Source organism: Nothobranchius furzeri, chromosome 7 (genome assembly GCF_043380555.1).
Source record: "Nothobranchius furzeri strain GRZ-AD chromosome 7, NfurGRZ-RIMD1, whole genome shotgun sequence".
Taxonomy (NCBI): domain Eukaryota; kingdom Metazoa; phylum Chordata; class Actinopteri; order Cyprinodontiformes; family Nothobranchiidae; genus Nothobranchius; species Nothobranchius furzeri.
In genome coordinates, this window is record NC_091747.1 from 41258011 (window position 1) to 41330099 (window position 72089).

The following is a 72089-nucleotide window of genomic DNA, read 5'->3' on the forward strand; positions in this document are numbered from 1 at the left end:
TGTCCAGGGTGTACCCCGCCTGATTGCCCATTGACCGCTAGAGATATGCACCAGCCCCCCCCCCCCCCCCCCCCCCCGCCCCTACGTGGACAAAGCGGGTTAAGACAATGGATTTTGATCAGCCATGTTTCAGTCAGGATAAAGACGTATCAGGTCCATCTTGTTGTCCAGTGGGTAGGGGTTGTTAAAGTCTCCCCAGTAAAAACACAGAAAACAGTTCAGACTGATCTAAATGTTAAAATCTGACCAGATGGAATAAAATAAATATTTATCATTCATCAGAAAACAGTTGGTAAAATAAATCATTACAAAGTAGAGACTAGAGATGATTCTGTTGTTAAATGAGTTTTAGGTCAGAGTTTATAAACTCATGACAACCAAAAGATCACTTTGTCAACACTGATATTAATTTGTGACATAACTGATAATAAATCCATATTAAATCCTCAAGTGGACTTGTTTGGTGTATTTAAGAAATGAAAGGCATTTCAAGAATAAACATTTATGTTTATTCATTCATTACTGTAAAGCAGTCAAGACATTGTTAAATCACTTTAGATAAAACATTCATTGTAGATAAAACAGGACATGATTTTAAATAACTTGTAAAGTAAGGAAATCATTTACAAGACCAAATAAGATTCTTTATTAAAGTTATAAAGAGTCACTTCTTGTGAGGAACCCTGTGCTTCTGCAGGCAATGAAGCAGGGGAGAGATTGTTATGATGGCGTCTCCAGATAGCAAGGTCACGAGCAGTGTGTTTTCTGGTTTGGAGAGCAGACAGTTAACTTGTGGCACACTGATGACACAGTCTGTGGAGTGTGTCTCAACCTTTGCATTCCATTGCCTTCTCCAACGCTACAACTGCCAGTGTGTGTATGTGTGTGTGTGTGTGTCTTTAGAAACATATAGAATCATTTCGGTAATGTTCAGATTTAAAATGACGACATTTTGATAGTCAACATAGTTCAAGAACATGAACCATCCTGTCATCTGTCCTCCTCTGGACCTTTCTGTGAACAGAAGAAAACATGACATGAAGAAAGTCTGACCCACAGCTGTGCGATTATTATTATAATAAAATACAACCTGGAAACTTCACCTTGAGTTTTTCAAGGAGACCTGCTTTACGAAGGTTCCCAAAGGCTCTGAGAAGCTTTGGAGTTGGAGGTTTTTGTCCAAACAAAGCTAAACCTTTCTGCTTTTCCTCTTTGGCTTGAGCTCCTGTTGCAGCTTTGGATTTCATCAGCTGTCTTTTGAAAGACAAACACACACCATCCTCAGCAGATGACACATAAAACCTTGTTTAACAAGAACTTAACTGACCTGCCCTTCTTGGCCAGAACCTTCTGAGACTCTGGGTAGTGAACCAGAATATCAAATAAGTCCTTCTTCTCCAGGACAAAGAGGTTTGCAAATCCGTAAGCCTTCACATTTGCCGTACGCCTGTTTCCTCCATCTTTAGCTGACTGGAGTAAACTGTGGAGGAGGAGCAGACAGTCCTGGATTTATAGTTTCTGATTCAAATCCTAGAATCCTTCTGAAATAAATCTGCACTGTGTTTTATATACTAATAAAACAATTTTTTTTTGGTAACAGTTTAAGAAATTAGGTCAACCACTCAATACTTTTGAACAGACTAGGATCAGGGGTGGGTGTTAAAGGGATCACTCTCTACTGGTTCAGATCGTACCAATCAACCTATCCCGTTTTTACGTCAGTATTGACAAACACTCCTCAGCTGCTGCTTTTCTCCCCTGAAGGGGGGTTGCCCAAGGCTCAATCCTCTGCCCCTTACATTTCGCAATCGACTTGCCTCCTCTAGGGAAGATCCTGGCCAAGCACACACTGAGTTGTCACATCTATGCCGATGTCTGCCAGCTTTGTCGTTTTCTCTGATTGCTTCTTTGCTTCTCAAAAAGGTTTGTTTAAAACTTTCTGAAACTCAATGACAGCAAGACTGACGTCAGTATTTTTAACCCTAAAAACTTATCTAACTCTCCCAGCGTTCCTTCACTTCGGCCTGCTTGTATAAAAATGTGGATTACCGGCCTAGGGTTCAAAATAAATTCTGATCTGTCCATGACACCACAAATCAACTCCACTCTGAAGTGTTGTTTTTTCCAACTTCACCATTTAATATAGTTAAATGCCTTTACCAAGAAACCACGCTTTTCATTATCCATCCATTTTTTTTACCTCTCAAATTGAATACGTCAACTCCATTCTAATTGGGATGAACGCTTCCTGCATCAGCAGGATACAGAAAGTACAAAAAGCAGCTGCTAGGTTTCTCACTGACACTGATGGATGAAGCCATATTACCCCTATTCTGGATGACTTACATTGGGTTCCAGTGCGCTACTGGGTTAGCTTCAAGCTAATAATGCTATAGGCTAAAACAAATTGAAAGACTTTACACCTCTTTATGTAAGCAAGTTGCTTTTACCATATGCCCCAACTCATTCCCTCCAGTCTGCTGACATTAGGCATCTGCGTGTTCTGAAGATGTCCCACAAATTACTTTGGGAGCGAGTGTTCTCTCATGCTGTGTCCAAACTATGGAATGCTCTCCTGCTTCATATTAGGTGGACTCCATCTTTGAACAATTTTAAGTCACAGCTGAAAACTTACTGCTTTAGCTTAGCTTAAATCAGTTTGTACTGTGCTGTTCTGTTCTGGCTGAGATGCTGTGTACTATGCAAAACTGGCATAACTGTAACGTTTTATCACCTTGTCTGTGTGGTCTCTCGTGCTATGAAAATTGATGGACATTTTAAAAACATCCTGCTGTTTGAACCAACTTAACCTGATTTCTCCAAACACACAGCCAGCCTTCAGTGTAACGAAAACAATGCTGTTGTCAGGTCCTCCCACCACTTGCACCGCCCCACTTTTGATGATGTACATCTCTTTTCCGATGTCGCCCTGCAGAGGAAAGCACAGGGTATGGGATTAGATTTGTGCCAATAAGATCAAGAAAAACACTTTGAAGATCAAACAAATTTTAAGACATTGAGAGAAAAAAACATTTGTTTCAAAAGAAAAACTTACGATCTGAATCAGATTCTTAAAATGATCAAGAAAAACACTTTGATGGTCAAACAAAAATTAAGAAATTGACAGAACAAAAATATTGACTAAAGGGAAAAAAAGTTTCAAAAGTAAAACTTGCTATCTGAATCAACTTCTTAAAATGAGTAACAAAGTATGTTTCCTTTTTCTGTTTGCCTCTATGTGTTTTTGTTATCAGTTTCCTTAGTTTCGTTCTCGCTGCTCACAGCTTTGCTCTCAATACCAGATTTGCACTCACACTTTCTGGCTTTCTCCTTTGCAATCCCTGAGTTTTTGGTTGCAATTCTGACACAACCCTTTCAGGTGGGTGGGACTTCTGAGAAGTCCTCTCTCATAGGACTGTGGTTTCTCTTGAGTGACAGTTCAGTGACCCGGAAGTGATGTAGCCTCCAAGATTTTTTTTTCCCACCTCGGTCAACAACATGAACTTTGAGCCCCAAAACGTTATTTCTGCTGTCTGTGGTGCCTACTAAGGATCTAAAGTGAGTATTGATAATATATTTAATCTTTTCTTAGTTAATCTGTAAGTTAAGCCACTTTTAAAGTTGGTTTAACCAGACGTTAGCTCACTAAGCAAGCCATTGTGCTAGCCTCAGGAAAGCCAGAAAGTGTGAGTGCAAATCTGGTATTGAGAGCAAAGCTGTGAGCAGGGAGAACGAAACTAAGGAAACTGATAACAAAAACACATAGAGGCAAACAGAAAAAGGAAACATACTTTGTTACTCATTTTAAGAAGTTGATTCAGATAGCAAGTTTTACTTTTGAAACATTTTTTTCCCTTTAGTCATTATTTTCGTTCTGTCAATTTCTTAATTTTTGTTTGACCATCAAAGTGTTTTTCTTGATCATTTTAAGAATCTGATTCAGATCGTAAGTTTTTCTTGTGAAACGAATGTTTTTTCTCTCAATGTCTTAAAATTTGTTTGATCTACAAAGACTTTTTCTTGATCTTATTGGCACAAATTTAATCCCATAACAGGGCAGCAGCATGGAGCTCCACTTACATCACAGAACCTGGGTCAGGTAATGCCATGATGATCAGGACAGCTCACCTTCTTTACAACAAAGTCCCCAGGTAGGTAGATGATAGACTTGAGTCTCAATAACATGTCCACCAACATCTGCTGGTCACAGCCCTGAAAGAAATGGTTGTCAGTCCCATGGAGGTAAATTCATGCTCAAAAATTTCTGAAAGAGGCAAGCCAGCCTTGGCTAACTCACCTGAAACAGAGCAATCTTCTGGAAGGTGGCCAGGTTTATGTCCACAGCAATGGCAATCCTCATAACTAGAGGCATCTTGTCCAGCAGCTCAGACTCATCTGTAGAGGACAAGAAGTGGATTAAAGGACAGGATCTCTCAGTTTGTTAGGTAGAACAAATAAAATTCAATACCTCATCTGTGAGTAAATGTTGTACTACCTAAGGAATGAAACTCTCACCTAGCATTCCTTGAGAATCCCAGGTGTAGTTGTACCAGGTACGGACCCTGTTCTGGACCAGCTTTGGGATGGTGTAAGTGTTCATGTAGGCAACACAGCCGTCCATTGATGCCCGAAAGTGCGTCTGAGCTGCTGTCGCTGCTCCTATGACATCTCTCATCTGACAAAAAGAGACAGAACCAGTAAAAGACTGCAGCCTGAAACAAAATCCTGATTATATTATATTAGTTTATCAGTTTCCACCTGTCCAATCAGACTGGAGAACACAAAGACACCAATGAAAAAGTTTGCCATCTGAAAGACAATCTCAAAGAGAGTTACAGGTTCTGGAAGACCACCGATGTTGATGAGACTTCGAACTGCAAAGTAATAGCAACGCAGATACCTGTGGAGGAACAGGAACAGAACAATAATAGAAACATTTCGTCTGTTGCTGGAGAATCAACTTCATAAAGTTAAGACTAAATATTTTATGGCTGAATATTTATTGTAGTAAGATAAAAGCTATTTTTATTTTATAATTTAGACTATTTAGGTTCAACTCTGTCTCCTGAATTTTTCTTGAAATGTGAACTATAGGTATTTAAGGTTTGGGTTGGGGTTAGGATTAGCACCAAGCCATGCTTTGATAAAGGGTTATGAAAATTGTTACGTAAATGAAGCATCTCCAGACCTCAGAAGCCATGGTCCAAGCCCTACAGGAGGTTGGCCATTACGCATTGAGAAGGGTCAAATCTTTGGCATGCATCAAGCAGACAAAACATCGAAGGAGATTGTAGAAACAACTAAAACTGAGTTAAGAACTGTCCAACACATTATTAAAAACTGGTCTGATGAGTCCAGAGTGATGGGTGCATCAGGGTAAGAAGAGAGACAGATGAAGTGATGCACCCATCATGCCTAGTGCCTACTACACAAGCCTATGGGGGCAGTGCTATGATCTGGGGTTGCTGCAGTTGGTCAGGTCAAGGTTCAGCAACAGGATTTGCTCCAAATGATAAATAATGATAAATAACCCGCATTTGTATAGCGCCTTTCAGAGTCAGAGGACTCCAAAGTGCTTTACACCAAAGTGTCTCATTCACACACTGATGATGATGAGCTACATTATAGCCACAGCTGCCCTGGGACACAGTGACAGAGCCAAGGCTGTCGAGCACGGGCGCCAAAAGTCCCTCCGACCACCACTAGCAAGCAAGGTGGGTTAGTAGAATTCTCTGTCTAGAGCTGGGATTCGAAACAACAACCTTTCGATTACTGAACAACCTGCTCAACCACTTGAGCTACTGCTGCCCCAAGAATGAGGTGCGTCAATGCAAGATCTTGGTGAGACATTAATTTACCACTGGATGGAAATAAATCATGTGACATTAAAGAAGCTTACTGAACCAATGCCAAAGAGAATGTGTGCCGTAATCAAAGCTAAAGACAGTCCAACGAAATGTTAGTATGTGACTTTCTTTTTGTTGTGACTTTTTTCTATTTTGTTCCATCACAGAGCAGCCATAAATGAACCACTATCACACCTTGCTTTAAAATCAGACATGTAAAAAACCTAACATACGCAGTTCCTTTCCCATCGTACACCCAGGTAGTTGTAGCGAGACCCTGAAACACCGATGCAACATAGTAGGCACACGCGTTGAGGTGGAGCATGTAGAGCAGGTAGCCTGTGGTACGGGCCACTCTGTATAAGGACAAAAATATGAAAAAGAGATTAGATTAGATAAATAATTTCAAACAGATTGTCATCATCCTATATTGAAATACTCAGCACAATCTAAAAGCTCATCTGACTTGAGTTCTGTCCAACCAAACCCAGCGCTGTCCCACCTTTTTCATAAAAATAAAATGTGCTGAAGAGCATTTACCTCCAGATGTAAGCTTTAGCCATGATGCTCTCAAGCCTGTCACTGAACTCAAAGAAAGATTCAAACTAAAATTGAAACACAGAAAAAGTGAAGATATGGAATTTTAAATCTTGAAGTTAACTTCGTCTTTATTTTAGTAAAAACAGCCTGACGGAGACCCACCCTGATGAAACGGTTGAATCTGTATATGGAGGAAAATCCAAAGTAGAGAGAGAGAAGATCAAAGGGGAGGATGCTGATGATATCGGTCTAGAAAAGAGAAATTACAAACTAAAGTCAGTAAATCCTGCTGCACAGCAACTGCTGCAGTTCTGTGGTTTCTGTTTTCTAAATATTTTGTTTGGTAAAAATATGTATTTGTAAATATTACCTTACATTTATGGTAAAAAGGCTGTGTAGGAGGTGGGAAATTATCCAAAAACACCTGAGTACATATCTAAGAAGAGTGATTTATAAAGAGAGAATTGCATGCCGCTGTGCATATGCTGTGTTTTATCGGTCTGACAATACATTTGCATGAGAAAACTTCTTCTGCTGAGCTGCAGCACACTTTTCTGTTTTATAATGGAGGCCCTTTATTTTTAGAGTTTAGAGTTAGGTGGGTTTGAACAACTTTTGTCCCTTAAATTAAATCATCATTCAAAACTGTATTTTGTATTTATTTAGGCTTTCTCTGTCTTTGTTGGATGACCTGGAACTGTTAGGTGTGGCAAAAACAAAACAAACAAAAACAAAAATAGAAGTCTGCAAGATGGGAGACACGTTTTTACAGCTTCTGTATTAAAAACACCCTTAAAATAATTAACACTACATTGAAAATCCAAATACTGGTGGTAAAAGAAATTAATTATTACTTAGAGCTGAGGTCTTGTATTTAAGTCAATTATTTAGTTGCTTTTCAATTCAGAGTGGTTTATAAAATTCTCACCTTAAATCGGTTTGATTTCCGATAATGCACTTTCGTCCTTGCTCTGTCTTTCTGCAAGGAAAAGAGGAATTAAATGTGACTGTTGAATAATAACTGACTGACACCAGAAACTTACATTCTGCTATCATGAAATTCTGGTTTTCTGTAACATTTCTCTATATTTGCCTCTCTTCCAGGATCCTATCAATGTGCAATTTACATTGATTGTTTTAAGGTGAGCAGAGGACTGAATGTGTTAATATGTGCTTCAGAACATGCCTGCTGAAAATATGTCAGTTTAATTTCTCTCACATCTCTGTTCGATGTAACTTCAATTTTTGAAGCTGCACTATAAACCTTAAAATGAAGTTAAACTTCGCTACTGTTGAAGTCAAAAGGAAAGGAACACATCTATCCTTTCATGCCTAGGGAAAACAATGAAATATGTGTTGCACGTCTGCAAATTTAAGCATTCAAAGCATATGTTCTGATTGAACCTTGGATAGCCCTGAAACCTTAAAGAGCAAGTCACCCCCAAATCAACTATTTTTTCTGATAAACTATATAAATGCGTGTCTAATTGTGCTGCAGACACGTGTAGTCAATAATTTTGCACTTTAGTGCATTTTAGTTAAAATTTAAAATTTCTGCCTGAAACTGTCAGTGTTGTGCCGTTGTCAGGTAAAAACCCTTCACTGCATTTGAATTTAAATCTGCCACTGCTATTGGCTAAGAGGTATGCTATGATGTAAACTGGTACATTATGATGTCACAATGTCGTGAGTGTGTGTATTTGTTAGCGGCTCCACCCTCTCGGTCTGCTAGGCAACAGCATTTGTTGCATTTTTCAAACATGAAGTGGGAGCGAAGTACGCTTCTTGTAAAGGGTGACTTGCTCTTTAAGGTCATGCACCACCTAGACAAAAACTAGAAGACTCATTGATGGTTGGGAGCAGAACCTTGACCTGATACATTTATAAATATGTATGTTTATGTTTGATTCCTCATGTCACTTGAGCTTTGAACATGTTTGGTAACAGCAGTAATTTCAAACAAGAGGGAAAAGGTATATAATAAACAACCAATCAAGAGGCACTGCAGGACAAATTCAACATTCCTATGTTTTGTCTAGTTGGCATGCAACAATACGGGGTCATTAAACCCCTGAGTGCAATTCTTCAGAGAAACAGTACTGTGTGACTTACAATGATGTCTCCACTTTTAACAAACTGCAGTCGAGGTTGCCAGATCACAATGTCAACAACATTCACAGCATCAGAAAGAATGTCAAAAGAAATCCAGAATGGGTTAGTGGTTGTGCTGTGGTAAGGGAAGGCCAGCCGGGCAGGACAAAGCCAGACGTTGTAGTTGTACGCCACAGCTACGACAGTTAGCCAGGCTATATAGCGACGATCTGGTGAGAAAAAAAAAAGAGGTTTAGTTGCTGCATTTATGAAATGTTTTGATTCAAAGTCAGACCTGCTTAGCTTTAACTTGATCTACCTGTAAAAGGATCAATGGTGCTTCCCAGAACAGCATCCATTTTCTCTTCGATTGGGTGAAGGAGGATGTCAAAGAAGGAGCAGCTGATATCTGGGAGGATCTTTGCCTTTTTCCTGGCCTCCTCTGCCAGCCTCTCCTCTTCTGCTTTCTTCTCAGCCTCTAGCTGTTTCTCCTCATCCTTCTTCTTCTTCTCCTCTGCCTTTTTAGCTGCTTCTTCTGCCTTCCTTTTATCTTCCTCTTCTTTAGCTAATCTCTCCTCCTCCTTCATCTGGATGTAGTCCTCTTTCTTCAATATCGGTGCTGACATGACAAAACAGACAACAGATTTGGTGCCATGTTTGTGTTTTCACTTGCATGATTGTGTCTAAACTTACTAACTGGTGGGGTGATTTCTGGTGAAGTGGCATACATGTCTATGACTTTTTGTTTGAGTCCCTCATTTCGCTCTCTTAACCTCTTGATGACGTTTCTGAGGACATCATCTGCGTAGCGAGAGTAGACAACAGGTGGCACAGGAGGAGATTTGTTACTAGAAAAAGAAACATGAAATACAAAATCAAAATGGAAAGGACCCAAAATACAAAAGAGGAGGAACAAAAGACATGTTGTTATTGTTATAGCCATAACTGCTGATATGGTGTTTCAGACCCATGTTCAGCACCATGGGCAGCTCCACCCTGATCTCTCTCTCTCTCTCTCTCTCTCTCTCTCTCTCTCTCTCTCTCTCTCTCTCTCTCTCTCTCTCTCTCTCTCTCTCTCTCTCTCTCTCTCTCTCTCTCTCTCTCTCTCTCTCTCTCTCTCTCTCTCTCTCTCTCTCTCTCTCTCTCTCTCTCTCTCTCTCTCTCTCTCTCTCTCTCTCTCTCTCTCTCTCTCTCTCTCTCTCTCTCTCTCTCTCTCTCTCGAACACACTGTATCTCTGGTTGAGCACCATGGACAGCTCCACCCTGAACACTCTCTGTATCTCTGGTTGAGCACCATGGACAGCTCCACCCTGAACACTCTCTGTATCTCTGGTTCAGAACCATGGACAGCTCTGACCTGAACGCTCCTTTCAGTAACTTGACTTTGTCTACTGTCTAGAATGAGCGTTTGATTGGTGATAACTCAAGTGAGTTTTGTGTTTCCATTAGCTCAGGCTTCTACAGAAGCCCTGCTTCATTTGTTTTAGACCAGCACTCTGATTTAGTGATTTAGTGCTTTTAGTAGTTTTGGTTTAGTACTTCTTATGCTCCAGAGGGAGCTTGGTTTTTGTTTAGGGTTGTTCTTCAATTTAAACCCCTTGTTAAGGATGAATTGAGTTAGTTTTATGATTGCCTTTGAGATGTGTTTGGCCTGAATAGCCTTTAGATGTGCTTATAACTTTTGTCTCTGAAGTGGGTTAAATTTCAGTTTAGTTATTTTAGTTGTAATACTTGTAAGAAAGCCTCTCTTCTGGCTAACAACTCATGTTATCAAAACTGCTAAATGTTTACATTTTCTCTTTTCAAGATATCATATGAGTCATTTAAATGCCAATAATTTATGTAATATCCACCTATGCAAGCAAACAGTAATTAAAGGGGACATATTATGCAAATCTGACTTTTAAAACTTTTTGTGCAGCCATATAGGTCTCTACTGCCTCTTCACACGACAAATGCAAATTAAACCGCCCCTCTATTTTCTGTCAATGCTTGGTTTTAGGAAATTATGACTAAAACAAGAAATTTCAAACGGCCACTTATTGTGGCCTCACAATGAGGAAAATTAGTTTAATGGACATGAGGAAACTCTCTTCTCAACCTCATTTCTCTCTGTGTTGTGTTTTGGAGTTCTGGTTCAGCCAGAATGGGACAAAACAGTTAAGCAGCTAGAACTGCAAAACTATACGACTAGGTTCATCACCTTTCTCATTGTAGCCTTCAAAGGATTGAAGAAGGAGGAAGAAAAAAGAAAAACTGTTTCAAAATAAAACACATAAAAACAAGGGTAAAAAGTGGGATTTTTCCTAAAGTGGATGTTCATACCACTAGGCCACTGAGCTGGTTGTGCAACAAAATATTAAGTTAGGGGTACCATTATTTTTGTCCAAGCCTGTTCGATGAGTGCCTTTTCTAAAACAATTCTGTTGACGCATAATTGAAAAGCAATGTCTGACTTTCATTGGTTACATTTCATAGAGTTTTTATTCATTACGTTTGTGGGATTCAAGTTATTTATGTGACCATTGTGGGTTTTTCTTTCATTGACCAAATGATACCAATAAAATGTGTCCATGTCCAATAAATGCATAGCTGGGTGAATAAACAAACCACCTAAATGACTTCTGGATTTAAATCATTCGGATGTGTCAGCAGATCTATAATGCTGCTGGTAGAGAAAGCAGGAATGTGACCCTTAACTCATTCACTGCCAATGATGACTTAAGTCGTCATTTGCATTTTTTTTTTTTTTACTGTTTGAGCATCGGAACGAGCCCCCGCGCTGAGAGAACAAACATCTCAGCCCTGAAGCCGATCTTCATCCGCATATGTCACAGATCACATGATCAGGAAGCAACACATTCATGTGTTTGGAGATCGTTTTGGGCCGTTCCTGTAAAAAAAGTGAGACGCGAACCGGAAAAGCGTCTGCCGATCACAATTCGACAACGGATTATGAAAGAACGGATAACGCTCGAAACACGCGGCTTCTTCCTGATGTAAGAGATGAGTCTCCTCTTTGTTTTGGTTGTTTTGGCATCAATATGCTAGCGTGCAACGTTCTGTGACTCTTAAAAAACAGTAAAAACGGTGAGAAACGCTGGCCGCGAAGGCCGTTAGTGATCAGGAAACGGCTGGCAGTGAATGAGTTAACTTTTAATTTTCAAGTGTGATAAATGCTCAGCCTATCAGTGGGCATGGCCAGCATCAGCTTGTTTTGTTGCCCTGAAACAGCTCATTCAGGAAGGTACTGAAAAGTCAAGAATAGAGCTGTTGAGATCACTTCATGTGAGACAAATTTTGTGCCAAAAACTTCATGAGCATATTTTGCATGGAAATAGACCCGTTTTAACTAGAAAGAAAATCATATGTCCCTGTTAAATTAGCTGTAAGTTGCATGTGAACCCACTGATCATGCTGTCACAGATATGTTTAAGCTATTAATCTCCTTTCCTGAATTAGGACTCATGTTTCAGGTCACCAAGGGATCATTTTCATTATTCAGTTTTTATAACATGTTTAAAAGTGAAAACCAATGTATGCTGGAATTTTACCCATTATGCTAAGGATAATATTTACAAGTACATGCTCAATTAGTACTTTCATCTTGACAAACATTTAAAGAATATTAGATTGTTTTTTTTAACTTTATTGATATTCCAGAGCAGGAAAACCCTTTAGATTGATATGGAGTTGTGTGTGTGTGTGTGTGTGTGTGTGTGTGTGCCCGCGCGTGTGCGTGTGTGTGTGTGTGTGTGTGTCCAGTCAGCTCTTACTGTTTTCAGCATGATGCTGTTGTGAAGCTAATGTGACTCATGGTGACAAAGAAGCACTAGGAGTTCCTTAAATAGACCAAGCTCGAGCAGGTGCTGATCACTGAGCTGGTTGGCAAATAGCTGCTGGCACGTCTGAAACTTAAGTAGCATAGGAATTAGCTTGGTTTTTCGTAGCTATATACACTGTAGGGTGGTGTGTCTCTTTGGGGACATCATATCAACATTCAGTACACATGCTAATGGTCAGAGCTTAAAGATGTCAACAGAACTACAATATCTGCATAAATAAACAAGACTCTGTGGTTCCCCATGACTGCTTGGATTTCAAAATTGCATTTACCTTGTTGTTGAATATCGGCAGCTTGGGAGGTCTAATTTACCAAAATATTCTGTGCCATCTTCGGCCTGCTTTCCTATAAAAATCTGTAATTTTGTAATAGTGTTGGAAAAACGGTTTGTTCTGACAAAAGCTGCAAAAGTTGCTTGTCCCAACCCACTTCAACATTGGCTATATACAAGTGTTGGTGGCGGTAATACTAAGTAATGCTAAGTGCAGAACAATGCCAGCCCAAACTTCTTTACCAGAGGAAAAAAAACTAAGAATGCGAGAGCACACTTAAGCATTTCATTAATGGGGATTGTGATCTCTTTTAAGATTGTGTCAACATAAACCCGTACTGGGAATGAGCTTGATTTGGTGCTGGGGAAGAAGAAGCTCCTGCTTTAGGTGTCCAAGCATCAAACAGCTTGTGACAGGATTTGTTTTCCTTTCCTGAGTTATAAACACTTTAAATCAACCTTCTAAAGGGCAACTTAAAGTCTTTACCATTACAATCTGTTAACACCAGTTTTTCATTTTAGAGAATAAAATGGGTTTTATTGCATTGCCACCTAAAATGGACTATGCTGTGAAATGTTTCTCCTTGCAAAATTTTTGCCCATGCACAAACGACAATCCCTTCAAAGAAGCTATTTTGTTATTTGATCACATTGATTGGTTGCATAAATGCTTTCAGATATCTGTTGTGTTTGGTAAGAAATATCCACAGCTATATGTTCTTTGGCTGCCACAAATGACAAATGGATTGAGTTTAAACAAATTTAAACTGGGAAAAAAATGGTTGTTGAAAGACTAAAGTGAACATTTACCCTTCACCCCCCTCTGGATTGGTTGGGTCATCAGATGCAGGAGCAGTTGGTTGTGCTGGAGCTGATGGTGCTGGAGCTGGTGGTGCTGGAGCTGGTGGTGCTGGAGCTGGTGGTGCAGGAGATAACAGTCTCAAGTTTGTTTCTAATAACAAACAAAATACTGACACTGAGATGTGAGAGCTGGTAGCCATTAACCAAACCATCAAGTTCCATTGTACATCTTTAAATGGAAACAAAGGTGGCAGAGCCCCTAACTGGAGGGTGCAGGTATGTATCCAGCTACAAGCTGCTTTTTGAAGGAGACCACTGAGACCACTGAACTCAGGCTCAGGGGGGAGAGAGTTCCAGAATCTGGGGACCACAGCAGCAAATGATCTGTCACATCCGGTCTTTAGCCTTGTGCACTAGGCCACATTGTTTCGCACGAAAACACAATATTTCAAACACAATGCATTTATTGTGAAAACTTTATAGTCACGTTGAAACAGTAAGAAATTTATATTCTGGTGTGTGTTTACACCTGGACTGTATTACGAGCAACTACGGTAAACAAAGCACTAAAATGACCTTTAGTTATGTAACGTACCAATAGGGTCTATTTTCACCTATATATTGAACAACATATTCACCTTTCATCTACGGAAATAAATCCACTTTCTATTTGGCCTTCTAAATCCAGAAGGTTCTGCTCAGCGTGTGTTGATATTCCATGAAGACAAAACATTCAAAAATTCTCTCCCAAGGTTCCTGCACTCTCTGTGAAAGCCAGACGTCAACATTCTTCACTCTGAACAAGTGAAAACTCCATGATTTTATAGTTATAAGTTAAATAATCGTATGTGATGAAGTATTTACCAACATTCCTCAGAAAGCCACGCCTTCCTTCAGATACAAAGATGTGTTTAACACTGTGAATGAGAATGTTCAAACTCTTATGTGATGTGTATGAGTGTAAACAATGATTACTTATTAAATCAAACACATAGTGATTTGTGATATAAATGGATCATTGTAAGAACAATATTCATTTTAAATTCATTGATTAAGCACAGATTATTCAAACATTTGATTAAAACATCTTGTTCATTCATCACATATGATTATTTAACTTATAACTGGTATGTTACAGTTACATTTTCACAAACCACAAACTCAGTTTGAAAAATTCCTCCAACATCTGGGAGAAAACCCAAGACTCTCAATTGACATTTAATCCCAGAAGTCACATATTGGTCAAATGAATAAATGGTGTCTTTAATTCAACATGACAGACTTCCTTTTGCTTGAGACCAGATCTCGACAAGTTATAATAAAATAACCAAATTTTGTATCTTCATGTTATTATCTGAAGGGGTTCGTGTTTAGAGAGTCATGGTGGAGTGTTCAACCTGAAGAGCGAGGATGGAAACCAGTTTGGGTTTGTCTAGGTCATAAAATCTAAGGAAGAACTATTGATCAATATATCCCCATAGACAACTGTGTTAAAATCAGGATCTGAATTCTACTTTTATTAAAGTCCTAATTACCGTATTGTTTACCTCAAGTCAAACTAATGAGTTTTATATGAAATCAGACAAATGTAAATGGTAAATGGCTTGTATTTGATATAGCGTCTTCTAGAGTCCTGAAACCCCCCAAGGCGCTTTACAACACAATCAGTCATTCACCCATTCAAACACACATTCACACACTGGTGGGGATGAGCTACGATGTAGCCTCAGCTGCCCTGGGGCGCACTGACAGAGGCGAGGCTGCTGACCTTCTTACCTGATTCAGGTTCCTCTTTCTTGGTGTCATCATCTGTCCTAATCTCTTTCTTTTGTTCTTCTTTCGTCTCCTCATCTTTCTTCTCAACATTTTCACGTTTGGATTTTGGGTCGTCTTTTTTATCCTGATTTTCAGATGGCTTTGCCTCCTTAAAAAAAGTAAATATGTTACAAAAGTATTTAGAGTTGGTCACACGACTCTTTTTATAACTTTACTTAAGTTATAAAAAATATTTTAGATGTGACAAGAACCTTAATTTCTAGTGACCAAAGTTTATTATGCTCAATCTGGAGTCCAAATGCTAAGAAATGCCCTTAAGAATGTCTGTTCTACACAGAGGACAAGTCTGGATACTCGGAGGCAGAGAGCTGGACTAGCCAGCTTAAAATATAATAAAGTATATTTGAATTGAATTTGAAATGAAGAAAAAATCAGAAAAAAAGGTGGAGATGACGACTGTAGTCTAGTATTTTAGCTGTAGTCGAAGATGGCGTCAGGCGGCAGTGCAAACATCTTACTTTAGACGAAAGGTTTTTAGCGCTTCTTCTTGTGGTTTTAAAGACATGTCCAAGCTATTCAGAACAGAGGAAGGAGCTGTCACGCTGAGCAGGAGGTTAGGACCCAAAAACACAGAACACCAGATCACTCATGACAGGAGCGGATGTAAAGAAGTAATTTTTAAGGCGACAGCTTAATCCAGCAGTCAAACACAAAACAGGAGCTCAAACCATGAGCACGGACTCAGGCAAAACACGGGAGGGAACAGAACAGCACAGACAAACACTGAAGGACAAAACAGGGTTTTAAACACAGAGGTGGGGTGATCAGGGGAACAGGTGACAGGTGTGAGTAGTGAGAGCTGGAGGGAAGGCAGATGCGTACAATAATCTAAATGGGGGGAAAGAAACAAGCAGGAGGGCAGATAAACCTAAACCTATAAAACACGGATAACTAAACTTAGAGACTGAGGGTTAGGGTTAGGGTTATAAACAACTAGTAACTAGAGAGATGAGGAGAACTAATATAAAATCAAATAGGGCCTAACAGGGAGTGATTAGGAGGACACCTGAGGGAAGCCTAGAGAGAGCTGGGGATAATAAAGAAGACACAAGAGGAGAACCTGGAGAGAGAACAGGAGGGGCTGGGGACCAGAGGGACACAGAACAAGACAGGAGCACAGGGACGCTGAATAGGAGACACATGAGGAGGACGCAGGACACAGAACATGACAGGACCAGCAGCAAACTTCGCTTCAGACGCCATCTTCGTTGATTATGAGTAACTGAGCGTCGCGGTGTGTAACGTACGATGCTCAGCGGTGATTGGTTAGGTTAAAATTCTCAGGGTGTGGAATGTGAATGGGAGCATTACCATGCCAATGAGCATGGCTGGCCAGGCTATTAAGAATGAGAATCTTTGACTAGAATAACAGAAACAGACATAAAACTGGACATGTGGCTTTGGCCGACACTAAAAATACATCTCCTTGTTGAAGAAATTTACTAAACTCCTCTTCCTCACTTCAGTGCCAAGTTGCTTCAGAGGCTTTCAGAGATTCCAGTCACCTGCACTGATGTCGCCAAAGACAGACTTTGTGAAAAATCGGGAGTCCAAATATGAATTTGTTTATTTTTCAGCATGTGTAAGAACAGAATCAAACATTTTAAATCCATGTAATAACTGAATTTAAAATAATAACATTTTACACATTTAGCTTTAAATATGAGAGAATGTTTCTAGACATTTCCTTGAATTAAATAAAAGTTGGTCTGTAAATTAGAAGGTGATGGAGTTCTTACCTGATCTGGTGGAGGGGGTGTAGGAGGTGGAGCAGCTGCTTGGGCAGGGGGAGGTTCTGGAGCCCCTACAACCCTTTTCAACCAGTTGAACATGTTTTGGAGGTCTATGTGGACTACAGAGAGGCACTTCTCCTCCTTCAGCTAAAAGAAACCCTCTGGCTCCTCATCTTCCACCCAAACAACCAACGAAGGCTTTGAAAATTCTCAGAATGAGTAATTCCTCTTGGGCACTCCCCTTTCTTCAACAGATGAGCCCTCACATCCACCAATCAGGTTTTTCCTGCTTTAGTGACCATAGTCTGTCCATCTTAGCCATTCTAAGTGTCACTGCATTATCAGACTCTGGTTGGTGAATAATAAAAGTCACTGTGACATGAAGGCGGAATTACATTTAAATAAGGCCTGGTGTTGTCATTTTTCATACTGAATGCATACGAATATCTTAACTTCTTTCAAAATCGATCTGATGTTTTTTCAGACAAAATAAGTTTAGTTTTAAATAAAATTTTATTGACAGGAAATGACATCGGTAACTTATGGGATGACAGAAGCTGTTAAATATGACGGTGTTCGTGTTTTTACTGCAGAGTTCACAAACAGAGACTCCAGCTTGATCAGCCTTTACTGCCTCTGCCCAACTAACAGGATTAGATGGGATCTGCTGGGGAACTACAACAGGTTAAGATGTAAGGTGACTGACACATGGTGAAGTAACATAGATAAAAAAGTATTCCAACAATAACAAACAGGCATTTATTTGGGCTATTGCGGAAGATTAAAACGTCCAAACACATAAAACATAGCTGCTGTGTAAAGTCTGATGGCTTTTAGGTGTAATTAAAACTGCTGTTATAAAAAAGTGAATGCAGTAAAACTAGTACAAGCCCTGGAGTATCAACCTGAACACTAGATCAGATGTTTCAACATTTTATGTATTTTAACCATTTCTGTCCAAGCCCACTGTCTTCTTTAAACATGTTTAAATAATCTGGGACTTAGAAATTAGTCTTTTTAAAATCTTAAATGTAATTAAAAGCAAAAAATAAATAAATAAAAAAAAAGCCTTGGTACAAAGAATAATAATCTCAAGAAGAAGATTGGTTACTCCCAAAACGGAGTTAAAAAGATATTAAAATAAAAAACGAATAAAAAGACCCCCCTCCAAATCTTGGGTCCTCACGTTTAACTAGAACTCTGTAAAAAACACAAAAAACAGAACAATGAATCTTATGTAACAGTTCAAAAGTAAAGCCAGCATCTCCTACTTATACAACACAGTAATAAAATCAGCAAACAATCCTGTTATGCTGTTTTATTAATCATCAAATAGCATAACCCTAACCCAGTTCATTTACATGGATGGGGTGAGGCTTAAAACTAGTACTGCAGCCAGCCACTAGGGGTGATATGTTCCTATAGCCAGTTCTAATGTGTGGTTACAGATGCACGTGTGTACAGAAAGACAAAAACAGTTTTGTTACCTTCAGTTTTTCAATGAATTTCTTATTAAAAGGTCCTCCAAAGGCTCGTAGAAATTTGGGTGTTGGTGGTTTGGGTCCGAACAACGCCAGCCCTTTCTTCTTCTCCTCCTCTACTTTTGCTGCCGCTGGGCCCTTGGCTTTCATTAGTTTCCTACACACACACACACACACACACACACACACACACACACACACACACACACACACACACACACACACACACACACACACACACACACACACACACACACACACACACACACACACACACACACACACACACACACACACACACACACACACACACATCAAAAGTACAAAAGTTAGAAGAAAATTTCCATAGACATACAGTAAAATACACATAGAAAGCAGTAAAATTGTTTAATTATGTGAAACTAATTATGTAATGAAACAAATTTCTATTTAATTACTTAATTTATTATTTTTCACCAACTGTGGACATTGGTGAAAGCTTTACCTGCTGCCTTTAGGCTGGACTCACCTGCCCTTCCTAGCCAGCACTTTCTGAGATTCTGGGTAGTGGACCAAAATGTCAAACAGGTCTTTCTTCTCCAGGACGAAGAGGTTAGCAAAGCCGTAGGCTTTCACATTAGCTGTTCTTCTGTTCCCACCATCTTTGGAGGACTGCAGCAAACTTCCATTAAAAATACAAGAAGTTTTGTTAACATTTTTACAAACACTGTTTCTATATACATGTTCCCTCCAGTTACTCACTTCTTATTTAGGTCACCCATTTTCAGTATTAAGATCCCCTGTATTTGATCTCCTCTTCCTTTGGTTCTGGTCTCTTTAAGTTCCTATATTTAACCCTGAGTGTTTCTAGTTTTAGGTTTATCAGTTCACCTTTCTTTAGTTTTCTGTATGTTTGGATTATCTAGGTTGTATCTCCCTTTAGTGTATTGTTTCCTTCCCCATTTAGGTCCGGTTTCCTCCCCTGCCCCATTCTGTTCCTCTCAGTTTATTAGTCTCACCTGTGCACAGTTCCCTTAATCACCCAGCCCATGTGTATATAGCCCTGTCTTGCCTCTCTGTGTTTGTTGGTCCATTGTCGTTTGTCAGCGTTTTTCTAGTTGCCTCCTGTGCTCTTGAGTTTTTCACTCCTCCTAAAATAAAGGATTCCCTATTGTTGCAACCACTCCTGACTGTTGTTCTGGGTTCTTGCATTTTGGGTCCAAACCTCCTAACCTCAATGTGACATTTACATCATCATGAACATATTAAAGGGATACTATGTAACTTTTTCACATTTTAAATCATTTTTTGAGGCAGTGTGTGTTAAAATGACCCTTTACAGAGTTAATGAAATATCATTCAGACCCCCAACGCCATTTGTGGCCACTTGCAACTTCAGAGTGTGGGTCCAGTTCCTGTTGGACTTAAAAAAAGTGGAGCTGACATGCCAGCACTGATGTCTGCTTCCAGTATGTTCCCTGTATGTTTCAGATCATGAACACAGCTGATTTGTTTGATTTGCCCTGTAGACACTAATAAAGGCTGACAAGACATTTCACCATTTAGATTAAGGTGTTAAAAAGACGATCACACAGCGAGGAGATAGGTTTAAATTTTGGTTTCTCTAACAGACTTTAGAGGGTGCTAAAAGCAAGCCAAGACTGCGTAGTATCCCTTTAAACAAAAATCACATCTAATGCACGTATCACTAAAGATTTCAATGAAATTACCTGATTTCTCCAAACACACAGCCAGCCTTCAGTGTGACGAACACAATACTGTTGTCAGGTCCTCCCACCACCTGCACCGCCCCACTTTTGATGATGTACATCTCTTTACCGATATCACCCTGCAGAGACATAAAAACAAATCTGCATAAGTAATTAAATTATTGTATATAAGAAAAAACACACTACCACTGACTGCTTGGATTAACTTATAAACAACCTAAAATCCCATTTAAAATTCTGGACAGTTTAGTTGAGATTCAGTTCCTTCAATAGAATCTCTACATCAGGGTCTCCGACCGTTTTTGGCCCATGAGCTACTTTTACACAATGAAAGTATCGCAGAGTTACTGCCATACGAGTTATTCACATTGATACTTTCCATGTGTGAATACATTTAATATGTTAAAATGCCATTCTTACTGTATTAACATGCATTGTGTTCACAAGTTGATTTCTCTATATTTCATCAAATTATAAAAAAAGGTACAAAGAAAATAGTGACATTCTGACAACCAAACTAAATGAAACAATTTTAGTTTTTTAACTAATAAGATACTTTCAGATACTTAAGTAAAAATGTACTTCGTGTGAATGATGTTTTTTTACATTTAATGTTCTGTAATTGGAAATCTAAATGGCAAGTAACTGTTATGTTGAGTTATGAATATTTTTCCAAACAATGCAAAACAAATTTTCCTAATAAAAAGAATAAAACTGAAGGGATTTTTAATTAAATTCAAGCTAATTCTGATGAAAACACAACATTCCAAGTTTTTGAACTGAAGTGAAAACTGTAAAAAACAGAAAGAACATTTCTTCCTGCTTATCTGATTTATTGAATAATTTTAATGGGTTTTTGCTCATGAAAGTTAAGTTTTGCTTCACTGTTGAATAACTACAGATAAATGATGCTTTGCTGTGTTTATTGCTGACAATATTAAGGTTGGAAGTTTAATTGTAGGTGCAGTTTGTTTACTCTCTGCATGTCTAGGGGCTTCACAACACACAGCAGAGAGAGAGAGAGTGTGTGTTCACAATCATGTTTTATTACTAAATCTGCTGAAAGTGTTGAGGGAAGTTTTTTGAAACTAAATCACAGGAGATGTCCGGAGTTGGAAGCCTGTGTTCATCATGCGTTCATAAGCAAACACCATTTAACCTGTGTTTAACGAGGACTTTACTGTCATCCAGAATATTTTATCAAATCAAATCAAATCAACTTTATTTATATAGCACTTTTCATACAAAAAAAATGCAACTCAAAGTGCTTTACAGATTAAAATGGCCCTATAGATCCCACATTCCCATCCCAGGCCCCCCCCCCCCCCCAAGTATAAAACAATTAAAAAATTACAGTTCCCCTCCCGCACCCAACTTCCAAAAGTGGACATACAATCACCCGCACACTCGTCCATGCACACACACACGCACATACACACACTCGTGAACACCAGAGTAAACATTTACTGAAGATGTTTTTCTGAAACCAGGTCTGAATACGTGACGTCACCCCATCTCTTTTAGAAGTGCATCTTCATCCACCCGCAGCTGCAACTGCTGAGATCCTTGTGCAATATTCAAATTTTTATTTTATTTCCACAAAATATATTTTAGATTAGATACTGCAGAAAACGGCGACTGCTTGCCAACAAGTTAAAAATCCGCCCCTCGTTAATTACAAGAAGTCAAGATGGCTAGCTAGCTGCTTCCAGCCGAGCAACTTTAAAGTGTGTCGAGAGTGACGTGTTGGAGACCCCTGCTCCAAACATTTGTTGCATTATTGAGACTTCTGAATAAGTAAAATGACACATTTATTTGGTAGGACAATGACAGTCTGAACTCTTATTAACAAAAACAAGAGCTCAATAAAGCTGATTTGCTTCCTTTAGTCTCAGCAGTGCTGTCTCTAGTCAGTTAGACCCAAGATAAACAAGATGGAGATGAAGGCTTAGTAACACCAGGTGGACTGGGGTTACTTAAGCTAGTACTTAGAAATACACAGCTAAACCGTCACTAGGTCACTGTTAAGATTTAGCTGCACGTAGACATTGTGTAAGAGGAAAGATGTAATTTCCTATTCTTCCATCTTTCTATCTATATTTTACTGGTAAATAAATAAACATTATAGGAATTAGAAACATAACATAACATAACACCACTCAAAACCAATGATGTTCAATCAGCTGATATAGCAAATATTTTAAACTCAGAGTTTCCCATCTTTGCCAATAACCATGTTATGATTCTCAACTTACCTTTTTCACTACAAAGTCTCCAGGTAGGTAGATGATGGACTTGAGTCTCAGTAACATGTCCACCAGCATCTGCTGGTCACAGCCCTGAGGAACCAGAGAGATTTAACACTTTAGGCTAAAGTAAGCATGTTCGCGGTTCTGCACAAGTTTTTCCTGTCCAAACCAGCCTTGGCTAACTCACCTGAAACAGAGCAATCTTCTGAAATGTTGCCAGGTTGATGTCCACAGCAATGGCAGTCCTCATCACTAGAGGCATCTTATCCAGCAGCTCAGACTCATCTGAACATTTAAATGAAACAGAAAAATTAGGTAACACTTTAGTTTAGGGAACACAAATTAACCATTAATTAGCTGCCAATTAATATGCATATTAGTGGACTACTACGTCTGAACTATTCATTATTAGGCACTGATAGTAGGTGACACAAAAATAGAGCAAGTCACGGATGTTAATTTATTGGGGGTAATAGAAGATAGCCAAATGTCATGGAAAAATCATGTCGACCAGGTATTGATGAAAATGGGAAGAGGGATTGCTGTAGTTAGATACTGTAGGAAGTCTATGTCTAATCAACTGCTAAGGCAAGTAGTCCAAGCTTTAGTATTGGCATATCTGGATTACGGTTCTGTAGTCTGGCCGAGTACTGTCACGTTTTGAGGATGTTAGGACCCAAATATGCAGCAACCCAGGATGACACGAGGCAGGAGATGATGCAAGGTAAAATCCTTTATTTTGGGAGGATGAACAACATAAATCCAGGCAGCGAGCCTAAAGTCCAAAACTCCAAAGCTGGAGAAACAAAGCTCACCAAGAGCATGAACAAACGTTGCGCCTAAAGTCCAAAACTCCAAGGTTGGAGAAACAAAGCTCACCAAGAGCACAAACAAACACTGACAGAATACAAATACACAATGGACCGATAAGACAGGGCATTAATTTATGGCTTGTTAACGTTAGAATTACGGCATTAGTAAGGAGCACCTAATAACCGCGTACTAATTCAGACTTAGAAGTCCACTAATATGCATATTAATTGACTGCTAATTAATGGTTAATTTGTGTTCCATAAACTAAAGTGTTACCAAAAATTATTTTACTGAATTCAGGGTAATAAAAAAATTATCTTTGAAGTAGATGAAATTGTTCATTTAGGCTTGCTGAAAAACATTCAACCAAGCTCTCCATCTACTGACCCAGCATGCCCTGAGCGTCCCATGTGTAGGTGTACCAGGTGCGGACCCTGTTCTGCACCATATGTGGAATGTGGTTGGTGACCATGTAGGCCACCGTGTTGTCCATGGAGGATCTGAAGTAGGTTTGTCCTGCTGTGGCAGCACCAATGACGTCTCTCATCTGAGACAACATGATAAAACAGCTACATAAACACAAAAACAACTCAGATTAAACTACTTAGGGTGTAGAGGTAATGAGCTTCTGTTGTTAAAGTGGTACAGACAGTCAACACTCCAGAGGGAACCACATAAAAACCACACGGGTAATGATTGCCTAATGACAGCTGCTACAGGTTTCATTCATCTATGGCTGCATGAGCATGTGGAAGAGGAAGTGATGGTTTGCTAATACACTAGTTACAGGATCCATACAGCTTTGGGATGCTGGGGTAAGAACGTGTGCAAAAGGTAGCCTTTGTTACCTGTCCAATCAAACTGGAGAACACAAAGACGCCTATGAAAAAGTTAGTCATCTGAAAGGTAATCTCAAAGACGGTGTGAGGTTCATTAAGACCCCCGATGTTGATCAGACTGCGGACAGCAAAGTAGTAACAGCGCAGGTACCTGTGGAGGAGGTGACGGGGCGTTAGATGGTCTAGACTGATCACAAATAGTGGTTTTATTTTTAAAGTTTACATAGATTTTTGTAGATTCTTTGGAAAGTTATGATTTAATCTTTGAATTTGTGATTCCCTTGATGTCTTGCTGCTGTTTTTCTGCACGAAAGGCTGAAAAAATCCTTCTAAAACAGCAACAGAGAGTGATGTCACAGCTACACAAAAAGAGCTACCTGGCCAAGAATGACAGACATAAAGAATGCCCCTAAAAGGTAGTTCATCATCTGAAAGGTCTGTTCAAACATGGTGTCTGGAAATGGCAACTCAGCAATCATCAGAAGGGACTTCTTCGCCTAGAAGAAGCATCTGAGGTAACTGCAGCAAATATACAACATACAGGTTTTTTTTTTATTTTTAAATTAGGATTATTTAAAAAAAACACTCCCGCTGACCTTTGTTTCAGGTCAGTAAAAATTATTCAAAATCTCTCAACTCACTTTTTCATATTATGGATGGTATACTTTGCAAATACAGTATGGTAAAAAAAAACATATTTTTTGTAACAATTTACTTGGTCAAGGATTCAGTTTTAAGTAAAAGTTTTAGATTTTTTTCTATTGTTGTCTCAGCAAAACAGATTATGCTAATCTGGAAAAGGAACATTTAAACAATAAAACCAGTTGTGCCCCATCATAGAGGTCTGACATAAGATTAAATCTGTGAAACACATCCAGCGATAGTGTGGCCCGGTACTCACGCACTGCCTTGACCAGAGTAGACCCACTTGGTTTTTCCGATGCCCTGGTAGTCTGAGGCAACGTAGTAGAAACAGGCGTTGAGATGGAGCATGAAGAGCAGGTAGCCGATGGTACGAATCACTCTGAAAGAGAAAGAGTGCCCGTTACTGGTAATGCTGGACTGAAGATACAGGAATGGATAGAGGAGAACCAGCCCTCTTTTGTGGCTGCTCTAGTTGTTTACATGATAAAAATTCAATGATAAACAATTATTTTACCTCCAGATGTACGCCTTGGCCAAGATGCTCTCCAAGCGATCACTGAACTCAAAAAATGTATCTAACTTGAAAAGAAGTACATAAATATCAGTGACAGAGACAACAGCAGCACTTAAAAATCTACCGTATTTTCCGTACTATAAGTCGCTACATTTTCCCCAAGCTTTGAACCATGCGGCTTATAATGAGGTGCGGCTTTACTGAAGATCTTCCTTCACCTGCCAGGGAGCGCTTTAGCAGAAAGTGAAACGTGGAAGTCAAAAGTGGAAATCAAAGAAAGTGCTCATTTTAATTTAGCACATGCAAGCAGCCGGTATGACGAAGAATTGTTTTCAAATCCATACCCCTTCATCATGGTAACTACATGTATGAGTTCATATGTTGCCGCGTGTAAGTTTAAGGCCATCGATCTGGCAGTAAAGGAGGGAAACAGTGCTGCCGCACGTAAGCTTGGCAAGAATGAATCCATGGTTCGGCGCTGGAGACGGCAGCGGGAAGAACTCATTCAAGCCAGCTTCACCCGGGGATGATGACAGCGACACTGACATCGCCACAGAAAAGGTATGTGACGAAGCTCTTCTGAGGCTGAACACTGAAGAAGAGGACTTTAATGGCTTTAGTGCGCAACAGGAAGATGAGAGCGAATGACTTTTTCTGGTATTCATGTGTGTTTTATTTACTAACAGGCATGTTTTGTGTGCAGTTTTTATTTTCTAATCATCCAGGTCTTATTAATGCTGTGTCAGCGCTGTTCTTTTCTTCTAAACATGCATGCAAATTACCGGCAATAATGTGTCAGTTCTGTTTTTATTTTATAACCATCCAGAAGTATGAATGCTATCAGTGCTGTTTTCTTCTCTAAACTTGCAGGCACCTTCAACCGTTTTAAAAATTCTTTTGTCGAATTAAAACAACAACAAAAAACCTCCGTGTAGCGTCTTTCTGTCTAATTATCTTATGTTATGGCCGTACAGGCGCTGTGTGCCAGAGACCTGCATGTGGCTGCTGCGCCGCGGCTTGTATTCGAGTGCGGCGTGTGTGTGTAGAAAACTTTTTTTTTTGTTGGTGCGGCTTATATTGAGGTGCGCTCTATAGTCCGGAAATTACGGTAAATAACATAGGTTTATTCACCTTCAGTATACGATTGGCTCTGAAAGCAGAGTTGAACCCAAACTTGAGGTATAACAAGTCTAATGGGAAAACCGACACCATGTCAACCTGTTGAAAACAGAAGAAGCTGTGAGAATCACACTTTGATTTATTTACTCTTTATTGTTCCAACGCTGACATGTAGTGACCAGACAGAACACAAAGGTCACAAGTTCATCTGGTGTGGGTTCTTATTCACATGGAAACCTCGAAAATCAAGAAAAAAAAGTATTTTATAACACTCCATCTCTTTCTGACCAAATGTAGTTTTTCTAGAAATACACCAATATGGCCAGCAGAGGGCAAACTCTTTTCTCCACTCCTGGAGCCATGCAGACATGAGGAAACTATGGGTGTTTTTCAATGCCAAGGAACCTTGCATTGAGGTCTTGGCCCTGCCCCGGTTGCCTAGGAGATACATCATCAGGAGCCGCCAAGATGTGTTCCAATGTTCATGTTCTACCGAGGCATGCGTTCTCCGTTTGTTAGCCGTTTAGCTAGCTGAGCGAGGATACATGGGAGGTGTCTGTAGCCTAGCCTTGGTCAAAAATTACCCAGAATACACTGCAGTATTTTCAAAAGGATGGCGGATCAGAAGCCGGCGGCTACTTCGGGGACAATTTTCAAGTTTAAAAGTAAGTCAACTAAATGAAAATGTTTTTTTTAGATCCAAATAAGTTATCTCTTGTTGGTTAGTTGCTTTGTAGTTGCAGCTTTGGTGGCTAGCGGGTAGTAACTCACTTATATTTTTAATTTAATAACAGACACAATTTAAAAAGTTAAAGGCTCGTTATGTATTCATATTGAAACTAATACATGTAAAATATAATGTTATCTCCCGTGTCACGTGATGTTACATGACCCCCGTGGAAGCCGCGGTCACGTGATGCAAGTCTGTTCCATTTTACCGTTTTCTTTGACTAAGGAAGGACTGTGTCCTTGTAAGCAAGGTGCCTGGCCTCGCAAGGACCACCCTATCTGTTTGAAGATGCTAATGCTAGCAAGAATACTTCCTCCACCCACAGAAGGGCTGACATGTTCCTCTCCTTTACTAACAACTCTTAAAACCTCTGGATTCAGCTTCTATCAGGTAAGTTTCAAGATCTCCACATCTTTCAAAGACAAAGTCAGATTGTGCTGGTTTAAAAATAAACAAGAACACTAATGACTACTTTTCTCCTACATTTTTGTGTCTTTAAAAGTGTCTGATCGCTCCTCCAAATGAACGTATGACATTTGTCGCTCTTGTGTGTCAGGTCTGAGTGATTCGTGTGTTTGAGTTACAATACCAGAAATCGCTCTGATTCTCTGTAGTGCTTCTTTGTCATTTTGCGGTCTTTCTAACAGAGACAAAAAAGAAATCAATCAGACATATTTCCATTTAGATCAGTGACCATCAGGATCCTTCCACACTCACTATGATGTCCCCTCCTTTGACAAACTGTTTGCGGGGCTGAAACAGGATGGAGTCTGCAGCGTAGACGAGGTCAGCCAGGACATCCATGACAAACCAGTAAGGGATGGAGGCCTCGGTGTGGTACGGGAAACACAGCCGGGCTGTGATGAACCAGGCGTTGTAGTTGAACGCCACAGTCACCAAACTCAGCCATGCTATGTAGCGGCGATCTGTGAACGGATCGATGGTGGCCCCCAGAATTGGATCCATACGGTCCTCAATAGGCTTCAACACAAAGTCCACCAAAGCCCACCCGGCTGCAATTATCCTGGTCTTCAAGGGCACCTTCACCTTCTTTTCTTCTTCTAACCTTTTCTCCTCTTCCTCCTTCTTCTTCTGCTCAGCTTCCTTCTTTTTCTTCTCCTGTTCTTCTTTTTTCTTCTTGTCTGCCTCTTCCTTCTTAATCCTCTGCTCCTCTGCTTGTCTAGCTCTTTCTTCTATGACTCTTGCATATTCGTCTTTTTGTAGCAATGGAGCTGAAAGGATGATGAGTCATCTCTTTTTTCCCAGTAAACATCCAGTAACACCAATAAGAACGTGTTGCTGTGTGTGTATGGAGGACAGGTGTGCTGTACTCACTGACAGGAGGGGTGATCTCAGGTGATGAAGCGTACTGATCAACCACCTTCTCCTTGTACAGCTCCAGTCTCTCATGCATCCGCTTGGCCACACTTCTGAGCTGCTCATCGGCATATTTATTGATGATTATTGGTGGTGGAGGAGCTTCTTCCTGACTAAAATAACAAAAACACCAACAATCATCTGACATTTTTCTTTATCACACCTGGCAAATGTCTTGTTTTGTGCTAAAAGGAACTCCCATGAACTATTCCTGCTGGGTTTGTTCTTTAAACTGCATCTTATTTCCAAGACATGAACTTAGGTCATTATAAATGTTTTAGGTGTGTTTCTACAACTCGCTTCAGTCATTCCCACTTTTAGTGTTTTCACAACAGATTCATTAAACTTGTGTGATGCCTGTATGAACATGAGAAGCTGCTGAGAACATCCGAGGTCCAGACCTCTAGTGGTTTAAAATCACTACAATAAAAAGAAGTTGTGGGCTACATCTGCACATTTCTACCATTTGCACTTTAGTTGCAAATTATTTAACTCACTAAGAAAGTAATTTTTTTGTTAATCTAGTTTTTCTAAGTATTATTTTGTGAAGAAACATGTCGTGAAGAGAGTTTGATCATATAAAATGTTCATGTTGTGCCCCCTTGTGGGGACCATTCAGTATTACACCTTACAGGTTTCACTCACGTCTGATTACTGTGGATTATACAACTTTTATTTATTTCATTGAAAAAAAATTCAAAACATTTAAAGTTTTGAAGTAAAAACGTTAAAAGTGACAGCCATTTTTTAATGAGTTACTCTGATCATTTAAAATGAGAGTACTGTTATTTTAGGACATTTTAACGTTACCTATTTACAGTTTAGGATGATGAAAACAAACTGCTGCCCTGCTAAAACTGCAGCTGTGTCAAGGCTCTGACAGCAGCAAGTGGTCGTGCTAATGAGATGACTCATCAGACTTAATCTAATCTGAAAGCTGCAGGTTTTCATCACACTAATGTGCTGCCTTGACAACAGGGCTGGTTGTAATCCAGCAAAAGAGACAGAATCTTTTATTTCTGTGTAGATGTTTAAAAAAGATTTTTCAGAATTTCTAATGATGAAAAATGTGTATTTTTAATGACCAAAACAAATGACTAGAACTAGACGAGTGGAAATGTTGTAATGCATTTGGAGTTTATGCTGAACTGGTAAAACTGCAAACTCCATTAAAAAGCATGTAATTCTGCACTTTGTTATGTAGCCCCACACACCACCGTGGACCATTAGGATCATGAGATCCTTTGGATGAAACAATTATCGGCTCATGCAGCACCAGTTTAGCTCTGTAGAGGACAGCGTGTCCTCAGATAACCTTTACGTTCCTGATCGTTTTTCTGCATGTTGCTTACATCTCCTCCTGTCTGAGTTCTTCATCATCCCACTAAACATTTAATAATGCTCTTTCACACAATGTTTCATAAATAAAAAGTGCCTCCAAACCTGAGAGGATTAGCAGTAGCTGTTACCTTCATGTCTTCCATGGCTGAGCCACGAGTAACCCCGATGAGCTCCTTATGTGTAAAGAGCTGAAAAGCTTTTCATCCACTTTCAGGTCATACCTCAGTTAATACCCATGTAGATGCAGGAGATAAAGATCTCAGATGTCGAGCTTTCTTCTGAGGTGTTTCTGTCCTCTCAGCATCGCACCACCCTATCTGGTTAATAAGTGTGGGCAATGTTCTGATCATGTGATACTAGTTTGTGGCGACTGTATCGGTAAAATGTACAGAACTGGCTGTTTGGAGACTCTGGGATAAACACGCAGGAGCTACTCTCATTAATTATGTTTTTACTTTGATTACATCACAGTAAAATTATGTATCATGAACAAGTGGAGGTCTTACCCTTCAGGTCCAGCTTGGTCTGGGTTAGCTGGTGCAGCTGTGGGGGCTGGAGCTGAGCCAGGGGCTGGTGCTGCAGCTGCAGCTGGAGCTGGAGCTGGAGTTGTTGTAACAGCTGGTAAAGAGTAAAAATTTCTTATCAATATTTCAACAACCTCAACCATAGAATAATGCATAGTCCTGGTCTACAGTTATGCATCATTGACTGGAACTCAGTTGAGGTAGGTCTGAGTAAATGGAACACAGCACAACATTTAGCTACTAATGGTGTTTTCACACCAGCGGTGTTTGTTTAAATTGAACTGTGATGTGTCTTAGCCCTGGATTCATTTGGTTAACCCAGCCATTGCACCAGAGTCCAGAACAGAACACAGGTATGAAGATCCACTGGAGAAGGTGGTATCGGCTTTCACACACCTCCAGTGGTTTGTGTATAGAAGAATTTGATGCAACTATGTGTACGCTGCATGTTTGAGCCAAACATCTTACCATAGCCAGGTTTGCGTTGCATCCTGGGATGTGGAAGGGCACGTGAACATCAGCTGCATGTGGCTTGCAAAAAGTTAACTGAAGGCTCACGTGGACTCATAAAACATGAAAGAGTTCAAATATTTCTAAAACTGCTCAGGTAAAAGGAGTTAGACTGACTAGCTCAAGATGAACACCTTTGGTCTGTAGTGTTTTTTGGTAGCTCCGCCCCCTAACAGTCTGACCAATAAACAAACTGAACTTTTTTTTACCTGGTTTGTTGTGACACATTGCTAATCTTTTGCAGTTGTCCCATATCGACAAGAAACCAAACAATAGGACAAAAACTACAAATGAACAGATTCAGAGCAGTGCTTTTCAATTTGTGGGGCGTGCCCCCCAGGTGGGAGCAAGGGGGTGACGGGGGACAAGAGGCAGGAGAGTCCTTTATTGTAGTATTATTATTATTATTGTAGTATTATTTAGTTCATTTTTGTTGTATGAATGTTAAAAGTCACTAGGTCACAAGTCACTACGTTTCAGACTACCTTGATGACCTTTTTTTCTCCAAAATCGACAAACCTGGCAACATTTCTGGAGAGCCTAGCTACTTCCTGTTGAGCTTTGTTGTCTCCAGAATAACCAAAGCCAAACCTGCGCTTCGGACCATCCTTCCAGACGTTAGGAAAGAGATTGATATGCAAATGCAGCAAGTTTATGTTTATGTTTATTTATTTAGCAGACGCTTTTATCCAAAGCGACTTACAATTTATGACCTTTAGGGCATGTTGTGAGCAAGGTCGCATTAAAATGACTGACCAATTATAATTCTTTCTCATTTGGACCACCATTGCTTTAGTCCTTCCTGCATCCGGCCAAAAACAAATTCAACAGGAGCTTGTTTCAGAATGTTCCCGGGGGAGCATGATGGAATAATTGAGAAACACGGAACTAGACGAACTGCTGCTAAAGATGCTGATACTATCTCAACTTGAAGTTTATTTGGGTTTACTGTTTAGACATTTTTGAAAATACTGTAGCTATTTTTAAGGTGGCAGCCATCTTTGTTTTTGGTTCTACTTCAACTAGCAGTTAGCTCATCAGTTTGGTCAGAACTAAACTGCTTGTCCAACCAAAACAAGATATCTACAACAGGTAAGTTATTTTTGGTTCATTACCTTCCCACAGAACCACAATTTAAAAGATCAGAAGTAACACTTTTAAACAGTTAAATGGCTTGAAACCAAACCAGTCTAAACCAGTCAGATGATTACAAGAAATTATTTGATCTTGTTCTAAAATCCCTAAAAATTACTGACATCAACATGTTTGAGTTGTCATTTGCCTGAAACCTTAATAAAATCTTAGATTTAATGACACAAACATTTATTAAAAAATGTCAATTCTGCAAATAAAGATGTCAGTATTGTGATAATTGATGGGACAATAGTGTTATAATAATAAATAGGTAACGCTTCTTTTTACAGTGCCCTAATTACTAAGTACTTACATGGTAATTACATAGTAAGTTAAAGTGTATTATTGTTTCTGAGTTCTTAAATAGTTATTACCATGTAACTCAGATTCAATTTTGGTTTTTATTTTTATCAGTAATTCACAGTAAATACTGCTTTACACAATAATCACACTTTATTACAATTATACACCTTAATTACACAGCAATACACTTTGACTTACTATGTAATTACCTTGTAAGTACTTAATAATTAGGGTAAATGAAGCGTTACCAATAAATAATACGCATCCATATTAAAATATACCAGTATTCTAAGTTGGATTAGTGAATATTTAAGTGGAATAAAAAACAACGTTCTGTAATAAGATTTCCTGTTTTTCATTCACATGAAGCCCCAAAGCTGAATCTGTGCAACAGCATGAGCAACACCTCACATGACTCACCTTGTGGTTTGTCCTCATTCTTTGCTTCATTTTCTTTATCAGCTGGCTTCTCCTCCTACATGAAAAAAACAATACATTTTCCACAGATTATTCAGATGATTGGCTTGATTCATCAACATCAACCATTGGAGAGGCATTTAAGTTTTCTAAGGTCTAAGTTTTCTTTCTTTAAAGAATGTCTGATTATCCCCAAATCCACCCCATACCTGATAAACACTTTAAATATATACAATACATTTTACATTTAATTTGATAATTTGGATGGCAATTATTATGATCTCCTGAATGAATGGAGCAACAAGTAAGAAGCTAAAGCTGTGAGTTTAGGAGAAATAAATGAGATAATGGACTGCAATCACATGCTGGATGCAACATGTTATTCTGTGTGATGATACTGGATTGTAGTCTCAGATCCTACAGCTATTGTGAATTTCCATTTTTCTCAAAACAACCATAAAACAATCTAATATTTCAGAAAAGAAGACAAAACAGAAGAAGGTCTTACCTTAACTGGTGCTGGGGCTGGAGCTGGAGCTGGAGCTGGTGCTGGGGCTGGAGCTGGTGCTGGTGCTACTGTGGTGGTCCCAGATTCAGCTGGTAACTGGGGGCCTGAAAAGAAGCTCTTGAATTTGGCAAACATATCTAAACACCTCCCAGTGCACGAGTTCTACAGTCCACTGCTGGCTGTAGACTGCACTGATACCAACAGAGCAAAGTGATCCCTGCTGCAGCTTGACCCTCTCTTATTAGCTGGCCCACCTTGCCTTCTCCACCTGTTGTAAAGCAACGTGCCCTCATAACCAGGCCGGCCCTGATGGCATTACTGCGTTTAGCACCACTAATTCTCTTGCACAGAGAAGAGTCCACACCATTACCACTGACATCGCTATCACTCCCACAAATAGGCTTATGGGTGACCACTAAAGCACGGAGGACAGCCTTTACAGAACACAGCAGAAACAATAAAAGACCCTGTTTTGATTCTAGGGGTTTGTGAATCACAACAAAATGAAAATAGTTCATCTGGTCTTCAGCCAGCCTTAAAAGTACTTAAACATATAAAACCAACTAAAACACAAAAGCAATGTGTGGAAAACAGAAAGCAGTAAGCTGCAGCTGCTTATTACAAGTTTTATTAGCTCCCATTAGCTCCTTGGTAAAAGAAAGTGCAGGACCTGACTGGACCTGATAATTACAACAGACAACAAAGAAAGGTTTAAAATGTACTTTTGAAGGTCAGAGTAGAGGAACATAGGAAACAGAATGCAGATGTCAGATGAAGAAGATGCAGGAGACCGGGTCAGAGACAGGCTGAGTTCACTTCACTAATCCAAGGAGGTAAAATCAAACAAGAACAGAGGCAGGAAAGGCTCAGATATCGTGAAAAAGGGAAAAGTTGGAATGCTGGATGGAAACTCAAACAATCTGGATATTGTGTTGAGAGGTAAAGCAGATTTTATGGAGACAGACATAGGTGACAGGAATCTGCTTGTGGCATTAGTTCCAGTAGGCTTTAAAATAGGCCTAGGGCTTAAAGGGTTAAGATCATTAGACCTACAAAGAAATCTGATACATGTTCATTTATGAATTTCACAAAATCATCACATTTTTACAAATGTGGCTAAACATATAATATCCATCCAAACTTTTCTGCTTCAGGTCGTGGGGGCAGCATCCTGAGGAGAGGCCCAGACTTCCCTCTCCCCAGCCACTTGGGCCTGCTCCTCCAGTGGTAATCGCAAGGCATTCCCTGGACAACAAGAAACATATGGCTCATTTTTGTCAGCCATTTTGGCATGGAATAGTAACGATGGGTTGCTATTTTTTCTGTCCTGACTGTTAAACCTGTCCAGACAACCTACCCGGACCATGCCAGTTACAGGACATTTTTGGCTCCCTTCTGTTGTAGGTCCAGAAATGTCTGGAGTGGCACGGTTAGGGTGGAGTAACAAACAGTCCACTGATTGGTTGACAAAAATGCATCACTACTTGCAAAAAGCAAAAAAAAAAAATAAAATAAATAAATAAAAATAATAATAATAATAATGAAAAAAGAGTTCTGTTGGTTGTATTTTCGTAAGCTTGAAAAAATGCCAGCAAGTAGCAGCGCGTTTTGGTCACCTTCATAGTTCCATACAACACATTCTCACTCCCAAAGCATTGAAAACTGATGCTGGGAGACCAAGACGATGCTTGACTGCCTGAGCATAGGCTTCCAATGCCCATGGTAAAAAGCACATTTGACCAACATTTAACCTCTAACCTCTAGCTATTTAACCTTCCCCTCATTTTCACCACTGTGCCAGCCTATCATAGTATGGGCTCTTTAACTGGGAAAATCTTATTCACAAATGCATGTCAAATATTAAAAATTTTACATGGAATGGCCCCACACCCTCTCTGTGAATTTGTGAATATTAGAACACCTACACACACTGTCACTAGAGGAACGTCCAGAGGCGGCTGCATCATCCCTTTTAGGAAAAGCACACTAGGTCAGTCATCGTTCAGTGTTAGGGCAGCTCAGGAATGGAACAACATCCCAACATCAATCACAGACCTCCACATACACCCTATTCCGCGCCCATCTAAAACACTGGCTCATCGCTAATCAAACATGTCAACACTAACCCCCATGCTGCCATTGTTTGTTATTAGGGCAGTTTGTTAGGTATATTTCATACTGCCTTTGTGACCCTTTATTGTTGTACATGTGTAGGTGTAGGTCTTACGTCTCTGACAACCGTCATTACAACGTGTTATTTTTCTTTTTCTCCTCTTACTTTCCTTTAAATATTCTCACTATTATTAATAAGTGTTACTAGCATGTTTACTCTTATTTTTAATAACGTCAATAGGATCTTTTAAACAGTGTTTTTTGTTGTATGTTGTTCCGCTAGTCTTACTTCACTTTTGCATTTACTGTCTGTGCTTGTTATTTTGCTGTTTTTATTATTATTCTCTTTTAACTATGGCTAATTGCTGCCTCTTCAATTCAATTCAATTCAAGTTTATTTATATAGCGCCAAATCACGACAAGAGTCGTCTCAAGGCACTTCACATAATAAACATTCCAATTCAGGTCAGTTCATTAAGCCAATCAGAAATAAACATGCTGCTTTTGTGATCCGACATTGTTGAATACTGTATGTACTCTATAATGTTTTTATGTCCCTTTGTAGAAAGCCGAATCTACAACTGGCACAGGACTACAGATGAAAACTAGCCGATGGCTAACTCTGGCATGTTTCAGCATGTCTGATGTTAACATGCGCTGTCCTGATTAATACATGAATGATTGACTGATTGATTGCCAGAACAATGTGTTGATGTCTGTCCAACAATATCTGGCAGGCAGTGGCGGCTGGCCAGTAGAGGGCGATAGGGCGCCGCCCTCCCAGTTTCCCCTGTGTTTTTAATTTTTATTTTAAAAAATAAATAAATAAAATTAACAATAATCACATATCCTAAGTTAATTGTGTGTTTTGTAACAAAAATAAATCATATATATATATATATTGGTCTCTGCCGATCTCTGCCGGTCTCTGCCGAGCGGTGGAGGCTGTGTGCTGTTTTTCAATCGCCCAAACAAGACGGGACCAGTTGTCCAATTACTGACAAGAAAATCAAAGGGTAGGAATGGGAATGTATCCAATCAGCGTCGACGTTGTTTCAGAACGTTTCAGAAGCATGATGGGCGATAGAGCTACCGCCAAGGCTTTCGTTGGTGTTCGGTAGAACTCGGAGAGTCTCGACTCCAGCACGTTTTTGGTCGTGACTGTGACGGTCGTGACGCAGACGTAGACATGGATGCCAGTGTGCCTACAACATGGATACCGGATCTCAGCAGCCACTGAATTCAGTTCGGTCTCTTCTCCAGTATCCGTTCGAGAGGAGAACTATGGTGGAAAAACTTAATGTCAAAGAGCTTGGACCAGATCATCCCGACGTAAAGATAAGCCAGCAGGACAAGGAGAGAGGTAAACTGTACACACGACGCTTCTCCCAAAATTGGTACACCAGGAAGCAGTGGCTAGCTGGATGCAATCACGCTAAAGCGTTATAATTGCTTTCTGTGTTTGTTATTCAAAACGGCTGGGATCCACAGAAGGTGGATGTGGAACTTGTGTCTCATTGGGGACTCCATTCATTCTCTGACTGAGGAATGCAGCGCATCAGTGCAGCAGCCAACAAAGAAACGGAGGATGTTTGGACAGGGAGAACAGCAGCTGGGTGCAGAGGTAAGCTGTACATTACATTTCTGTAAACAAGACAATCAGAATCAGAAATCCTTGGTTGTCCCACAAACCGGTACATTTGTTTAATAACATGTACATTGTTTAATGTGCAATAACTGTAAAAACTAATTTCAACACACGTACTTATTATACATATTTAATCATGTAAATGTGCATTTCAGGTAAATTTGTACATACATCAATTTGACTCCATTTTACTTGTTACACTTCTGCTGCAGCAAACAAATTTCCCAGCTTTTGGGACAATAAAACATTTCTGATTCTCAATGAGATGTTTTTACATTTGAAGTAAAAACATCTCATTGAGAACCAGAAATGTTTTATTGTCCCAAAAAGTGGGAAATATGACATTTGTAAGAGGATACTGATGACATTATTTCCTATGAAAGTGTTTCCACTTTCCATAAGTCCTAACAGTGTAAATTTCTGGCATTTTGTCTAAGTGGTGTTTACTACTATTACTGTAACAGTGACCTGCTCATAATTTTTCGTGTTCACTCAAATGTTGAAATTAAACAAAATGTTTTTGTTACTTGCCTCTTGCATTGCCTATTTACCATTTATGGTCATGTTATTTTATGTGCAATTTAATGCAGTATTTTTCAACCTTGGTCCGCAAGGCAGCGTGCCAATAGTCAGACACAGACTGGATTAATCAGTTTGTCCAATGATGTAAGACAGGAAATAAAAGAGCTGTGCTTAATTCAGGAAATAGTGAAGTTGTGCACAAAGCTCAGAAAGCACAAGTTTGTTTAAAAAAAAATAGCACAGCCCCACCAAAAATATTTTTCACCAGCCGCCACTGCTGGCAGGACCCTCTCAACCTCACATGCTAACGCAAGCTCCTTCCCCACCAGAAAGGTGACATTTCACTGCAGCAGAGGACAGAGGAGGCCACAAGAGCGCAGGTGCATGCACACACACGCACACACACGCACACGCACGCACGCACACACACACACACACACACACACACACACACACACACACACACACACACACACACGCACTGCTCTCTCCTTTCAACTCTTCCCACTGCGCTACAGTCTGCTGCCGCAGTGGAGTGGGAGCTCCATGCTGCAGACAGAAATGTTTACTCCAGAATAAAATTATTCATGCATGCGGAAACCCCCTACTGGCTGATCCTACCCTCCAATCGGAGGCGGTAGGTGTGAATTTCAGCCAGCCAATCAGTCCGTGGGGTCACCTCGGTCCACAGTCATACTGCCCAGATGCTAAACCAAGTAAGCTTCCTGAACTAGCCCATGCTGACCCAGATGTGGAAGCAACTTTAGCTCCAAGGATCATTGGGACGCCCAAACCCCTCCACCACAGTAAGGTGGCAGCTCAGGGAGAGCTATAAATATATACATTTCTATGTGTACCGTATTTCATTCATTCATTATCTTAGCTGCTCAGTCCTCTGTAGGGTCTCCAGCAGCCATCAGGCAGTGGGACACCCTGGACGGGTCACCAGTTTTTCACAGGGAGACACAGAGGCACACAACAAGTCACGTACTCACACCTATGGGCAATTTGGTCTCCTCTTTAGAGAGTTTTTGTTGGTTATTAAAAGTTAGGACCTCACCTGCAGACTACATCACTTAAAACAACTAGACTCTACAGGCAGGAATACGTCCGTAGACCAGTAAAGCATTCATTAGCCATGTCAGTAACAAACTGGAGGCTAATTTTTCAGTAATTGAAGCAATTCTTTAAAAAAAGGCATACCCTACAACACCATATTGAGTGTTTTCAAGCCTCTACAATTTTGCAAGAGACTTTTTTTTTAATTTTTGCAGTTGTTTGTTTTTTCAACCAAACAACCCCTAAAGTACTAGTTTCCTGTTGCTCTTGTGTGATTTTCTGGGTAAAAGATGAAGGGAGAATGCAGCAGACAGATGTTGGTACACGTTTTTTATACAATTCAGTTTTCTTCTTTCCAGCGTATCGGGCAGATTGGTGTTGAATTGTCTCCAGGCCGTTGCATTAATCTAATTAATCTCTTGGTGTGAGGTTAAGCCTTTGGCATCTCTATGAAAGAGCCCAGTTCACGTCAGGGTAAACATTAAGTTAATTTACTTGAAGTTTACTTTTGTCAGAATATGCAGAAACTCACCCAGTGTAGAGGAAAGTGTGCAAAGTTTTTAACACGTCAGACTTTGATCTCAGTTGAAATAGTCACACAATGTAAGGTTTATAAAACTGTAGAGTTTGTGAAATAACATTAGCAAGAACAACTATGAAACTGGAGATTGCAGCTGATTTAAGATTGCTGAATTTCACTTTAGAGTTGACCATTTTTAACTCGTTAGTATGGTCCATAAAGTAAACAACCATAAAATCCATCTATGTAATGAGTGATGACATGATTGTTGCATTAAATGCTGTGAAATGTGTGAGCTTGTAGATGTATTCAGATGTTTCCTTAAAGATCTGCAGGTTTAGCTGGGTAGACAAAGACGAAAAGAAGAGGATGGATAATCTGTCTTTGTGTGTGTGTGTGTGTGTGTGTGAGAGAGAGAGAGAGAGAGAGAGAGAGAGAGAGAGAGAGAGAGAGAGAGAGAGAGAGAGAGAGAGAGAGAGAGGCTGCTGTTACACTGACTGTCCTCTATGAGACTCTAATGAAGGAGTGTTCTGTCCCCATTTAAGGTCCCATAGCCACAGCAGAGATGTGCTGCAGCCCTTCAGCCATCTCTGAATGCATCTGTAAATAACACATCTAAAATATTTTGTATCTTTACAAAAGACAACAAATAAATTAAACACTTTTAATTTTCTTTTTGCAAAACCATTGAAGAGGTCAAGGTTTTATGGGAGCAGCTTTCACTGGGATAAAAGAAAAAAACTATCAGGTTCTCAAATCAGTAGTTATACAAGCCTTGTTGTTCTTAATTGTTTTAAAGATAAATGATGATGGAATTAATAAACCGTACTGTGCAAAAGTTTTAGGCAGCTGTGAGGAAAATGCTGTAAACAATGCTTTCAGAGATATAAATAACGATTGTTTATTTGATCAGTTTACAAAATGTAAAGTGGGTGACCCCCAACATCCAGCCAAAGTCACTCAAAGCTATCTTCAGCATAAAGAAGAACAGGAAGTCCTGGAAGTGATGGTCTGGCTCCCACAGAGCCCTGATCTCAACATCATGGAGTGTGTCTAATGACACGAAGAGACAGAAGGACGTGAGGAAGCCTACATCCACAGAAGGTCTGTGGTTAGATGCTCAAGATGTCTGGAACAAACTACCAGCCCAGTTCCTTCAACAACTGTGTTCAAGTGTAGCTAGAAGAGTCGATGCTGTTTGGAAGGTGGAGGGTGGTCGCACCAGATATGGATTTGAGTTAGATTTCTCTTTGTTATTTCACTGCTTTTGTTGATTGTTGAAAATAAATGATTACTCTTCCAATTTTGGAACTGTCTTTAGTGGCCTAAAGTAAAAGATTGTAAATACAAGCGGCCAAAATGAGTTTTCTCTGCAGGGTGTCTGCGTCAAACTCTGCAGTTCAGATTGGTACAGACAGGAAGTCAAACACAAAAGCAGTGTAAGACATCCAGAAACTTTCAAAATAAAAGTCACATGCAAATTTCCTGATGCTCAGCTAGTAAAAAAAATGCACATAATTTCCTAATACCTTCTTTGTATTCAAGGTAAATAGAACACTGCTGACGCTTCTGGTGGAAAGGAGGGGTTAGAGATAGGATGAGAAGCTTAGTCATCTGGGAGGGTCTCTGGGTAGATGCGCTGCTCCTCCACACCAAGAAGAGCCAGTTGAGATAGCTCAGACATCTGGATCCTCCTGGATGCCTTCCTGGTGATGCTTTCCGGGCATATCCAGTCAGGAGGAGATCCAAGGGAAGACCCAAAACATGATGGAGGGACTATGTCTCTCGGATGGCCAGGGAACGCCGTAGGATTCCCCCAGAGGAGGAGTGTTATGGAGAAGTGGCAGGGGTGAGGGAAGTCTGAGCTCCTCTGCTTAAGCTGCTGCCCCCGTGACGAATAAGATGGATGGAATATTTTTGTTTGTTCATCTTACATATTAGTTTTTACTGTTAATCTATTTAATGTGTGTGAAGTCAAAATGTCAACACTAAGTACTGGATTTAGAGCTAGACCCTTTACACAAGCTGGAACTTTGCACCAAGGAGGCTCTTAAGGTTGGTTTATGCTTGACGCGTCTGCGAGGTCCGCACGGCGAAATTGCGTAATTTTAACAACCACGCCCCTCCACCGCGTCTCCGCACGGCCCAAAATTTCCGCAACACGCACCTAGGAAATTTTCTAATCACGCGGACGGTCGGACGCGGAAAAACATGGCGGACCGGCAAAAACTAGTACGGCAGAGGTTCGTAAATACAGACATTTGTATGATTCAGCTCTCAGAGATCACCGTGATCAACATGTTGTTAATAATTATTGGAGAGAAATAGCTCGCACTGTCAGAAAAGACGAGGACGCTGTTAAAAACTGCTGGAATGCCATGTTATAAACAGTAATTTCTACTTCTACTATGGTGTAGTGTTGGGTGCATGCCATAGAGCTCCATGCTGCCCCGTTCAGTTTGGGAGAATGTTGGCTCACCGCAGAGACGAGCCACATGAACCATAAACTCTGCGAGTTGTGAAGCGCGTTCCATCCGCGAGCCGCACCAAGCGGAAAGTGAATGCGTCAAGCATAAACCAAGCTTTACCCTGCAGCCACTTACTGCAATCAAGGACTGCACCCAGCCAGGATAATGGGGCAGAGGAGTGTAAAGTGTAACAATCAGCAGTTACAAATAGGAAAAAAAAAAACGCAGTTACAAATAGGGTCCAGTTTTTAGAAAATCTGCTTGTATGAAGTTTTCAAATAATTCCTAGAAGATAAGTGGATGAGCTGTAGAGGCAGAAAACAGCAGGATGAACATCATGGCAGTACAGAAGCCTCACATGTTACACACATTACCACACATTTATTTCTTTTATTTTAGGTTGATGAAACTGTGTTTGAGCAGTTCATTTTAATTGGCTGTCTGCTCAAGCGATTGGTAAAGCATATCTAAGGTCATCACATCTCATTGAGGCATTAAATGAACTTAACAAGAGCAAAAATAGGAAAACAAAATCATGCTAAAGAATATAGAGTTCTTTGAAGGAAAGGCATAAAAGTGATATACCACATTTTTATTACCTTGACATTATTACAATTAGTATATTGATTTTATGAATTTACATTAAACTAAAGTCCTTATTTCCCCAAAGCAAAAAATGCAAAAGTGGAAAGTTTTCATTACATTTTTCTTGGTGAGGAAGTTAAAGGGTTGAAGGGACATTTCAGATCTTTTACAGTGGGTTTTAGTGTGGTTTATAATATTTCCTATAATAAGTATTTTAGATATTGGGAAATGTTTTATTGCTTTGTAACTGTCCCTGTTGTTATCAGTGGTTAGCTTTCAATCAGTTACAATTTATCTGAGGTTCTTCAAAAGCCTATTTTCACTAGTTATAAAAATGTTTAATCACAAACTATTTTAGGAGTTTTCTTCTTCTTCTTCTTCTTCTTCTTCTTCTTATTATTATTATTATTATTATTATTATTATTATTATTATTATTATTATTATTATTATTATTATTAATGTGTTAGAAATAGGGTTCCATGTTAGTGTCTACTAGTAGAAATCCTGGAACATGAGTTGTGAAAAGTGATTTGTCACTACTGGGAGGTTTATTTCATTAAGCTACCAGCAGAGGGCAGCATGCCCTTTTGAATTACTCTCTTCTGTTACCTCCAACACCTGATGTGATGAACCCATTTTCACTGGAGTTAGATGCTGTGGAGTTTTACCTTCTGCGCTAACAGAAACACACCAGTGACCACGACTATGAGTGCTCTGAAGCTGGAAAGTTAATATCACCTCAGAACTCGCTCAGAAAACGTTCAGAGTCTCTGGAAGTTTAATCCCAGAGAATTCTAACTTATCTGATGTTTTTGTGGCATCTTCACTGACATCTGACTAAAGGGTGTCTAAGGCTTACTGTTTGTTTAAATTGCATAAATAAATGTCTTCATTACCATAAGAATTCCTTTTAAAAAGATTTTCTTTGCATTCTGACTCTAAATCTATTTTCTCACATGGCAGCGCTGAGGTGTGTCATTGAGAGGACCTGTGGGGTTTTTTGGTTTCTGTAAACTATTCATATTTACTGTCACACCAGAAATGCTGTTTGTTTCAAATTACCAGTAACAGTGTTGTGAGAAGATTTAGGTGTTTTATAATTTTATTTTCCAGAGTTTTTATTTTAGTTTTATGGTTTTCTTTTTGTCTAGTTTAGTTTATGCTGGTTCAGCTAAAACTGGATGGACCGCAAGGTCAAAGGTCAACATTCTGATGTAGAAATTCTGTGGAAGTTAGATGTTAGAAAAAGCAAACAGATGCAAAAGGAGCTAAATGAATTGCTGATGGAAGATGGAAACTGGAAGGAAGGAAGGAAGGAGGGAAGGAAGGAAGGAAGGAAGGAAGGAAGGAAGGAAGAAAGGACGGAAGGAAGGAAGGAAGGAAGGAAGGAAGGAAGGAAGGAAGGAAGGAAGGAAGGAAGGAAGGAAAAATATGCTTTCCACTACTGCAGCTGTGCATGCTGGTTGTTTTGTAAATATGAGGGAACGAAGGAAAGAAGGAAGGAAGGAAGGAAGGAAGGAAGGAAGGAAGGAAAATATGTAAAAAAGGAGAGAGGACTGGATTTTGGTGACAAAAGAAGAAAAAACAAAGGAGACAATGAATAAGATGAAGGTTACAAAAGAAAAAGAAATACAGGAAACAGACAGAAAAGTTATTCTGGATTCCCATCAGAGACAGGAAGTGAGGAGACAAATTGATCAGTCTGTCTGAGAGATGACAAGTGGATGGCCTCCATGTGACACTCTGATCATTTCTCATGAATGTTAACGGCCTACTTCCTGTTTTTTAGACATTGCAGTCTGACACACCCCTCGGCGCCAATCAGACCTCACACCACGAGGCTGTCAGCCGACATTAGGCCACAGGCCCACTTATTTCAACACTCTGAGCCCGACAAAGGTCAATTGTTGCCGAAAATGTTCCTCTGTGGGTCAACACTTCCTGAATTAGTTACGGAGACAGAGGCAGAAATGACGAAATGAAAGTTTAATGATGCTGGTGGAGACGAGATGAGCAGCTGAACAGTGAAACGGCATTACACTCGTCTGCACTCAGTTCCTGCTTCTAGCTGCATCAAGAGGACAGTTTTTGACATTTTAACAAATGCGGGTAAATATTTTATAGGTGCAGAAATGGTGAAGCTGCAGCTGGATGCAGGGACTTCCTGGAATCCTGTTTTAATCAGAATGTTTTCAGGACACGACAGTTAGTCTCCAGGAGGTCACGAGAAGCTCAGTAACCTAAAGCTTCATTCATCTGACAGCTTATCACTTCTTTTTTCAGATGCATGGACACCATCCAGGTTAACTTGAATTATGAATAGATTTATTCACTACCGGTTTACTGCTTTACTTTACATCTTTTATCCATCATTTCATTGAGTTCAGAGCAGAATATTGCTATTTGTTTACTCATAAATCATTTTTCCTCCTTTTGAATTTTCCTTTCATGATCTTTAAATTGTCTGAATGAAATCATGACTTCCACTCATCTCACCTTGTAGTATTTATATTCTTTCCAGTCATAAAAGCACACCTCCATGCGTGTGTGAGAACAGCAAAAGGAAGGTGAAGGTTAATGAATGGGATGCCGCCCTTCACGTATTGTGCCACACTTCACAGATGGAGATGCTGATAACACCCTCCCGTTTCCTCTCCTCTCTCATGCTGCTGAAGCTTCAGCTTCTCTTTCTCAGGATGAACACTGTAGCAGCAGCAATCTGTGCGTGAATGTGTTGTATTGTACAGGTCAGAACATTTTGATTTTCCGGTGATTACAATAAAGTTATGGGTGGTGCTGTTACACACCTTTTTATGGTACATCAAGGATGAGCTGGAGGTCTAAGTAAAACATGTTATTCTCATGAATTTATTCTCAAAAAGTGGATTTTTGCAGAAATATTAATAATTTATTCTTAATGATCGATAGGCAGATTGGTGCTGCGTCTGCAGAGATGCGGGCGTTATACCGGTCTGTCATGGTGAAGAGAGAGCTGAGCTAGAAGGTAAAGCTCTCTATTTACTGGTCATCTTTGTTCCTACTCTCACCTATGAGCTTTGGGTGGTGACCGGAAGAACGAGATTGCGGGTACCAGCGGCTGAAATGCGTTTTCTCTGCAGGGTGTCTGGGCTCTCCTTTAGAGATTGGTTGAGAAGCTTGGTCATCTGGGAGGAACTCGGAGTAGATCCGCTGCTCCTCCACATTGAAAGGTGCCAGTTGAGGTGGCTCGGATATCTGATTAGGATGCCTCCCTAGAGAGGTTTTCTGGGCATGTCCAAGAAGGAGAAGCTGCGGTGCATCCAAGGAGACCCAGGACACGTTGGAGGGACTATGTCTCTCACTTGGCCAGGGAACATCTTGGGATTCCCCCGGAAGAGTTGGCCAAAGTGGCTGGGAAGAGGGAAGTCTGGGCCTCTCGACAGTAACGTGATGAAGGAGCTTTTCCACCGAAGGTTATTTACCCTCTCTCCCCAGATGCCTCTGACACAGAACTAATCTGCATGAGACTGCCTCACGGTCATGCATTTGCTTCTAAACTGCTTTCTTTCCAGCTTAAGAGAAGAATGAAGACAAAGGACTCTTTCCTTTTAATAAATCAAATAATTCTATTTTTAATAAAGCTAATCAAAGTGTTAGTCAATAATAAGATGTTGACCAATCTGTGAAATAACAATGTTATGATTAATATGCTTTCATAAGTAATATGACTTTAATCTAGTGCAATAGACATGCTGATGACACGTAATGTAAACGCACGACACATTGCTGTTACTGATCCAATCAGAACCTTCCTATCTGAAGCGTGGCATAGTCTCTTTGGTGTTTATAAATCTGCCAACTTTGATTCGACCAGAAATCAAAACATCCAGATTAATAAAACCAGTCCCCACGCCATCTTAGTTCAGTTCTCTGAGTTCTCTTCAGTTCACCGCAGTTCACCGCATTCTAAGAGAAGTATCAGACCGGCCACCCGGACTTCCATTTTAAGCAAAGTACCAACAAGCTGGATAAAATCTGTTGCATTTTACCAACCGAGCAACGGTTCCTTTCAGAATAAAAGCTGAAATCACTGACCCAAGGGGGTCCATCTGACGCTGTCAACCAACTGTCGCTTTTTACCTGTAGACAATCCAAAGACTAGTCTGTCGTACTGCTGACGTTGTTTCATCGGCGCCGGTACCATAAGGGGGGTTCGAGGACCTGGCAGTGTGGATCTGTACGGCGGTCTCATCCTGAAGGGTGTGTGTAGAGCGACAAAATAGCGTCTCATGTGTTTATGAAACTCTGATCATAGCTTAAGAGCAAAACATCACAACATCATTCAGACTTGCTTCTCCGGATACGAGAGTACTGATTACGACATCATTCACACATACACCATTCATCTCACGTCTCATTCACACCAAGATCCATCCATTCACTTAGAATTTAGAGTTAGTCTTGTTCAAAATTGTTTAAAATTGTTTAGAAATAAACCTTCTTAAACGTTTTAAAGGTGACTCTCTCTTCTCTTGTCTCTCAGTTAATACAAAGTGTTACATAATCCCTGCAATAAAAAGTCCCAATCTTCTGGTTACAAGTACCCAAAGGTCCATAAGATTGATTCCATATTCATTATGGAATCTCATGTCTTATGGGTCATTAATTAGATGTAAATTAACCCATTACACGACTTAGGCTGCTGCCCCCGCTACCCGGCTCCGGATGAGCGGAAGAAAATAGATGGATGAATGGATGGATGGATATTCATAATGATCACAGTTGTTCACAAACAAATCAGCTTTATGTTCCAACTTGTAAAAGGGAAGGATGAAGTCTGCACTCATCTAAGAGGAACCGTTATATTCAGGTATGATTAAAACACCAGGTTCTGACTGTTATGAGAGGAAACAGAGTTTGGTAATCAAAAATAACTAAATTATCAATTTTGCCCTTAAAGCACTCTGATGGAAATCAGGAGAAATCACAAAAGGAGTCAGAGAAAGCCTTAATTTAATATTTCAATATAGATGTTTTAATTGGAACAAATAAGGAAGACACAGGGCTGCTTTCCACTACTGCAGCTGTGCATGCTGGTTGATTTGTAAAAAAAAAAATATATATATATATGGAATGCAGCCTTTTCAAATTTTCAAGTCAAAATGGTCCTGTTATAACCTTAAATGAAAGGTTTTTTGAATGACCCCAGCTTGATCTCAGTTTGGGATAATAGAACTTGATAAGGTAACAGCTAGGCACTGTGGTGCCAGCTTTACTGCTGCCTCAAGAAAACTCTAACCTAAAACAAAGTCAAATGAACTTTTACGGTATTTTATTTCAGGTGACATGTGATTATTATTTAATTCTAAAGGTTTTTGATTAATAACAATACAATTAGCAGTGGAGGTAAGCTACTGGTAGCCCTAGCAGAAGAGCAAACTATTAGCCACGCTTGTACACCGTTATTTCTGCTGGAGTCATTTAGTGATGAAAAATTAATGGTGGATCTTTTACAAAAACAATCTGTAATCATTTACATTATTTCATTTCCATTATTAATGGGAACTATGTTAGCTTGGTCTCACGCCACAGAGAAAATGCATTTGAACCCAAAGTAAGTTGACTTCCAGAGTAAATATGCTTCTGTGCATGTGTGTGTGTGAGTGTGTGTGTGTGTGTGTGAGAGAGAGAGAGAGAGAGAGAGAGAGAGAGAGAGAGAGAGAGAGGGAGAGAGAGAGGGAGAGAGAGAGGGAGAGAGAGGGAGAGAGAGAGAGAGAGAGAGAGAGAGAGAGAGGGAGAGAGAGAGAGAGAGGGAGAGAGAGAGGGAGAGAGAGAGAGGGGAGAGAGAGAGGGAGAGAGAGGGAGAGAGAGAAAGGGAGAGAGAGAGAGCGGGAGAGAAAGAGAGAGAGAGAGAGAGAGAGAGAGAGAGAGAGAGGGAGAGAGAGAGAGGGGAGAGAGAGAGGGAAAGAGAGGGAGAGAGAGAGAGGGAGAGAGAGAAAGGGAGAGAGAGAGAGAGCAGGAGAGAAAGAGAGAGAGAGAGAGAGAGAGAGAGAGAGAGAGAGAGTGCATACTACTATTTGGACAAACTGTTTCTCTAGAAGTGAGAATCTGGTGAGACAGCAGGCATAGATGGAGAAAAACAAACTGTACTTTAATTTGATGTAGGTCAGCAGTACTGTGAGCACACACACACACACACACACACACACACACACACACACACACACACACACACACACACACACACACACACACACACACACACACACACACACACACACACACACTACTCTTTCCGGTTTCCGTGAGAGCTGAACCATTTGCCAGACAGGAATTGCAGACATTGTCGTCCTGCTGGGACGCAGCATTTGTTCCTGCACTTCTATCGCGTCATACCCGTGTCAAAACCCGTGCACGCGCATTGGGTCCACAGCGCGCGTGTGAACGGGACTCGCGAGCGAAAATATACATGGCAGCGCGCGTGTGAACGGGACTCGCGAGCGGAAATATACATGGCGAGAGGTCATTTGTGCACTGAGAGGGAGCAAACTGTGTCTGTGAGCGCACAAGGATGTGCACAAGTGACAAACCTGCGTGCGCGCGTTGTCAACGAGCACACGGCAGAGGAAAACGTGCGCGCGCGGCAGCCTCTGTGCGCGCTCGGCAGCCTCTCTGCGCGCTCGGTTTCTGACTCCTGCTCGCTCGGCTGTAAGGGTTTTGGCACTCTGGAGGCGTGGCCTGTGGCAGATCTTCTCTGTCCTCTGATTGGTTAGTTCACCCCGCACTTTACCCTCTACCTATCTATACAAAAAAGTCTGCTATTCAAGCAGTTGTTGGCATAGCTCAGTTGGGAGAGCGGGTGACTCTCGCCCCGAAGGATCCGGGTTCGAGGCCGGGCAAGGAAAATGCAGTAGATGTCATGTTAATTTTTCTTAATTTCAGGTATTTTACAGTTGTGACCGTTCAACTGTCATTAAACGTCCGAATGTTTGCTGGGCAGTGTTTTAAAAAGTGCACATAAGCTAGATGGTTTTAACCATAGAAAATTACATTTTTTGTGATACTGGAAAAATACATACTGAAATAAAACTACTGATTGAAAACTTTATGACTGTGGTTGTACAATATATGACTCACTAATACACTGCAAACTCCCTTAGAGTGGGGCTTCCAGAGAGAGAGAGAGAGAGAGAGACAGAGAGAGAAAAGTTCTTGCCTCATTAATGAATTGTTTATTTTTTTCAGTATTTAATTGACAAATTATCCTTTCAAATAATTAATTGATGAGTTACATAATTGTCCATTTAGAATTGTTGAATGGACTGAGTCAAGTTTGGTGCACTTTATATATTTCAAAACATGTTTTTTTTTATTTTAATGATGCATATAAATAATTTAAATGTTAATTTAATGAAATATTTCTATTTTTTCATTACCTCACCCTTGTTTTGACAAAAACGGGACCTTGCTGGATAATATCATGGAGAAACTATTTGTTCACAGTACATGGCTCAGTGAGGATCTGTGTAAAGGAGGAGATACTCAGAAATCTGTCTGCAGATTGTTACAACCCAGACTGGAAGTGGCGGGCTGTAATAAGAAAGGAGACCAAACAGAGGAGTGGGGGTTCAACAACTGATTTATTTAACAAAAGTAAGGATTTACTAAAGCAAGTTAGTGAACAGAAAATGGCCATCTCAAGGTTTTACTCGGATGTCCCTCAGCAGGGTGCAGCACTGTTGAAGGTCATCTGAATGAAAGCTTGATATGCAGTTTCTTTATGAAAGTGTGTAAATATACAGTGTGGTTGCCGTACATATGTTGAGGTTCTCAGACATCAGGCTTCTTTGCCCAGGCCTTCACTAGTGGGCTATTTTAAAAGTTGGTAAGGAGAAAAACCACAGCATATAGCTGATTGTTTACAAATGCAAGGAGGGGAATAACAATCAAAATGCTTGTGTTCTTGGACCAGATGAATGGAGCGCTCCACATGCACTCAGAGATGTTATGGCTTCTGTTTCTATAACTTTACATGCAGACATTTGAGGTTTGCCAGAAAGGAAAGCTGGCCTGTACACTTTGCAGGGCACAATGTCATCAATGAAGAAACCCCTGTCTACCAAGATGACCATCTCTAGTTGTAGCATTTTCATCACACCAGATTCCCAGGTTGGTCGCTGATAGTTCCAGCATACAGTGCTGAGACAAAGGTCACTGGCCTATGTGGCACAATCCAAATGAGCCTCTTCAGAGTGCAGTTGAACTTGAGGAAAATATATGACTCTGGAAGAGAGGGGAATATGGCCATTGACACCTCAGATCAGTGCAGTCAAGAATTACTGGTGTTTGGGTAGTCCTGAACGTGTTGTGATGCCCCCACCGTCTCATTGGGTTTTCATTTGTGTTTAATTGTGTTTTTCTTCTGTTGTAGGCAGCTGGTTAAGCAGCCTTGGAGGCACCTGGGCTCAGGGTGTGGTGCTGCCTACAAAGCCTACTGTTTTTCTGCTTTCACTGGGTCTCTCCTGTGTGGTGGAGAGTCCTCACTGGCCATTTTCTGTTCACTAACTTGCTTTAGTAAATCCTTACTTTTGTTAAATAAATCAGTTGTTGAACCCCCACTCCTCTGTTTGGTCTCCTTTCTTATTACAGCCCACCACTTCCAGTCTGGGTTGTAACAATCTGCAGACAGATTTCTGAGTATCTCCTCCTTTGGTACACAGATCCTCACTGAGCCATGTACTGTGAACAAATAGTTTCTCCATGATATTATCCAGCAAGGTCCCGTTTTTGTCAAAACAAGGGTGAGGTAATGAAAAAATAGAAATATTTCATTAAATTAACATTTAAATTATTTATATGCATCATTAAAAAAAAACATGTTTTGAAATATATAAAGTGCACCAAACTTGACTCAGTCCATTCAACAATTCTAAATGGACAATTATGTAACTCATCAATTAATTATTTGAAAGGATAATTTGTCAATTAAATACTGAAAAAAATAAACAATTCATTAATGAGGCAAGAACTTTTCTCTCTCTGTCTCTCTCTCTCTCTCTGGAAGCCCCACTCTAAGGGAGTTTGCAGTGTATTAGTGAGTCATATATTGTACAACCACAGTCATAAAGTTTTCAATCAGTAGTTTTATTTCAGTATGTATTTTTCCAGTATCACAAAAAATGTAATTTTCTATGGTTAAAACCATCTAGCTTATGTGCACTTTTTAAAACACTGCCCAGCAAACATTCGGACGTTTAATGACAGTTGAACGGTCACAACTGTAAAATACCTGAAATTAAGAAAAATTAACATGACATCTACTGCATTTTCCTTGCCCGGCCTCGAACCCGGATCCTCCGGGGCGAGAGTCACCCGCTCTCCCAACTGAGCTATGCCAGCAACTGCTTGAATAGCAGACTTTTTTGTATAGATAGGTAGAGGGTAAAGTGCGGGGTGAACTAACCAATCAGAGGACAGAGAAGATCTGCCACAGGCCACGCCTCCAGAGTGCCAAAACCCTTACAGCCGAGCGAGCAGGAGTCAGAAACCGAGCGCGCAGAGAGGCTGCCGAGCGCGCACAGAGGCTGCCGCGCGCGCACGTTTTCCTCTGCCGTGTGCTCGTTGACAACGCGCGCACGCAGGTTTGTCACTTGTGCACGTCCTTGTGCGCTCACAGACACAGTTTGCTCCCTCTCAGTGCACAAATGACCTCTCGCCATGTATATTTCCGCTCGCGAGTCCCGTTCACACGCGCGCTGCCATGTATATTTTCGCTCGCGAGTCCCGTTCACACGCGCGCTGTGGACCCAATGCGCGTGCACGGGTTTTGACACGGGTATGACGCGATACACTTCAACCATGTGGGACGGTGCATCTTTTCTGGGACAGGATGGGTGCCCTGTCACACTGCTCACGGGTAACAGCCAGAGGGACAGAAACCCTTTGGTTAATGAAAACAGCTGCGCTCACGGCCTGTGTTCTGAAGCAAGACATGGCTTCAGTTTCAAATAGTCTTCTTTCTGTTTTGCAGTTTTTTCCTGGTCCTGTGTGCTCTTTTCAGCCTTTTAAACATTAGAGGAAAGAAAAAAAAAACAGAAATCTCAATTTTTCATCTCTGCCCTGTTTGCCTGGATGCTGCCACGGTAAAGGAGTGGTTACCTCGTTTATTCCACACATTTGCAGTGCCAAAGTTGTTTGTGGGGGGTTGTTCGTAGATGTTTTATATCCACAAATAACACAAGCTTGGAGGAGCATCTGATGTGTGGTGGTGTTGCTAATGCTAATGGTTAGCTTAAACTAGTAAAGAATTAATTAAATATTGATGATATTTGTCCAGAGAAAATCAAAACAATGCCTACCTGTTTAGCATGCTACACCTGGCATGGCTGATTTTCCAGATTTTTAAACACTGGCTTTAAAAATTGTTAGATGGTTGTAGTAAAATCAGACAAGTTTACAGTGTTTGACTTTGACATCCTATTCCACGTAAAAATGGATTCTAATATTTGAGTAATGCAAGGTAACATGTATACAAAAAGTCTAGGGGCCAATGCCACTCCCTTGAGGAGCGCCACAGAAGTAAATAAAATTTGGACATTATAAATGGTGAAACAGTTACCTATAAATGTAAAGAAAGTTAAAATTGCAGCATAAGACCCTCAAAGGCCAAAAAGAGAAAACATGAAGCTTAAAGTGAAATTTTATATAAGTTAATAATGATTAGCTTTGAACACACAGATGAAAAAAATAATTTTTTTAACAACTTCATTTTGAATGAACAGAGAAAATGAGTTCAATAATCCTTAGCTTTATTTTTCAAGTTTATTTGCAGTAGAGGTTGTTTCTTTGAGCATTTCTAGTTCAGTGATCTAACCTTTCCAACCGCGCCAGGACACATGGATCACAGAAACTCATTTCAAATGATCTGAACAATCCCTTTAAGCACGTCTAGAGCCAGATCATTACAGTTTCCTGATTTTATTCATGTTGTTTTGTTTTAACAAATTCATAGCAGAAGGAAACAAATGAAACAAAGTGCTTAGTGAAGCGTTTGGTGTTCACCGGTGAAACGAGCAGCTTGGTGTGTCATGTCATTCCCTCTGCTGCCTGGATACAGCTGCTACAAACCGTCACGTGGCTCTGAATGAGTAAAGACCTGTCAGCTGCAATAAACAAACTTGAATAAATGAAATGCTGCCTGGGCGTTGTAGACATCCATTCCTCCCTACTGAGCATGCTCACACACACACACACACACACACACACACACACACACACACACACACACACACACACACACACACACACACACACACACACACACACACACACACACACACATTTACAAGTGTGCGCTCGTATAGGCTTCCAAAGGTATCAGTTATTAGTTTGTGACTCCTTATTAGGTAATATTTTATTTTAGTAATAATAATGGTAGGTGGAGTAAATGCAGTGGGTTGATACTGGAGGGACAACTGGAGGAAGCAAAAACATTTTCTACGAAAGCAAAATCAATAAGCTCCATCATGATGAAGCGAATATGGAAATGCGATTACCATCCTCCTCTTGCGGTGTGTGTGTGTGTGTGTGCGTGTGTGTGTGTGTCTACTAGCTGTGGTCAATATGCAGCGAGATCGAGACATCTGACTCATGGTGACTCATGTCCAAAGGCTAAGCTCATTGATTTCAGCAGCGCAACCTGCAGGCCTCCAGTCTCTGCAAAGATTTTACCGCAGATAAAGATTACCTCAAAGGGTTGGACAGGATTAGAGTTTAGGAGACTTACTTCTGCAGTTTCTTGATAAAGTTAAAGTAGCTGATGAGGTCTGGTGAAGGGGGGTAAACACTAAACCCACCTGTGGATACAGCTTCTCTGCTGCTTCTTATTAAAGTGAGATGCAAAACTAACATAATTGGTTAATAATTTATGAACAAAGCAAATTTTTATAAATCCAGTTCTCCTTCCTTGGATGATAATCTGACTTCACCTTAACACACTGTAGATTTTTACTCACACTGTGTTAATTTATTTTATCCTGTGGTCCTCTGGTCCACACAGTCATACATCTCTTAAGTATTATAATTTTTATTATTTTTGTTTTACACCTATTTTCAGTCAGTGGTTTTGTTCCAGTTTTTCATTTTGAAGGTAAGATCAGCAAATGAAAATTAGTTTTGTACCTCTTTTTTTCTTCATGACAAATTGTTAAATTTCATTCATCCGTTTTCTATATCTGCTTGGTCCTTCAGGGTGAGAGGAGCAGGGTACCAATCAGGGTAAATCCTGAACAGGTCACCAGTTTAAATGAATTATTATGCATGTTTTTGTAATGGTGGAGAACATAAGATTACCAGAAGAAAATCGATACAGAGCAGGTGTGTCCAAAGAGCGGCCCGGTGGCCATTTGCAGCCCTCAGAGTTATTTTGCGTGGCCCTCACTAACGTTTTTAGAATTTTGGAATTAAGTCTCTCCAGGAGGCTGTTGATATAAATTCATATATTTTAATATTTTATGTTAAAACATTTTCCCAATATATATATATTTATGCCTTTTTTGAGAAGAATGAATGAAAAATATAAAATAATGTTTGCATTTTTACAAAAAAACAAGTAAATATTTGTGGCCCGTGAGGAGTTTTAACTTAATGAGTTTGGACCTAGTCTTCAAAAGTTTGGACATCCTTGATGCAGAGGACTTCTGCATCAAGACCAATATCTAACCTTCCATTTTTATCCAAAGTCCTAGAGAAAATAGTGGCCATCCAAGTATGTCAGCATTTAAACACTAATGCTCTGTTTGAGGAATTTCAGTCTGGTTTTAGAGAGTATCACAGCACTGAAACTGCATTAGTGAGAGTTACAAATGATATTCTCATGGCCTCTGATAAGAATCTTGTGTCTGTTCTAGTCTTGTTAGATCTCAGTGCTGCCTTTGACACAGTTGATCACAATGTTCTTTTAGAAAGACTTGAACATGTTGTAGGGATCAAAGGAACAGCGTTAGGCTGGTTTAAATCCTACCTGTCTGACAGATTTCATTTTGTAAACGTACATGACAAATCTTCTTCATACTCCAGGGTTACTTGCGGAGTACCACAGGGTTCAGTGCTTGGACCAATTCTTTTTACTATATATATGCTCCCAATTGGTAAAATCATTAGACAGCATGGGATAAACTTCCACTGTTATGCTGACGATACCCAGTTATATTTATCCATTAACCCTGATGAACCTAATCGGTTGGGTAGATTACAGGCTTGTCTTGAGGACATAAAAAATTGGATGACTCTTAACTTCTTGCTTTTAAATCAAGACAAGACGGAAGTTCTCATCTTTGGACCAGAAATCCAGAAAAGGAAATTGCTTAGCCAATCACCTGACCTTAATGGCATTACATTAATCTCCGAGAACAAAGCAAGGAACCTTGGTGTTTTCTTTGACCAGGACATGTCATTCAAATCCCAGGTTTCACAAGTTTGTCGGATTTCCTTTTTCCACCTTCGGAATATTGCTGAGATTAGAAGCATACTTTCCAGGAGTGACGCTGAAAAACTAGTTCATGCTTTTATTACATCAAGACTGGATTACTGTAATTCATTACTCTCAGGAAGTCCACAGAATGTAGTTAAAAGTCTCCAGCTTGTCCAAAATGCTGCAGCTAGAGTTCTGATGAGAATTAAAAAGAGAGATCATATCTCTCCTGTCTTAGCTTCCCTACATTGGCTACCTGTTAAATTCAGAATAGATTTTAAGATCCTTCTTCTCACATATAAAGCTCTTAATAATCAAGGTAAATCATACATCAGTAATCTGATTGTTCCATATGTTCCTAACCGAGCACTTCGCTCTCAGACTGCAGGTCTACTGGTGGTTCCAAGAATATCTAAACTTAGGATGGGAGGCAGATCTTTTAGTTATCAGGCTCCTCTCCTATGGAACCAGCTCCCAGCTTTAGTCCGTGAGGCAGACACTTTGTCTACTTTTAAGAATAGGCTTAAAACATTTTTATTTGATAGGGCTTATAGTTAAAATCTGATGTTAGCCTAAATCTGGACAAGTGGGGGATTACAGGGAGGTGGAGTGTACAGTCGGTAAAGACGGCTCTCCCTTGCCCTGCCTCCAACATGCCTACATCTAAATAGGATAGATTATTCAGAGTTAACCCTGTAGTTATGCTGCTATAGGCTCAGACTGCTGGAGGACACACTGACCACTTTTCACACTCTACTGCTTTCTTCTACAGTCTGCTCTTTAACTGTACTATTTTGTGCAATTTCAGCTGTTAACTTTATTTTCTCTGTAAGTGTTTTTCTCCCCAGAAGAAGCTACAATGACGTTCTGCTCAGCTGTGGTGGCCTCATGGAGGGGGCCATCGACTAGCACACTGCTGCTAACCACTAATACATTCTCTCTCTCTCCTGATAATAAGTTTTTGTTTTCATTGACTTTTTATTTGCTACTACTAGTTTATCCGTTTAATTATAGATCCACTAGGATAAATACAATAAAGTTTATCTTTCACCAAATACAATATTTACTAAGACATCACAATATAACTATAGACACATTACTTGTGTGTGTGTGTGTGTGTGTGTGTGTGTGTGTGTGTGTGTGTGTGTGTGTGTGTGTGTGTGTGTGTGTGTGTGTGTGTGTGTGTGTCTGCCTGCTCTGTCTTCTCGATCCCCAGTGAGTCGTGGAGGATGGCTGCTTATACTGAGCCAGGATTCTCTGGAGGTTTCTTCCTGTTAAAAGGGAGTTTTCCTCTCCACTGTCGCTGCATGCTTGCTTAGTATGAGGATTGCTGTATAGTCACAGTGACTTGATGCAATTTGCTGGGTTCCTTATATAGGAAACATTATTTCTGATTGGCTTAATGACCTGTGAATTGGAATGTTTATTATGTGAAGTGCCTTGAGACGACTCTTGTCGTGATTTGACGCTATATAAATAAACTTGACTTGACTTGACTTGACTTCATGGGGAAAGACATCCAGGATGACTTAGACCCATCTTCTTGATGCAATACCAACTATTTGTTTCTGTGCCAGCCAGTAAAGCATCATCAGTTTTAAATAATGTTTTACGTAGAAAACATTAACTGAAAAAAGATGTCATCCATATTTCATTATAGTTAAAAATGTCAAGTGAGTTTAGTATGATGAAAAAAATGTTTAAAAAAACGGCCTTAATAAATCTGGTGAAAACTGTGACATTCACAAACGAATCAAATCTTGTGAATGGCTCTTGAAAGTTAATGATGAGAGCTGAGACATTGTAGAGAACTGGGCCTCATTTATCAAGCTTGCTTACGCACAAAACGGGGTCGGAAGATTCAGCTTACTTACATTTTGGACACGGAGAGCACCTACAGTTCTTTTGCTGAGAAGGATACAATTATGAATTCCTGCAGCATTATCACTTGTACTGCTTCGTTTTCACACAGAACAAGACCCCCCACACAAACACACACACGCACGTACACACAGATGTGTGCACACTCGCACACACACGCGTGTACACACAGATGTGTGCACACACACACGCGCACGGGCGCGCACACACACACACACACACACACACACACACACACACACACACACACACACACACACACACACACACACACGGCCTGAAGCGCAGAACACGGACAGGGGGGCAGATTGAGACAGAATGTCATGCGTCTGTGACAGTGTGTGTCTTGTCACTGTGACTGGCTTGATGATGAGCCCTGGCTACTTGTACATGGGGAGATCTCGTTTGGCTGACTGGTTAGCACGCGTGACTTTCACCTGGGAGTCTGGGGATCGAATCCTGATTGGTCCATTTTTTTATGTCAGCCACAGATCTCTCTGAAGAACTCACAACATTGACGGCTTCAGCAACGCTGTGCCACTCCGTGGATTTTCTCTTATTTGTTTTGCAAAAGCCCTTCCTTTCATTTCTCCACCTCACCCACAGGTACCTGAATTTCTGCTTCTGTGAAATTGCACTTCCTTGATCTGTCTTGATCTACGGTCCCCATGTCATTGGCGGAGCGCTGCAACAGCCGGCTTATGTATATGCATGAAATCAACAAGGCACCTTGCATTGACTATTTATGGCAATAAGTGAGGGCGGGATGTGACAAAAATGCAGCTGAGAAACATTCTCGTTATTCTCCAATTTATGAAGTGGAGATTGCGTGCAGCTGTGCGTACTCCAAGTTTGATAGATCACAAACCTACTTGGTTGAGTGGGTGGTTGAGGATGGACCCTGACAAGGTAAAAGCAGTGTTCGAGTGGCCAACACCCACAACATGCAAACATTTGCAGAGGTTCCTGGGTTTCGCAATTTTTTATAGGAGATTCATTTTCAACTACAGCTAGACAGCTGCCCCTCTCACCGACCTCACCTCCGTTAAACGACCCTTTGCCTGGACCCCAGAGGCCGATAAGGCTTTCAGCGAACTAAAGGATAAGTCTTAGGTGTGTTCTTGCTGTGTCTTTGTAAATCCATGCCTTCGTTCTTTTTTAAACACAGAAACAGTTTTGTTTACCTGTTTGTAGCTACGGTTTCGCCGACAGCTGCCGGCTTCTTCAGGCTGACGCTGATGGTGGCGCGTCACTTCCTTCTCCGTTTATCTGCGGGCAGCAGAGGACGTTGTCGCCCTCTACTGCCCGCTCTCCCCTCTCCGACGATGCAGTCCCATGCGTGGTCCAGCGTGTAAACTCCGTCGTCCCTGTTCATGGTCCCACATCCACGTCTCCTTATCTCGATTGCTTCCTTGATCCATCTTTTGTATTTTTGTTGTTCAGTGGTTATGATCCGTGTGCTGTCCCAGTCCATTATATGGTTTTCTCTTAAGCAATGATCTGTTACGGCTGACTTTTTTATTGTACTTTCTGCTTCTTCTTTTGCTGCTCTTGTGTGTTTACGATTTGCCTCTTTCTCACACTCCTTTCTGTCTTCTATTGTCCGTGTATTGAGTTGGCGTCCGGTTTCTCCTATGTATGTTTTATTGCATATTTTGCATGGGATTTCGTAGATGACTCCACATTTTTGTCCAGCTGATATTTTGTCTTTTGGGTGTACTAGTCTGTTTCTAACTGTTGTGTATGGCTTTGTTGGTGTGTTTATGTTGTGTTTTTTCATTGTTGCTCTTATTTTTTCCGTTATGCCTCTGATGTATGGTAGGGTTATCACTGGTTTTGGTTCTTGTCTTTCTGGGTTTCTGGTTCTTTTTTTGGGTTGTTCTTTGCTTTCTGTTTTTGTTTGTTGTTTTCCTTTGTTTATTGCCCATTTCGGGTATCTGCGGGTCTTTAAAGCATGTTGTATGTGTTTGTCCTCTTGTTTACGGTCTCTCTCTTCTGTTATTATGTTTGCTCGGTGATATAATGTTCTGATTACTGACATTTTGTGTATGGTGGGGTGTTCTGATGTCCATAATAGATATTGGTCTGTGTGTGTTGGTTTCCTGTATGTGTTTATGTTTAGGGTCCCGTCGGTCTGTCTGGTGATTTTCATGTCCATAAATGCTATGCTGCCTTCTGTTTCTAACTCATAAGTGAATTTTATGTTGCCCGTGTCGTCAATATTGTTTAAGTGTTGTGTTAGTGTTTCTGTTTGACCTTTTGGTATGATTTCCAGTATGTCGTCTACGTAGCGTTTCCATAGTTTTATTTTGCAGTTTGGGGGGGGCGGTGGCTATGGCTTTTTGTTCCAGGTCTTCCATGAAAAACTCGCACAGGGTGGCTGATAACGGGTTACCCATGGCGAAGCCTTCCAGTTGTTTGTATATAGTGTTGTCGTATGTGAAGTAAGTGGAGTTAGCTACCAGTCCTATCAGTTGTGCTATGTCATCTGCTGTGAGGTTTGTCCTTTTATGTAAAGTTTTGTCTTGTCTGATTCTGTTAACTACTATGTCTATGGTTTTTTGGGTTGGTGTTTTTGTGAACAGAGATGTGACGTCATGTGAGATGAGTATGTCGTTGTCTTCTATTGTAATTTCCTTTAGTTCTTTTGCCAATTCTATACTATTTTTGCAGTGTTGGTCTGTATTTCCTAATAACGGGCTGATGATTCTGCTGATATCTTTTGCCATGTTGTATGTTGGTGTACCTATGCTGTCAACTATTGGTCTAAGTGGGGTGTTTTGTTTATGTATTTTTGGTGTTCCATATATTCTTGGTGTTATGTTTGCTGTGGGAATCCAGTGTTTGTACATTTTTTCTGTTATTTTGCCTTTTTCGTGCAGTGGCTTCAGTAATTTTTTCATGTTTTTCTTAATGTTTTCTGTTGGATCTTTTTTAAGTATTTCATATGTATTTTTGTCTTCTAGCATCTGTTTCATCTGTTGTTTATATTTTTCTCTGTCCATAACTACTGTGGTTCTTCCTTTATCTGCTGGTAGAATAATTATCTGTTCATTTTTGGATAAAGCTGTCATGGCTGATTGTTCTTCTTTTGTAATATTGCTGTGTTGAATTTTGCTGTTTTTTAATATCCCAACTACGTTATTTCTGAGTTCTGCTTTCTTTCCCTCATCTGTGATCTGTTGACATGCTAGTTCTGTTGCTACAATAAATTCATCATATGGTATTTCTTTTGGTGTGACTGCAAAGTTTAAACCTTTCTTTAATATGCTCTCTTCTGCTTCTGTTAGTTTGTATTGTGAAATGTTACATACCCATGAGTTTGGTGTGGAGTTGCCTTGTATTTCTCCCCTCTTTTTCTTGTTTATGAGTCTGTTTAACTTCTTTATGTGTCTTTCTTTCACTTTTATGAACTCTTGTTCCTGTTTTCCCATCATGTGTCCTTAAATTAGTTCCTCCATTTGTTTATCAAGTTTGTAATTCCTTTTCAAGTCCAGGTGTCCTCTTTCCAGTTCGTCCTCCACACGCCTCTGTTTGGTTATGACGTTCCTTATCCTCTCCTTGAGCAGTGCTCTCTGTGCTCTTTCTATTATATTTTGTGCTGTCTGGGTCCGGATCGATGTTTTCAGCTGTAGGCTTGTGGGTGTGATGTTTTCGTCCCGGCATCTTAAACAGAAGCGAAGGTGGTTTCTTAGACATGCGCGTTTCTGGTGTAATCGTTCCAAACGGCGGAAGTCCTTCGTTCCTTGTTGTCCGTATTTCTCTTTGAACATCTTAGGTGTGTTCTTGCTGTGTCTTTGTAAATCCATGCTTTCGTTCTTTTTTAAACACAGAAACAGTTTTGTTTACCTGTTTGTAGCTACGGTTTCGCCGACAGCTGCCGGCTTCTTCAGGCTGACGCTGATGGTGGCGCGTCACTTCCTTCTCCGTTTATCTGCGGGCAGCAGAGGACGTTGTCGCCCTCTACTGCCCGCTCTCCCGTTATCAGCCACCCTGTGCGAGTTTTTCATGGAAGACCTGGAACAAAAAGCCATAGCCACCGCCCCCCCAAACTGCAAAATAAAACTATGGAAACACTACGTAGACGACATACTGGAAATCATACCAAAAGGTCAAACAGAAACACTAACACAACACTTAAACAATATTGACGACACGGGCAACATAAAATTCACTTATGAGTTAGAAACAGAAGGCAGCATAGCATTTATGGACATGAAAATCACCAGACAGACCGACGGGACCCTAAACATAAACACATACAGGAAACCAACACACACAGACCAATATCTATTATGGACATCAGAACACCCCACCATACACAAAATGTCAGTAATCAGAACATTATATCACCGAGCAAACATAATAACAGAAGAGAGAGACCGTAAACAAGAGGACAAACACATACAACACGCTTTAAAGACCTGCAGATACCCGACATGGGCAATAAACAAAGGAAAACAACAAACAAAAACAGAAAGCAAAGAACAACCCAAAAAAAGAACCAGAAACCCAGAAAGACAAGAACCAAAACCAGTGATAACCCTACCATACATCAGAGGCATAACGGAAAAAATAAGAGCAACAATGAAAAAACACAACATAAACACACCAACAAAGCCATACACAACAGTTAGAAACAGACTAGTACACCCAAAAGACAAAATATCAGCTGGACAAAAATGTGGAGTCATCTACGAAATCCCATGCAAAATATGCAATAAAACATACATAGGAGAAACCGGACGCCAACTCAATACACGGACAATAGAAGACAGAAAGGAGTGTGAGAAAGAGGCAAATCGTAAACACACAAGAGCAGCAAAAGAAGAAGCAGAAAGTACAATAAAAAAGTCAGCCGTAACAGATCATTGCTTAAGAGAAAACCATATAATGGACTGGGACAGCACACGGATCATAACCACTGAACAACAAAAATACAAAAGATGGATCAAGGAAGCAATCGAGATAAGGAGACGTGGATGTGGGACCATGAACAGGGACGACGGAGTTTACACGCTGGACCACGCATGGGACTGCATCGTCGGAGAGGGGAGAGCGGGCAGTAGAGGGCGACAACGTCCTCTGCTGCCCGCAGATAAACGGAGAAGGAAGTGACGCGCCACCATCAGCGTCAGCCTGAAGAAGCCGGCAGCTGTCGGCGAAACCGTAGCTACAAACAGGTAAACAAAACTGTTTCTGTGTTTAAAAAAGAACGAAAGCATGGATAAAGGATAAGTTCACCCACTCTCCCATACTGACAAGACCAGACCCCACCAAGCAGTCCACCCTCGAGGTTGACGCCTCTGGCACGGGAGTAGGAGCCTGTATCAAGTCTCTGCCGTGGATCACCGTCTTCATCCATGTGCCTTCTTCTCCCGACGTCTGAGCCCAGCCGAGCGTAATTATGATGTTGGAGACCGCAAATTGTTGGCCGTTAAACTGGCTTTCGAAGAATGGAGACATTGGCTGGAGGGGGCTGACTTACCCACAATCGTCTGGACTGATCACAAGAACTTGTCGTATCTGAAGGAGGCAAAGAGGCTTAATCCCAGACAGTACCGCTGGTCGTTCTTTTCTAGATTTAACTTTGTTATCTCTTTCAGACCAGGAAACAAAAACACCAAGCCAGATGCCCTCTCCCGCCAGTATTCACCAGACTCCGACCCGGTACCTGTCACCATCCTTCCCCCATCCTGCCTGGTGGGAGCAGTGGTGGTGTGGGATATACAAAAGCAGGTGGAGGAGGCTCTAAGCACGTAATGGTCCTCCCTACAGGATGTATGTGCCCTCAAAGGTTAGAGGTCCCGTGATATGTTGGGCTCATTCAGCTAAGTTCTCCATCCATCCTGGAATAAGTAGAACTTTAGCCTTCCTTCGTAGGTCTTTCTGGTGGCCTACACTGTTTTGTGATGTCAAGGATTATGTTAACGCCTGTGAAACCTGTGCTCAAAATAAGTGTTCTAACCAACCCCCAGCTGGACTCCTCAAACCCCTTCCTGTGCAATCCCGACCATGGTCGCATATCGCCCTGAATTTTGTGACCGGTTTACCCGTTTCTCATGGTTTCAGTACAATTCTCACAGTTATTGATCATTTTTCCAAGTCCTGTCATCTAGTCCCATTAAGATCTCTCCCTTCTTCCGCAGACACGGCCCAGCTACTGGTTAAGCATGTCTTCCGGCTACACGGCATTCCAGAGGAAAGAGTCTCAGACCGGGGGCCCCAGTTCCTTTCCAAGGTCTGGAAGGAGTTCGCCTCTAGCCTGGGTGCTCGTGTGGCTCTGAGTTCGGGTTTTCATCCCCAAACCGACGGGCAATGTGAATGCATGAACCAGGAGATGGAGGCCATGTTACGTTGGATCTGCTCCTCCAACCCTGAGAGCTGGAGTATTCATCTGCTGTGGGTTGAGTACGCCCATAACTGTCACATATCCTCCGCCACTGGGCGTTCCCCGTTTGAGGTCTCCCTGGGCTACCAACCCCCTGTACTCCTGCAGGACTATAGACCCTCTACATCTGTTCCCCAGTTTGTCCGCAGCTCCAGGAGGATTTGGGCTGCCACCACTGCTGCTCTGAGTCGAACGGCTGTTAGGAATCGACGCCTGGCTGATCGCCACCGGCGACCCGCTCTAGCATACATCCCGGGCCAGGAGGTCTGGTTTTCCACCCGGACATCTTGCAGATGGGCGGAACCAGAGAGCAGCGAGCCATCTGCCCCTCGTCAGTAGGCTTCTTAAGGAGCAGGGAGACGTACTTCAGCGCTGGATGATTACTCAATCTTGGTCGAGCCTCCACTTACAGAACCTGCCATAAGTCACAGATCCACACCTGTCTCCCGCTCCCGGCCTCTTCTGACCGACCAGCTCTCCGCTGCCCGCTGCACCCCCCTCAGGACTCCGAGAATACCCCCCCCCCCCCCCCCACTTCGAGGATCACCCTGTCCCGCATTCCTCCTGCCACTCACCTGCCAACCGGACCCTCCTCTCCTCCCTAACCTCGAACCTTGAGTCCCAGGATTTGGACTAAATGAACTGAGCTAAGCTCCTAATCATCACCTACCCTTTTACCGTGCTCCTTTAGTTGGGACTAATAAATTATTGTTTGGTTTCTCACCCATCCTCCTGACTCTGAGTTGATTCTGTATGTCTTGGTTCAGACGGTTAACACCCACCATGACACCTAAAGCCGACTCCACGCTGGAGGTATCAGCAGTGCTGAGTAGCAGCAGAGTGTTGCTGCTTCAAACAGAATCAGTTATAGTCAATGGGGTCGATCCAAACCAGCCGCGGCACAGAGGTTTTCAGGTAGGTCCTAGAAGCAGTTTGCAGCACCGTGCCGCACCACGCCCTGCTCAGCATTAAAGGTGGTATTGCGTTTTACTCTTGCTGCTTCTGGGATGCGTCAATTTCCACATTTCTTAAAGGGCTAGACAGGAAATCACACATGGTCTCAGTATAAAACTTCTGTTAATTATCACAATAAAAGTCTGTTGCAGAGATGCGGTTTCTCATCTATGTAGATTACATCTATACTTGTGATCTGACAGCTTATTCACTACCAGCAGACTATCTTTTGAGAAGTGCAGCGGTGTGTTTTTCATGGCTTTAGCTAGCAATGAAGAGGAACAACATGCAACATCAAACAACAATATCAAATGCAGCGTTGATGAGTGGCTACATATGTAACAATTAGGGATGGGTACCGAATTCGGTACTTTTTAAGGTACCGACCGAATTCCACAGTACAGACCGAGCACCGATTCACTTCATTTGAAACAGTGCCTCATTTCGGTACCCGTCCTCCACAACGAGAACTTGCCTAGACATCTGCGCATGCGCAAGAGCGTTATGTCATCGGTCGCTGCGAGCGAGTTGTAAACAGAGCAGCATGGTAGAAAGAACGAAAGCTAAAGCTTGGGTCCACTTCACTAAATGTGATGGGTAACTGGGTGATGATGAAACCAGCGACAACCATCTAAGTGAGACATCCTCATCTTAATCTGCTCCGGTAGGTAAATAAAATGTTTAAGATAATGTTAGCTTGATTTGTTAGCTTCCATTTCACTAATGGTGCGTTCGCTTTCTCCTCGGAACTCAGAAATTCCGACTAGAAGAACATGAACACGCTCTAAAGTTTGGCTTCACTTTACTAAATGCGACGGGTGATTGGGTGAAGATGAAACCAGTGACAACGATTTAAGTGTGAGGCATCATCGTTTAAATCTGCTCCAGCAGTTAAATAAACTGTTTAAGATAACGTTAGCTTGATATGTTAGCTTCCTATGCCACCATTGTTATCATCTAATGGTGCGTTCACTGTCTCCTCGGAAATTCTAACTTCCCAGTAGGAAAAATCAATTGAAAAAGGACGGCAAAAGGAATGAAGATACACAGTAAATTTAGTTCACGGTAAAGATGTTTGCTTCAGTTTAATTATCAACTTATAAAACTACAAGGACGATGTTAAAATACAAACAGTTGAATGTTATTTATCGTGATATTTATCAAATATGGTTATATATTGAGAAAAATATAAATTTAATTATAAAAGAGAATTAAAAATATTAAACACTCAAAAGTATCGAAAATTGGTACCGTTAAGTACCGGTATCGATTCGTAGGTACCGGGAATTAGTACCGGATCGATTCAAATGTCAAAGGTACCCATCCCTAGTAACAAAGGATCAATAAGATGTGATAATTTCATATTAATCTGAAATATCAACCTGACTGACCTTTCAATGTTTTATCATAAGATTTTAGTTTACTTTAATTATTCAGGGACCATAAACACACTTCAGACAGAGTCAAGTATACAGTTTATAAAACTGAATTTATTTCCATTTCCCTAAACTAATGATTATACAAGACAAAGTATGAATGATGTTGTAATGTAATGGATATGAAGTGTTTAATGTGATGTGTGGAATGCTGGAATGGAAGCTAGACGTTTTAGCAAAACCTTTTTTAAGTATCTGAAAGAGTTTGTGGAGTCTGAGTTGTAAAATAGTTTGGCTGTATGTTTGGTAAACTAGAGATTTGTTTATAAAACCATCCGACGCTATCTTTCCCGAGTCTCCAATACCCTTTGTATGTGTCACTCCCGGTTCTCCAGAGGACAGGCGGCCCGAGTGGTGAGTCATCAGATGTTGAGACCATGAGAACACAAAGAGTCGTAGCTCCCCTTGAATTCAGTTTTCACCGGCCATGAGATACAACCAGGGTCTGCAGGGTAGATATCTGTCTGAGGTGTTGAGTGGCTCTTAAAAGAGCTTTTGTGTCTGTATCACTTGCGGCGTTGCAGAGAGGCTTTGACTTGATGTCAAAAGATAGGATGGTTTCAAAATGCTTTTTCCACCAATTTGGCCGAATCAGAAGTCAGCTGAAAACTGCCTTAATCAGGAAGTATTCCTGTTTTATTAAATCACATTGTTTATAAATTTGGCAAATCAGAATTTGACACGTTTGAGGGCTTTACCAGAATATACCTCAGAAGTCACTCCTTCCTTCAGATACAAAGATGGTTAACTCTTTGTGTGAATGATAGTGTTTTAAACACTTATGTGAAGTGGATTTTAAACGTTAATAATAATCTTATAATGTATATGAGTATACTGACAAACAAATGTTCATTCAACACATTTGATTATTTCGACCTATAATTTGTAAAGTCACTTAGGAACTTTGAGGTGGGTGAACTTTATTCAGAGTGTGAAATGCAGGAGTCTCGCTTCTACATGAGACCTTGACTGAGAATGTTATGTCTCAGTACTGGAGCAGAGTTGTTTTGGGCCAGACAGGTAGTGTGTTTGTGTCTGCAAATGGAAGTCAATTTCTGGTCAATTTGTTGGTGAAAATTTGACCACTGTTATGTTACACAAACATGATCTCTGTTGGGAATATTGGGCAACAAATAATTTGTAAGCTTTTACTTACTTTTTGGATTCTTCAATAAAATTCATAAATATGGAAATATTTACCGATTTATTAATTAATTGGGATATTAGGATATCCACAGGGCACCCCACCTCCTATCAATCTTGTCTAAACTTTCCGTGAAATCGTAACGAGCTGCAGTTAATTTATATCACACAAACAAATTCACTTGAGACCAGTGTTAATTTTGACAGGAAATTTTAATTTTATTTTAGTCTTAGTCTTTTGGCTAAAAATTAATTTTAGTCTTAGTCCAATTTTAGTCATTGGATTTATTTTAGTTTTAGTCCCATTTTAGTCGACGAAAATAACAAGTAATTTTAGTCGATAAAAATAAGTAATTTTAGTCAACAAAATGCATATATTTTTTCTAATGACGTAATTTCCTACTTTTGTATGGAGCACGGAAAAACTAGTGTAATTTAATACACAGGGTCCAAACTCTTAACCACCACTGATCAGATATAGCACACACAGCTAAGAACATAGAATATTTGAATAAAAAAACCACTTCACATGTTTAACACTTACGTGCTTAATAAAAAAACAAAAAGCACACTGGAAATTATCACACTGGAATGTTATCATCAGCCACATTGAGGAGGGTCTGACACACAGTAGGATTGAGAAAGCAAGCAGCTGCTAGAAGTGGGGAAAACTTGTCATCTGAGGGATCAAGTGCCCAGGCAAAACGCTGGTTCACATTCCCTTTCATTTTATGTGCTAGAGCAGCAACATCTCGACTTGTGTTTTGTTCCACATCTGCCAGATGGCTGAGTTAATCAAAGAGAGCAGGGAGTATTAATGACATAGACATTGTGTCACTCTGAAGATTTTGTGTGTGCTCAGCAAAAGGCTGCAAAAGTTCTTGCATTGACTTCAGCTTCTGCCACTCACTTGAGAGCAAGCAGTCCCATCCCATCTCATTTGCTGCTTCACAAAAAGATTCTTTAACTTTGAGGAGACGTGCAACCATTTCATAAGTACTTGACCAGCGTGTGGGGCAGTCATTCACAACAGTTAGGCCACACCCATCCAAAATCTTCTGTGTTGCGACTGATGACTTGCGAAAAAGTTTCACGATTGATCGGACTTTGTTCAAGACTCTGTTGATGCTTTCCTCCTTGTTTATCATGTGGACAACAAGCTGCAGCCTATGGACGACACATGGCATCCTGTCCATGCCCATGTCCTGACACTGCAGGTTTTCTGTCTCCTTGGAATCACTTTCACTCAGGATGGATGCATCTGGATCATCGGAGCTGGAATCTTCATCTTCTGGAGCACTATGTTTGAATGCTGCCACCATATTGCTACCATTGTCTGTTATTACGGTGAGAACTTTCTCATTTAGGATCCCCCATTTTTGCATGCACTTTTCCACACAAGCCTTAATGGACTGGGCAGTGTGTGGATGGTCAAGTTGTTCAAGAGCTAGCAGTAAGCGTTCTGGTTTTTGTTGTTCAACACAGAAAAAGCAGCAACTTATGCCAAGGAATGATGCTGTCAGTCCCTTTTTAGTCCACAGATCAGTCCCAATACATACTTTTCTGGCACTAGACAGTCTTTTCTTAAATGTAGCTTTCTTGTTTTCATAGTGTTTTTCAATTAGATTACTTATCTTGGTTTTCTTTGGCACAGTAAACTTCTTATCCAAACTTTCCATCATCAGAATAAAATCCTCATCTTCTACTGTTGTGACCGGCATTCCTGTACATCCAATCCATGTAGCGATAGCCTCTTCTTTAATTTGTTGTTCTTTGGCATCACTCTTGTACTTTGTAGTACTTGTAAATGCGTCCTCAATGTTCTGGTTGGACATTTTTGCCTTTTTGGTAGCTGGTTGGCCACCATCAGCAATGGTTTTCTGCAACTGCAAAAAAATAAAAATACACAATTAAAACATTGACTTTCTAACAATGATTTACCTGTTGCTTTTTGAGATTTCATACATTATATATATATATATATATATATATATATATATATATATATATATACATACACACACACATAAACATCTGTGCGGGCTCGGGACTCGGATCATATTAGTGCAAACCAGACATTGTGAAAATTATAAACAGCCAACAGCATGCTTCACTTTACTGGTCTAGTCCTGGTTTGGAGCGCACGTGCAGCGAGCGGCTGCGACCCAAAAAGTACCAGAACCGCTCACGGTGCATGTGCAATCATGCATCAACACTGCTCGCCCGCTATTTCCCTAATAACACACGTTATAGTCATGAAAATATGGTACTTCCGAATTTTTATCCCAACATGACAGAGTTGATACAGTTTTATTTGCCTGTATATTACTTTTCGGGTCGTCACGTGTACATTTAAGTGGATTTACCTCGGAGAAAATGGCGAAGTGGCCATTCTGTAGATGCCTCTTCAGATTCGTTGTGTTCATTCCTCGGAACGACAGTCCTCACTCTCGGCATGTAGTTTTGGTAGCAATGTTATCATAAGAAAAATGACTCCAGACATCTTCTCTTCTTTTTCGCCCAGCAGTTAACTTTTTCCTATAGTCCTTCTTCTTATGCCGTCGATATATTCAGTGAGCTATGTTTAGCACACAGCGCATACCTGCCCCTTTATACTATTCAGGGTCTGTCTTCTCTCACGTCGTCCCGCACGTTCACGGCACGCCACGCCCCTTGTCTTCTACTACGTTCGCATCTCACAACAACACAATAGTCGCACCGCACCATAGAGCGCCATGTAGAAGAGCGTCATCATAGATTTTCGTCTCGTCTTTCATTCGTTGACTAAAAGTTTCAATCAATTTAATTATCGTCTTCGTCTTTTTCCAAGTTTTTATTTTGAATTTTTGTTTCATTTTCGTCTGTAAACATATTTTCGTGACGAAAAAAAAGACAAAAATATTTTGTCAACAAAATTAACACTGCTTGAGACAAATGCTTAATTGGCAATGACCTTTATTAACTAATATATTCATTTCAGCTCCTTCCAAAGTGTTAGCTAACTATTATCCACCAACTTATTTTATCTAATGAATAACAAGTAATTAAACAATGGAACGATAATGTGAAATACTAATCTGATAGGTGGGGTAACAAAATGGCTGACTCCCTTTGTCTGAGGGAGCAAGGACCCGACCGGGTATGTGGGATGTGTGTGTCCTCCCAAACACTGAAAACCAAAATGTGTGTGTGTGTGTGTGTGTGTGTCCCCAAACACGGAAAACCAAAATGTGTGTGTGCGTGTGTGTGTGTGTGTGTGTGCGTGCGTGGGCAACTTTCACTTTAAACTTCCGAAGCACATTCAATCACAGTAAAACTTAACAAACTTCAAAACCGCTTCACAAAGATCAATAAACAAAACAAAAGATCAACCATAAATGAAATATCTAATAGTTTGTCAGCCTGGCCACAGCATAAAACTTAAGATATTAGACAATGACAAAACAAAACGGCTTACTCTTAAGATGATCCGATGGCGTTTTTGGTACGGAAGATAGAGAAAGCCGTTGGTACTTTAAAGCAAATCGTGCTGTTTGATTGCTTGTTCTGAACTATGTTAGAGAAGCGGAAGAAAAAAGATAGAGGAGAGAAAACTCTTGTTTATCGAACCCGAAGCGTCCGTCGGAGTTCAAACGAACCAGATGGCGGTTCCGTTGCTTTTCAGCGGCTCAGTGTTCCGTCCACTTCAGCAGCCAGGCACATGCCGTCCGGAGCGGCAGCAAACGAGCACGTCCTCACGCCAGCCGAACTCTGGACAAAAGACAGATAAGTTTCGTTTTTCGGGGATTTATAGCTTTTCAGCTGTCCGGCGGGCTGGACTCCGCGTGGGTCAGCACATGCGCAGAACCCGTGCTCTGGGGTTCGGCTCCGCTTTGGTGACGTCATCACGCTGCTTCCGGGTGCAAAGGCTCATGGGATATGAAGTTGTTGCTGTCGCTGATTTTTAATATCTGCTTTTTCAGAGAGCAGATGACACAGTCTTTTGGAGAAATTACTGCATAGTAATTTCCTCATGAGGGCAGACCCTCAACATCTCCTTTGTCTTCTTTTTGGTTTAATGGCAGATGGCATGAACAAACCATTAACCCTGAAGTCTTGAGGGATGATGTGGCTCCCCCGGTGTGGATTCAAGTGCCGCAAAGCAAAGTAAATAGTTCTGCACCATTCATTCCCGATTAACGGGAATCAGCTGTTTAAGCCTATGAATAAGATGCAGCCCCAGAACTCACCGGAGGGATTATTTATCATGTTTGACCCAGGAAAGCCAAGGGAAACACCCCCCACCCCCAGTAGAAGAGTCACCAGGGAGAAGAACGTCTGGCTTTCCCTAGTGCTACCTCCATGAAACAGCAGTGGAAAAAAGATAGATAGATGAATAGTTCTGCTGCAAATCAAGCCAGAGCTTTATGCAGCTGGCCCACATTCTCCCCAATGATTTGCTTTCTTTTAATTTTCCCAGGAACCAGACACCTGCAGGACAATGTTGAAGTGTTTTATGAAGAATGTGAGGCCAGGACTTCTGGGTGGGACTGATGTGTCATGAGGAAAAGATTTAACCATCCCTCTTTCCACTCAACACAGCGCTGTGGAGGAGCGATGTGCGTTAGATAAATCAAACCAGGGAGATGTAGCCTGTTTTTATACTCCAGTCTACATGAAGCCACTTTAAAGCAGACGATGCTTTGTCACAGTGTAAGGGAATCTAATCGCTTGACCTCTTTGGTGTGCTCATGCAATAAAAATG

General features: G+C 40.7%; 2 protein-coding genes across 5 annotated transcripts; both read right to left on the minus strand.

The window, feature by feature from the left end:
* Window positions 1–559: 559 nt before the first annotated feature.
* cngb3.1 (cyclic nucleotide gated channel subunit beta 3, tandem duplicate 1) lies at window positions 560–17557 on the minus strand. 2 transcript variants are annotated; one of them, XM_070553338.1, is made up of 18 exons: window positions 16969–17557; window positions 15170–15317; window positions 13403–13508; window positions 9171–9325; window positions 8797–9096; window positions 8499–8707; window positions 7315–7365; window positions 6549–6635; window positions 6387–6451; window positions 6080–6202; window positions 4759–4900; window positions 4516–4675; window positions 4298–4395; window positions 4129–4212; window positions 2811–2929; window positions 1328–1480; window positions 1104–1254; window positions 560–1014 (listed from the first exon to the last, which is right to left on the minus strand). In XM_070553338.1, the coding sequence occupies exons 1-18, from the start codon at window positions 17059–17061 to the stop codon at window positions 991–993; spliced, it is 2268 nt and encodes a 755-aa protein (XP_070409439.1). In that variant the 5' UTR covers window positions 17062–17557; the 3' UTR covers window positions 560–990. The 2 variants fall into 2 exon arrangements, with proteins under 2 accessions (XP_070409439.1, XP_070409440.1); XM_070553339.1 differs by lacking the exons at window positions 560–1014; window positions 1104–1254; window positions 1328–1480 and having other exon boundaries at window positions 2817–2929; window positions 4081–4212.
* Window positions 17558–17923: 366 nt separating this feature from the next.
* LOC107382721 (cyclic nucleotide-gated channel beta-3) lies at window positions 17924–33549 on the minus strand. 3 transcript variants are annotated; one of them, XM_054751301.2, is made up of 17 exons: window positions 33176–33549; window positions 32671–32725; window positions 30286–30397; window positions 28397–28551; window positions 27779–28293; window positions 27651–27701; window positions 26344–26430; window positions 25213–25277; window positions 24955–25077; window positions 24063–24204; window positions 23602–23761; window positions 22589–22686; window positions 22408–22491; window positions 20153–20271; window positions 18952–19104; window positions 18450–18600; window positions 17924–18162 (listed from the first exon to the last, which is right to left on the minus strand). In XM_054751301.2, the coding sequence occupies exons 1-17, from the start codon at window positions 33308–33310 to the stop codon at window positions 18151–18153; spliced, it is 2217 nt and encodes a 738-aa protein (XP_054607276.2). In that variant the 5' UTR covers window positions 33311–33549; the 3' UTR covers window positions 17924–18150. The 3 variants fall into 3 exon arrangements, with proteins under 3 accessions (XP_054607276.2, XP_070409441.1, XP_070409442.1); XM_070553340.1 differs by lacking the exons at window positions 30286–30397; window positions 32671–32725; window positions 33176–33549 and adding an exon at window positions 29882–30121; XM_070553341.1 differs by lacking the exons at window positions 30286–30397; window positions 32671–32725; window positions 33176–33549 and adding an exon at window positions 29908–30120.
* Window positions 33550–72089: the final 38540 nt, after the last annotated feature.

What these genes read in the sequence shown, in the direction of transcription:
- LOC107382721 (XM_054751301.2), bottom strand. Translation starts at nt 33,310, where the DNA reads ATGTTTGCCAAATTCAAGAGCTTCTTTTCAGGCCCCCAGTTACCAGCT. An exon ending in GAATGAGGACAAACCACAAG is followed by an intron (nt 30,398 to 32,670) that starts GTGAGTCATGTG and finishes ACTCTTTACCAG; the next exon opens with CTGTTACAACAACTCCAGCT. An exon ending in GTGCTGGCTAGGAAGGGCAG is followed by an intron (nt 18,601 to 18,951) that starts GTGAGTCCAGCC and finishes GTGTGTGTGTAG; the next exon opens with GAAACTAATGAAAGCCAAGG.
- cngb3.1 (XM_070553338.1), bottom strand. Translation starts at nt 17,061, where the DNA reads ATGTTCAACTGGTTGAAAAGGGTTGTAGGGGCTCCAGAACCTCCCCCT. An exon ending in CACCATTGATCCTTTTACAG is followed by an intron (nt 8,708 to 8,796) that starts GTAGATCAAGTT and finishes TTTTCTCACCAG; the next exon opens with ATCGTCGCTATATAGCCTGG. An exon ending in TACGATGGGAAAGGAACTGC is followed by an intron (nt 4,901 to 6,079) that starts GTATGTTAGGTT and finishes GTTCCTCCACAG; the next exon opens with GTATCTGCGTTGCTATTACT.